At 53.4% G+C, this 70215-nt stretch overlaps 2 protein-coding genes across 8 annotated transcripts; both read right to left on the bottom strand.

Moving 5' to 3' along the window:
- Positions 1-6885: 6885 nt before the first annotated feature.
- LOC119842395 lies at positions 6886-15913 on the bottom strand. Of its 5 annotated transcripts, none has more exons than XM_038370458.2 (2): positions 15758-15913; positions 6886-9371 (listed from the first exon to the last, which is right to left on the bottom strand). In XM_038370458.2, exon 2 carries the CDS (start codon positions 9358-9360, stop codon positions 8329-8331), a length of 1032 nt encoding a protein of 343 aa, XP_038226386.1. In that variant the 5' UTR covers positions 9361-9371; positions 15758-15913; the 3' UTR covers positions 6886-8328. The 5 variants fall into 5 exon arrangements, with proteins under 5 accessions (XP_038226386.1, XP_038226384.1, XP_043351728.1 ...); XM_038370456.2 differs by lacking the exon at positions 15758-15913 and adding an exon at positions 15619-15685; XM_043495793.1 differs by lacking the exon at positions 15758-15913 and adding an exon at positions 15604-15685.
- Positions 15914-58733: 42820 nt separating this feature from the next.
- On the bottom strand, positions 58734-66332 carry LOC119842035. 3 transcript variants are annotated; one of them, XM_038369937.2, is made up of 2 exons: positions 66181-66332; positions 58734-59848 (listed from the first exon to the last, which is right to left on the bottom strand). In XM_038369937.2, the coding sequence occupies exon 2, from the start codon at positions 59465-59467 to the stop codon at positions 58808-58810; it is 660 nt and encodes a 219-aa protein (XP_038225865.1). In that variant the 5' UTR covers positions 59468-59848; positions 66181-66332; the 3' UTR covers positions 58734-58807. The 3 variants fall into 3 exon arrangements, with proteins under 3 accessions (XP_038225865.1, XP_038225868.1, XP_038225866.1); XM_038369940.1 differs by lacking the exon at positions 66181-66332 and adding an exon at positions 66043-66065; XM_038369938.2 differs by lacking the exon at positions 66181-66332 and adding an exon at positions 63606-63949.
- Between the last annotated feature and the right edge of the window lie 3883 nt (positions 66333-70215).

Below are 70215 nucleotides of genomic sequence, written 5' to 3' on the forward strand. Positions count from 1 at the left end.
GTACTGCACCCCCTGCAGGTCTTGTACTCCTGTCCAAGGGCCTATCCAGTGTCTTTTGTAGAGCCCCGTAAGCCGCCCGGCACCCTGTACTGGCCCCCAAAACAGGCAGTGCTCCTGGTACTTGGGTTCTCTACAGTCAGAAGAGTCTTTTGCTGAGATCTCCTGGAATCGCAAGAGCAGCTGCTTGAACTCTTCCCTTTGCCGATCGTTTCCCAGGGTGTCTGCTCGCTGAACTGTGTGACAATGTGGTAATATTCTGTAATATGTTTATGAGGCCTGGCTGTGCCTCAGTTTCCCCTATGTGCTGTGTGGTTGCACCATGAGTGGAAGGGAACTGCTGGCTCTCTGGGCAGGCTGAGACACATAAGTGTGGGTGTCCCCTAGCCATCTGGCCCTTAGTCTCCATCTCAGTGGAGCATCTGAGAAGACAACACCTAGGAGATTGACACCTAGCACCCAAGGACCGCGAGGGGCATGGACTGCCCCACCTCTCTGCAGGGAAGCTGAACAACCCCCCAGCAGGAGAAGAAAGGGCCGGGAGGTGTGAGGTGGGGGATGAGAGCTGGGGCCTGGGAGGAGTCGGGGATCTCACCTGGAGTCTGACCAAAGAGGTCAGGCAGAGCTTGAACCAAGGGGTTCCCTTCAGCTTGGCAGGGCTCTGGACTACCCAGCATGGTCTACACTTCACCTTCATCTCTCTGTGCTACCCTAAGGACATCCTAGGCTGTCTCCAGGTGACTCATGAACCCGACCGTTCTGACAGCGCCGTGTGAGCGTCACTGCCAATGCTGGGCTAGGCGCATTCATCCCGGCAGCTGGCCAAGTCTCCGTCGGGGCTGTCTCTGACGGACTTGCTGGGCAGAGCTCATGGGCTGCAGCAGGGGGGCTTCAGGCCCAGGGGTCCAGTCTAAGGAGATGGTGAAGCCACGCGGATTACCCTGGAGGAAGAGCGAGACCCTGCGGCGGCCCTCAAATACGCAGAGTTACTGGCCCAGCCACGAATGTGAAAGAAAAACCAGCTCTGTGTGCTTTTTATGGGGGTTATTAAAAATCAGTAAACAAGGAAGCCTTTAAAAGCAATTAAACTTCTCACTAAGGCTGGCTCCTTTTCAACTCTATGAAACTAACCCAATATTAGAACATACATTGCTCAAATCAGGTAAACAACTGGGGCTGAGCCAGTCAACGAACCAACGAACGGATGATCCTGTTATATCAAATCATCAATTGAACAAGTCATGAAGGGGCAGATTTTTAAAGGAATTTTATTGCCTAGTGAGATTTTAAAATGCACCCATTGAAATCAATGGGAATGAGGCATCCACATGCTTTTGAAAATCCTACTACAAGCATAAATACCTTTAAAAATCTGGCTCTTAATGGACAGAGCGAGTGATCGAGCCATGAGGTTTGTGCAGGTCATGGTTACTTCTTAGAGTTATTCACCCAGGAAATGTAAGGAGGCCTCGTTTTGCTCTGAGCCCTTTGAAGTTACCGTACAATTGGGATCTGTCCACAAAGCAATCGGGATGCAGCGTGTGGAGACACTAGCTTTGAACGAGCCTGCTCGCTGAAGATAGCAGTGTAGCAAGGGGGCCATGGGCAGCCCCCTGGCTCAATCCCAGCTGGGACCCTGAAGACACACGCAGGGGGATAAGCACTCTGGCCATGGCTACACTGATCTTTGCAGGGACCCAGCTCAGCCACAGCTCTACACGTGCTGCCCCAACTGCAGGGCAGACGTCCCCTTGTACATCTGGCTCCCTGCCCGGACTAATGCCCCTACTTTGGATACAACAGCCGTGAGCAGCAATAAGTCCCCCATTTCCAGAGGAGAGCGGGTTCCCCCAGCAGGTGAGGATGCTCTGGTGCTCTGATGTGCATTATGAAAGGGCATGCAGGGAGCGGCACGAGGCACACAGGACTGAGAGCAGGGGAAGGAGCTGAGAACAGGCGTCATTGGTGCATGGAACAGGCTCTGCAGCACTACCACTGGGGGTGGGGAATGGGAACAACCGCTGAGCAGAATGGAGCCATTCACACGTCTCAGAGCTATTGCTCCAGGCCGGATTATCGACATGGGGCGTCCACTCTGTGCTGCCCATTATACAGTAGAGCCGCCCCTTCTCCACCCCCACCCTCTGCTGCCCCAGTGCCCATTATACAGTAGAGCCGCCCCTTCTCCACCCCCACCCTCTGCTGCCCCAGTGCCCATTATACAGTAGAGCTGCCCCTTCCCCACCCCCACCCTCTGCTGCCCCAGTGCCCATTATACAGTAGAGCCGCCCCTTCCCCACCCCTGCCCTCTGCTGCCCCAGTGCCCATTATACAGCATAGCCGCCCCTTGCCCACCCCTCACCCTCTGCTGCCCCAGTGCCCATTATACAGTAGAGCCGCCCCTTCCCCACCCCTGCCCTCTGCTGCCCTCCGCACCGTCCGGCCCTCTGCTGGTGAGTCCCCAGGCAAGGACCCCTGTACTCCTCTGCTGACAACACCTATACAACACCGTGCTGGAACAAGGGGTTCCGGGTCCCTGGCGGTGCACATGCGCCTCTGTCCTTTGATCGTGCACATGGCGAGGGACCTGAGGAGAGCCAAGACGGGCAAGGCCCTCCATATTTTCTCCATCACCAAGCTCTGCCCCACTCCTCAAACTGAGCTCCAGATCTCCTTATACCACAAACACCGCTCTGCCAAGCTGCTCCGTCTTATCTCCTCACCGTTCAGCTACACCCAACCCAGGGACTGCAGCTGCCATGTACACGGCTAATTCCCTGTGGTGCTTGCCGATTCCAGGGGGGCAGTGGTAAAGTTGTGTGGGTGACCCCCCTCCCTGGTCCAACAAGGACATCCATCCTCAGCTTTCCAGCTCCTCAGCTGTCACCTCCCTTGGGCGGAGACCCGCATCTCTCTCCCTCCTTTGCTGGCTCTATCCCCAGCAAAGTCAGCCGGCTTCACTGTGCTCCTCATAGAGGGTGAAGTGTGTAATTACTACAGTCAAACTACCGCTCCCTTCTTTCTAAGAAGCACCTTTATCCTTAAGGTCAAAGCATTCCAGAGAAAACAGATCGGAAACCCAAAACCTGCCCCACCAGCAGGTAGGCAGCAGCAGGTCCTGAGTAGCTGCACCCACCCGATGCTGTTAGGATGACTGGATGTCCAGATATTATTGATGCCATCCCGCTATTAGGGACTGTGTCTTATATATGCCATTATACCCCTGCCAGGAAAAACAGATGTCCCGATTTTGCACACTTGCTATCTGGGCCCCCTAAACATTACGTACACACCCTTTTCCCCTGCTGAAAAATAGGAACCGCAACCCTGAGTTCGGGGGGCAGGAATCAGCCAAGAAACAGGAACAGGAAGGTAAGATGTGCACCAGTTCACCTCTCGCTCCGACCACGATGTGGGCCGGGGAACAATCTTTGGATTCCCTCCCGGGGGGTTTCTGTGCTCACCGCTTTTGCTGACAACCAGCACACGTGAGCTGCTGAGTGTCCCTCCTTTGTCCAGGGTGAATCTGGGAAGTGCCTGTGAGGCTGTGATCAGCCAGACCTTGCGTAGCCGGAGCAGGTGCATTTGCTTCCATCGCCTGAAACCAGAGCGACGTCTGCACCACCAGGAAAAAGTGCTTCACTTATCGCTTTTATCGTAGAGCATTGGTGGGAGCCCTTTGCCACTCCTAGTGCTTCTCAAGGTTTGCAAGCTCACCCCAGAGTGAGGCACTGCACAGACCCTGGCCAGAAGAGGGCCTATCCTTGTGCTGGGTGTTGCTATGATGACCAGATGGCAAGTGTGGAAAATCAGTATGTGTGTGGAGGGGTACTAAGTACCTATATAAGTCAAAGCTGTGAATAGTGGGACGGTCCCAATAATATCTGGGACCCTAGGTGCTGAGTGAGTTTAGGTGCCGATAGGGTTTGGAGGCAGCTGAGTGGGGGTTTTGTGCCTGTTTTTGGGGCCTGATTTTTGGATTTAGGCACCTGACTACCATGATGTACCTAAGTCCCTTTGTGACTCTAGCCCCAGGAGTCCAGCCTAACCAGGGGCTGTTTTCTGGGGCCTTTAAGGTTTGGATATAAGCCAAGGTGAGGACCTTCTGACCTGTTCATCATTACGCCACTCCTGAAGCTGAATTACAGGGGGACATGTTGGTTTGTTGGAACGTGTTGGTCCTTCCTTGCCCCGGGCTGTGAAAGCGACCCTATTACTTCCCCAGTCGGCAGAGATTAAAGCGTGTCACACTTGGAGCACCATGCCCGGCCACAAGGGGGTGCACAGAGATGGCTCACACCTTGACAGAGCCCCACTGCTTCTAGTGCCGTCACAGGCCCTCCTGGTGGCTTATGTTGTCCCATTAAATGTTCCTGTCAATTAGTATTGCCCAGGGCATGAATCATGCTTTGGGATCTTTTGATGTCAAAAGACCCAGAGAAACGGGAGGAAGTTGTGAATTAAAAGAATAACATTTTCACTCTCACAATGTTTTTTGCCTTAAATTTCCTTGGTTTTCTAAGTTTATTTATTCCTTGGCCTCCATGGTGAATCCTGCCACTTGCAAAGCTGCTGAAGGAATTTGAAGGCTCAATGAGAAGTTTACAAATTTACCGGGATTTGAAAATCACAACCTGTAAATGGGAGGAGGAAGAAAAGTGCTTGTGAGCTGACGTTTCCAGGTAAGGAGGGAAGACGGATGCTTCAGGCAAATGGGCGCAGGAGAGGGGTCGTGGCCAGGCCACAAACAGGTTGTTGTTGGGGAGGCAGGAGAGGGGTGGGGGATTAGAGGGGTGAGGGAATGTGTGGCTGAGTACAGTGGGGTGCAGAGCAGAGAAAAAAAGGGGTCTGTCTGCAGGTGCCTGTGGGTCAGGATTGCATTAGTAGCAGCGTTGCCAGCAGATTGAGGGAAGTGATTATTCCCCACTATTTGGCGCTGGTGAGGCCACACCTGGAGTATTGCGTCCAGTTTTGGGCCCCCCACTACAGAAAGGATGTGGACAAATTGGAGAGAGTCCAGCGGAAGGCAACGAAAATGATTAGGGGGCTGATGCACGTGGCTTATGAGGAGAGGCTGAGGGAACTGGGCTTATTTAGTCTGCAGAAGAGAAGAGTGAGGGGGGATTTCATAGCAGTCTTCAACTACCTGAGGCGGGGCTCCAAAGAAGATGGAGCTCGGCTGCTCTCAGAGGTGGCGGATGCCAGAACAAGGAGTAATGGTCTCAAATTGCAGTGGGGGAGGCCTAGGTTGGATATTAGGAAACACTATTTCACTAGGAGGGTGACGGAGCACTGGAAGGGGTTACCTAGGGCGGTGGTGGAATCTCCATCCTTACAGGTTTTTAAGGCCAGGCTTGACCAGGACCGTCCTTACCCATAAAGAAAATATGCAGCTGTGTAGGGCACCAAATCTCCTGGTGCCCTATGCAGCTGCATGCGGCTGCAGCCCTTCCTCTGCCTCTTCCCCATGGCCCTTGCCCCACCCCAGCCCCGCCGTCACTCCACCCCTTGCACTGAGGACTGCAGCAGGGGTCGTGCCTGCCCTGCACTCACCGGGTGGCGGTAAGTGGAGCGACCCTGCCCCAGCTCGCTCTGCCGCCGGCTCCCAGCCGCGCTGCCGGTGAGTGCTGGGGGGCGGTTCCCTCTGCCCCCCAAACCCGAAGGCTGGAACCAGGGGAGCAGATCGGAGCGGCCTGGGGCTGGGTCTCTCCACTTCCTGCCACCCTGTGAGTGTGGGGCCAGGCCCACCCTGTACTCACTGGGCGGCAGGAGGTGGAGCGACCCAGCCACAACCCGCTCCATTCTGCCAGCCCTAGGCTTGACAAAGCCCTGGCTGGGATGATTTAGTTGGGGTTGGTCCTGCCTTGAGCAGGGGGTTGGACTAGATGACCTCCTGAGGTCCCTTCCAACCCTAATATTCTATGATTCTGTGATCTAGGGAATGACGGGGAAAAAGAGCGTTATGAAATAGTTTGGGTAGTGTTGCTTTTAAAAATGAGTACAATGTGATTTGCTAATGCTTTGTGATGCACGCTGCATTTTTATGTGTGGCCAGAAAGGCAGTGGAGCTGGAGGTAGCGTGCCTCTGTTTGTTTGTTAATTATGTGGTAGGGCTGTATTTGTGTAATTATGTCTGTAGCTGTTATGGTTCAGAAGGAAAGCTTCCAAATGTGACCTGAGAGCAACTGAGGCAGTCAAGTCTGCTTGAGTTTGCAGAGAGCCTGAAACAATAGCTTGACGTGGGAACTCCCCGATTTATGTTAATGGGCCACAGCTGCAATATTAGCAAAGCGCTCGGGGGCAAAAGGAGCAAGAGCTGCACATGCCGTTCCTCAGTCCCCTGTGAGCTAGCCAATGCCACTAACACAGGGCCAGGTTGGAAGTGGTGCCTGTAAGAGGGAAGGCTCTGTATGCCATTCCTTGACACATACGCACCGCTGACAAAGCACATCCTCAGCTGGGCTGCATTTCACTTGGTATCCTAGAGGTGAGGTCTGCTGCCCAGTCTCTCTGGAGGAGCCTTTCACCCTGATCTGGAGCTAGGTTGGGGACCTAGAGGTGAAAGGCTCCATATTCCATTCCCCAGATGCCCTGAGCTCTGAAGCTCATTGGAAAGAAGCCCAAACTTGTCCTTCATCCTGACCTCATTTCTCTTGGCTAGTTGACAGTTTTGCCCCACATGCTGCAACGCATTGTCCAGTTTTTAGGAAGGGAATTTATGAAGCCGGCTGGGCAATGAGTCCCGATCCCTCCCCTCCAGCACACCTCCCGTTAAGTAACATTCACACGAACAAAAGGAAGAAACGTGGCAGGAGTCACTTTATTTTATGCCTCGGATAATTTCATTGATACAAGTTATTTATGTGAAGTTGGAGTCTTTGGTCGCAGCTTCTAGTAAAGACGAGCCCTCGAGAAAACTGACTCGGCTAATTCATAGCCAGAAGTAACAACAGGCACAAAATAAAACTACACACAACCCTATGTGACTGAGAAAACACACTGCGGCTCTTTCCCCACCCTTTCCCCTTTCCCCTGTGATTTGTGCGGGCCACTGAGGGGTGGTGATCTCTGCCGGCCGTGTAATTACTTCCCAATCCCAGAGCTGATTGTACGTCTGGGAGTGAGCCACCGAACTCCTGCCTAAAATCCCGGCTTGCAGAGGAGTAGTCACAGCGCTCCCTGAGCAAACCTCTTGTTCCCGTGTGACAGGGGAGTGGAGCCAGAGCGACGTCTGCACTATGAGGTAGGGTGTGATTTGCTCATGCACATATACTCGTGCGAGTGCAAATAGCAATGCATCTGCATCTGTTAGCACGGGGAGTAGCAGCGGAGGCACGGTGGAGCCATGTGAAGTACAAACCCGCCTGAAGCTGGTGTGTATGTTACTCTTGGGGGAATTCTGCACCACTGCGCGATGCAGAATTTGCACAAAAATTAATGTTGTGCGCACAGAATTTGCTTTCCGCCCCGCGACCAGAAATGGGCTGCAGTCCTGCTGGCCACCACTAGGGGCTTGTGGACCCGGCCGAGCCCAGCTCGCACATAGAGGACATTGCCGGTAAGAGGCGGGGGAGGAACTGGAGGGTTCCCAGCAGCTGCAGTTCGCCGCACCCCATGTAAGAAGGAGGCAGCAGCGGGCAGGAAACGCCACACAAGCTCAGGACCCAGCATCAGGCTGTTTGCCCCCTGGATTCCTGGGCTCTGCGGGGAGGGGGTGCAAGTGGCTGGCCCCTCTCCTTGGCTCTGCCGGGGAGGGGCCAGAGAAACAGGGGGAAATTTTTGTGTGTCTGTGTTGTTACAGGTATTTTGAAATAAATTATCAAAAAATAATTGAAACTGGTGTGGTTATATAGTGTTATTTTGATAAATAATATATGTGATAGTTTGCCAAATTTTAAAATATTGTGCCCAGAATTTTTAATTTTTTGGTGCAGAATCCCCCCAGGAGTAATAGTATGTGCTCAGCATGGCTCAGCTGGGTGGGGACGCTGCAGCATTGATCCTTCTAGTCAAAGAGTGAGAAAATGCTCTGTCCAAGCTGGCTCAGGAAATGCTTTTCCAGCCATGTTAGCTGCAAACCCGTTGGCAACCGGTTTTCTGGAAGCCCATGGTACAATCATTATGGTAGATTGCAGAGTTGTGTCTCTGTATCTTAATCCTAGCGGCTATTCCTAGGGCAGACTGGGCCTCACTAAACACCCTGCACTGCAAAGCCACTACGACTCCTGTAAAATACTAACCCTAAATATACCCCCGACAACCCCAATTCTTAGCAATACTGCAAGGCAGCGAGCAGGCTCTTAGGTATTCCTGGGGCCTCCCTATTTCAGATCACTGGTTAGAAGGCGGCAGGGGCACTTCAGTAGGTGGGTTTGGATTGTCGTTGAATTTCATGTCACGGCAGAACAAGACGCTTTTCTTGCCCAGGCCCAGCTGGTACTGCCATATGTAGATCTTCTCTTTCGGCTGCAGGGTCAGGTTGACAGACTCTTCCACGTCGGTGGCCTCGCTCCAGTTCTCCTTCTCCGTGTTGATGCTTTTCCCGCCGTATTGAGTAGTGAGGGAGAACTGGTACTTGGCAATGGCTTCGGTGAGGGCTCCTGACTGATATGATGCTGAGATGCTCACGCTCCAGTTGTGCTCTATGCTGCTCATCTTCTCCTTGGCATAGCCCACCTTCCTGGTGATCTTCTTGTTCCAGGTAATGGGTGTGTTGGAATCATTGGAGATGGTCTTGATGGCCTCCCAGGTGCCGAAAGCTGAACCCTGGGTGATAGCCAACCCACCAGGGAGGAAGTTGACCACATCAGGGTGGAAGGAATAGGTTACAGCATCCACGTTCTCGTGGAAATTGGTGGTTCGGTAATACTGGATCCCCCATTCGTCATGGGGCTTGACAAAATAATAATAGCCCTTGACACCCCAGTAATAGAGGCCATCTCGGCAGGACGGGTGGAGGCTATATTCGACAGCATCAGAATCGGTGTTCATGTTGGTGACCTTGCGGTAGACACCCTTGCTCTGGAAGACAATGTAGAAGGACCCAAAGGCTGAGAGATAATGGTCTCCTCCCTGGCAATTGGGGTGGAGATTGTAGACTACGGCTGCTGTGTCCGTGTTCATGTTGGACACACGGCGATAAGCCCCTCCTTTGATGATGTAGAAGAGGTCATCCTGGTGGGCGAGATAGTGCTCCCCGCCCTGGCAGGAGGGGTGCAGACTATACACGTTCAGATCTTTTCCTTCGTTGAAATTGGTCGACCGCATGTAGCAGCCCAGGTCTGAGCGGACGATGTAGTAATATTCGTTCACGCCGCAGAAATCGACCCCTGGGGCTTTGCTCTTGGGGACTATTGTAGGCATGGTGTTCGGCACTAGAAGATAAAATAGTTTCTTCCCATTAATTATTTTGTATTGGAGTGGCACCTGGAGCCCCCAGCTGGGATCCCAGCCCTATTCTGCTAGGCATTTTACATACATGTAGTAAGAGGGAGTCCCAGCCGAGAAGAGATTACAGTCTCCATAAGACAGCATGGTGGGACCTACGGCTAGGGTGACCAGATGAAACGGAGAAAATATCAGGACACATGGGGGAAGCAAAAAAAGAAAAGAAAAAAAAAAGTGGCCGGAGTTCCCGAAGCAAAAAACCCCCAAAAACCACCAGAGCGGCCAAAGCCACAATATCGGGACAAATGGCGTCCCGACTGTGCATCAGTTGGGACGCGGGACAAAGACCTAAAAATCAGGACAGTCCCGATTTTATCGGGCTATCTGGTCACCCTACCTATGGCTTTGATGAACAGAATCCTATCCTGGGACAAGGGCTGGAGAGCTGAGATTGGGGTGGGGAGGAGCAACTCTAAACGATACCATTAAGAACAAGACTTTGCCCTTATTCAGTCCCTGACGTTTTAGGCTCCCAAAGCTGCTGCAATGTTCAAACCAAAGTTTTCAGAAATGGCCTCTGGGTTTGGGGGGGCCAGCTCAGAACTTGATTTTGGGGGGATAGTCGCACTCAAGGCTCCCCGATGCTAGCTGGAGAATGGGGGATCAGCGCTCTGGGAAAGCAAGCCAAGGTACTTAGAGCAACCCAAGGATCAGGAGTCAGGCTGGCAAATGTTCCCAACAAGATAAAGGAGCATTGTTCCCATGATACAGGGGGATATGGGCAGCATGGACTATGGCTTAACCTTCGTTCCCCCCTCGCTTGGCACCCCCCTTACCCCAGTCTCCTCAGGATCCCTGTTCCCAGGGAACCCCTTCCCCCAATCCCCTGAGGATCCCCCTTCTTGGGGACCGCCCTGGCCCCAATTCCCTCAGGGTCCCCCCTTCCTGGCAACCCTCGTCCCCCAATCCCCTCAGGATCCCCCTTTCCCAATCCCCTCAGGGTCCCTCCTTCCTGGGGACTAGCCTTTCCCCCATTCCCTCAGAATCCCCCTTCCCAGGGACCCCCCTTCCCCCATCCCCTCAAGATCCCCCTTCCCGGTGCCCCCTTCCCCCAATCCCCTCAGGATCCCCCTTACTGTGGATCCCCCCTTTCCCATCCCCCTTGCCCCATCCCCTCAGGATCCCCCCTTTCTGGGAATCACCCTTCCCCCATCCCCTCAGGACCCCCTTTCCAGGGACTCCCCTTTCCCCATCCCCTGAGGATCCCCCTTCCTGGGGACCTCCCTTCGCCCATCCTCTCAGGTTCCCCCTTCCAAGGGACCTCCCCTCCCCTCAGGATCCCCTCTTGTAAGCCTCCCCCTTCCCCAATCCTCTCATGATCCCCCTTCCTGGGGACCACCCTTCCCCATGAAGAGGGGTGATCTGGAGGATGGTGTGGATTGCACCCTCAGCAAGTTTGCAGATGACACTAAACTGGGAGGAGAGGTAGATACGCTGGAGGGTAGGGATAGGATACAGAGGGAACTAGATAAATTAGAAGATTGGGCCAAAAGAAATCTGATGATTTCTGATGAGGCAACAAGGACAAGTGCAGAGTCCTACACTTTGGACAGAAGAATTCCATGCACCGCTACAGACTGGGACCGAATGGCTAGGCAGCAGTTCTGCAGAAAAGGACCTAGGGGTTATATTGGACGAGAAGCTGGATATGAGTCAACAGTGTGCCCTTGTTGCCAAGAAGGCCAATGGCATTTTGGGCTGTATAAGTAGGGGCATTGCCAGCAGATCGAGGAACGTGATCGTTCCCCTCTATTCGACATTGGTGAGGCCTCATCTGGAGTACTGTGTCCAGTTTTGGGCCCCCCACTACAGGAAGGATGTGAAAAAATTGGAAAACATCCAGTGGAGAGCAACAAAAATGATTAGGGGACTAGAACACATGACTTATGAGGAGAGGCTGAGGGACCTGGGATTGTTTAGTCTGCGGAAGAGAAGAATGAGGGGGGATTTGATAGCTGCTTTCAACTACCTGAAAGGGGGTTCCAGAGAGGATGGATCTAGACTGTTCTCAGTGGTAGCAGATGACAGAAGAGGACTAATGGTCTCAATTTGCAGTGGGGGAGGTTTAGGGTTGGATATTAGGAAAAACTTTTTCACTAGGAGGGTGGTGAAACACTGGAATGCGTTACCTAGGGAGGTGGTGGAATCTCCTTCCTTCGAAGTTTTTAAGGTCAGGCTTGACAAAGCCCTGGCTGAGATGATTTAGTTGGGGATTGGTCCTGCTTTGAGCAGGGGGTTGGACTAGATGACCTCCTGAGGTCCCTTCCAACCCTGATATTCTATGATTCTATGATTCTACGAGAAGTGAGATTTTCAAATCCCTTTGAAAATCACAACCTGTAAATGGGAGGAGGAAGAAAAGTACTTGTGAGCTGATGTTTCCAGGTAAGGAGGGAAGATGGATGCTTCAGGCACCAGGGCGCAGGAGAGGGGCTGCTGGTCATGACACGAAAAGGTTGTTGTTGGGGAGACAGGGGAGGGGTGGGGGAATAGAGGGGTGAGGGAATGAGTGGCTGAGTACAGTGGGGTGCAGGGCGGAGAAAAAAGAGGTATGTTCTCAGCTGCCTGTGGGTCAGGATTGCATTACCAGGAGCGTTGCCAGAAGATCGAGGGAAGTGATTATTCTCCTCTATTCGGCACTGGTGAGGCCACACCTGGAGTATTGCATTCAGTTTTGGGCCCCACATTACCGAAAGAATGTGGACAAATTGGAGAGAGTCCAGCGGAAGGCAATGAAAAAGATTAGGGGGCTGATGCACGTGGCTTATGAGGAGAGGCTGAGGGAACTGGGCTTATTTAGTCTGCAGAAGAGAAGAGTGAGGGGGGATTTCATAGCAGTCTTCAACTACCTGAGGCGGGGCTCCAAAGAAGATAGAGCTCGGCTATTCTCAGTGGTGGCAGATGCCAGAACAAGGAGTAATGGTCTCAAGTTGTGGGGGGGAGGCCTAGGTTGGATATTAGGAAACACTACTTCACTAGGAGGGTGGTGAAGCACTGGAACGGGTTAGTTAGGGCGGTGGTGGAATCTCCATCCTTACAGTTTTTTAAGGCCCTGCTTGATAAAGCCCTGGCTGGGATGATTTAGTTGGGGTTGGTCCTGCTTTGAGCAGGGGGTTGGACTCGACCTCCTGAGGTCTCTTTCATCCCTAATCTTCTATGATTTTATGATCTCGGGAATGACGGGGAAGAAGAGCGGGCCAGCTCGGAACTTGATTTTGGGGGGATAATCACACTCAAGACTCCCCAATCCTAGCTGGAGAATCGGGGATCAGCGCTCCAGGAAAGCAAGCCAAGGTACTTAGAGCATCCCAGCCATCAGGAGTCAAGCTGGCAAATGTTCCCAATAAGATAAAGGAGAATTGTTCCCATGGTACAGGGGGATATGGGCAGCATGGGCTATGGCTTAACCTTCGTTCCCCCCTCACTTGGGACCCCCCTTCTCCCAGTCCCCTCAGGATCCCTGTTCCCAGGGACTGTCCTCCCCCCCCATCCCATCAGGATCCCCCTTCCCTGGGACTCCCCTTCCCCCCTCCCCTGAGAATCCCCCATTCCCAGGGGCCCCAATTACCCCAATCCCCTCAGGATCCCCTCTGCCCTGGAACCCCCTTCTCTCCCCAGTCCCCTCAGGATGACTGACAGAAATATAGCCAGTTGCTCATAACCAGATGAACTGAAGCAAAGCAGCACAGGGCAGGACGGAGACATACATACCCCTCCTCTTGGGAAGCAATTAATCTGGTGGCGTGTGCACCGTACACGGCAAATGTGCTGCACACACATTCATGTAGGAGGGCTTGTATTTATATCCACTAGCTGGAGGGAATGGCACACAGCCGTTACTTGTTGCATGCCTTTTCTGGCTCTGATTTGGTAACCACATTCCATACCAGTCTGGACGTGACAGCACTCCCTGCCTGTACCAGGACACAACCCCAGTGTATCTTGTCTTTGTTCCCTCCCGCCTTGTGAAATAGCTCAATGTGAGAGAACTGCATGATGGGGGAAAGCAGACCAAAACAATGAGGTTAGCACAGCATTAAGGTTCCTTGGTGCTTGTCGTCCTCTTGCAGAACATTTCGCTGGGCTAAATGCAGTCTCCTGAAAAGCAGGCAATGAAAAGTTAAGATGCCAGCACAACCTTAACTCTGTCCTCTTCTGGCAATACCTAATACACCCCATTAATGTTTATTCTGCCAACCTGGTTCACCTCCATGTACAAACCCATTCACCCACAGGATTCCTGTTAAGGCTAGTAAAAGACAAAGCGGCATTAGCAGCATCATATTCAACTCAGTGCGGGCAGTATCCTTTTTAACAAAAGCCCCATGGCCCGCCACTCCCACAGCTTGCGGCTATGCAATTCTCCATTGGGGTTCTCCCATCACTGAAGTTAATCCACCTCCCCAAAGGGCACAGCTAGGGTAACGGAAGAATTCAGAATTCTCCCTGTTCCATCTGGGGATTTCGATTTGTGTGCAAATGCAAAGTCTTTGAGATTGCAATTCCATGGCATGGACAACTGGAGTTAGACCAGTCCAACGAGGCAAACGAGGCCACTGCCTCATGCCCGTCAGGTTAACAAAACAGAGCCAACCAGCGGCGAGGGTAACCTATAATGGAGGGGCAGTACCGCGTTGTTTCTAGTCACAACATCTATGTACTTGGGAGCCGCACATGTGACGTCGCCTCTTTGTTCAACTGCCTGGGGACACACCGGGTAATAACCCCAGTCCCAATCTTTGACAATGACTCTACAATAGACAGGAAACCAGATCCCCAGGAGAGGCTAGGAAAGTCTGTCCCAATCTTTAGCATACATATCAGCCCCTTAACTAGGCCCCGCTGACAGGGCGGGGCAAAGGGGGCAACTGCCCAGGGGCCCAGGCAATTTAAAAGGGCATGGGGGACCCCGGCTCAGGTCGGTGCGGAAGGAGCCAGGAATGGGCCGGGGGGGGGGGCGGAAACGGGACATGACTGGCAGGAAGAAAGGAAGCAGGAAAAACAATGAACAGAGACACGGGGGTGCAGCTCTGGAGCCTCCAGGGGGAGCTGGGAGCCCAGACTCAGCAGCTGCTCCTTCCCCAGCTGGGCCTGCACCAGGGACAGACTTTCATTGAAAGTCTTTGTGTGCCCAGCCCAGGGGGACTTTCTCCAGCTGGACCCAGCCCCGGGCTCTGCCGCCCCTGGCCTGGAGCTGTAGGCACCAGGTGTCCCCCAGCTGAGATCATGGCCCTATTCTGCTAGGCATTTTACATACATGTAGTAAGAGAGGGTCCCAGCCGAGAAGAGATTACAATCTCCATAAACCAGCATGAACCTGCGATGAACAGGACTCTATCCCGGGACGAGGGCTGGAGAACTGAGATCAGGGTGGGGAGGAGCAGCTCTAAACGATACCATTAAGAACAAGACTTTGCCCTTCTTCAGTCCCTGACGTTTTAGGCTCCCAAACCCGCTGCAATGTTCAAGGCAACGCTTTCAGAAATGGACTCTGGGTTTGGGGGCCGAGCTCGGAATTTGATTTTCTGGGGATAGTCTCACTCACGACTCCTGACGCTAGCTGGAGAATGGGGGGATCGGCGCGCTGGGAAAGCAAACCGAGGTTGCTTCGAGCACCCCAACAATCAGGGGCCAGGTTGGCAAATGTTCCCAACAAGACAAAGGAGCATTGTTCCCATAATACAGGGGGATATGGGCAGCGTGGGCTATGGCTTAACCTTCGTTCCCCCCTCACTTGGGACCCTCCTTCCCCATTCCCTCAGGATCCCCCTTCCTGGGGACTGCCCTTCCCCCCAATCCCCTCAGGATCCCTCTTCCAGGGGACCCCCCTTCTGCTAATTCCCACACCATCCCCCTTCTCGGGGACCACCCTTCCCCTAATCCCCTCAGGATCCCACTTCCAGAGGACCCCCTTCCCCCAATCCCTTCAGCATCCCCCTTCCCAGGGACCTCCCCTTTCCCCAATCCTTCAGGATCCCCCTTCTTGGCGACCACCCTTCCCCCATTCCCTCAGGATCCCAAGTAGCCTTGAACAAGGGATGGGGGGGACCCCGGTGGGATTCACGAGCTCTAGATTCTCGTCCTGGCTCAACCACTGACCTCTTGTAGGCGGCTTCAGTTTGTTTGCCTCAGTTTCCCCCCCTGTAAAACAACACCCACCTTCTTTGTACAAACCTTTGGAACCTATGGGAGAGAAAAGCCTTGTCTGAACTCCTCTTTGGTGCATTTCCTACCATTCCTCTCTACCAGCTAAACTGCTGAACAATCCTGCCTGGATTATACCAATGCCCTTCTCCCATGCTCTCTCACTCACCCTAGTCTTGGTGCCTCTGTTTCCCGCGGAGAATCGATCCAGCTGTCTGCAGAGCTGGCCTCCCCCTGGCTGAATGGAAGTCAACAGAAGAGGGAACTGGTGACAGAGAAATATCTGACGTTAAGTATTTCATAATCCAGGCTCAAAAGAAGCGGCAACATCCCATCGAAAGGGGAAGCTTTGCCCTGACTAACGGCAGGGTGGTTGGGACATACTCTGCTCGCACTTATCGCAATGACCTGCCCCTCGCTGTGCACTGGGGTCCTCATCCCAGTGCCCTCCGGGGTGCTGTGCGGGGGGGGGGGGGGGGCGGCCAGTGACTAGCACTGGGTGGCGTCCCGGTGCCGGGTCAGGATGTCACATCCGCATGGCACCACGGGAGGCAGATTTCCTCAATTCTGGGATGCAACCTGGGCAGCAGAATGAACCCACATTACCAGGGGAGAGTTAATGAGCAAGAGTGGCTGGGTGCTTGGTAGAAAAATGCACAAACAGCAGCACAGAACAGGGCACAGCACCCCTTTCTGAGTCACCCATCCCACTCTCTGCCCCCCAGCACCATGCTGGGGCATTTGGGTTAGCTTTGATTCCAAGGGTGGCATGTTCCCTACTGCATCCCCTCTCACCCTCTGCCAAAGCACACCCTTTGGGTTACTGATCCAAATTTGGGTTATTTGACCCAGGGGTTCCTGAAATACAGGCTGCCCGGAAATAAATACCAGCTTTTCTCATCGTTGATATATTTTGCAACATATTCTTTTTTGCTCAGACCTGGGGGATTGAACCACAGCTCTGGTGCTAGCATGGTGGTCTTGCTCGTTTGTGGAATACCCCTGGGAGTGTACTGCACCCCCTGCAGGTCTTGTACTCCTGTCCAAGGGCCTATCCAGTGTCTTTTGTAGAGCCCCGTAAGCCGCCCCACCCTGTACTGGCCCCCAAAACAGGCAGTGCTCCTGGTACTTGGGTTCTCTACAGTCAGAAGAGTCTTTTGCTGAGATCTCCTGGAATCGCAAGAGCAGCTGCTTGAACTCTTCCCTTTGCCGATCGTTTCCAGGGTGTCTGCTCGCTGAACTGTGACAATGTGGTAATATTCTGTAATATGTTTATGAGGCCTGGCTGTGCCTCAGTTTCCCCTATGTGCTGTGTGGTTGCACCATGAGTGGAAGGGAACTGCTGGCTCTCTGGGCAGGCTGAGACACATAAGTGTGGGTGTCCCCTAGCCATCTGGCCCTTAGTCTCCATCTCAGTGGAGCATCTGAGAAGACAACACCTAGGAGATTGACACCTAGCACCCAAGGACCGCGAGGGGCATGGACTGCCCCACCTCTCTGCAGGGAAGCTGAACAACCCCCCAGCAGGAGAAGAAAGGGCCGGGAGGTGTGAGGTGGGGGATGAGAGCTGGGGCCTGGGAGGAGTCGGGGATCTCACCTGGAGTCTGACCAAAGAGGTCAGGCAGAGCTTGAACCAAGGGGTTCCCTTCAGCTTGGCAGGGCTCTGGACTACCCAGCATGGTCTACACTTCACCTTCATCTCTCTGTGCTACCCTAAGGACATCCTAGGCTGTCTCCAGGTGACTCATGAACCCGACCGTTCTGACAGCGCCGTGTGAGCGTCACTGCCAATGCTGGGCTAGGCGCATTCATCCCGGCAGCTGGCCAAGTCTCCGTCGGGGCTGTCTCTGACGGACTTGCTGGGCAGAGCTCATGCTGCAGCAGGGGGGCTTCAGGCCCAGGGGTCCAGTCTAAGGAGATGGTGAAGCCACGCGGATTACCCTGGAGGAAGAGCGAGACCCTGCGGCGGCCCCAAATACGCAGAGTTACTGGCCCAGCCACGAATGTGAAAGAAAAACCAGCTCTGTGTGCTTTTATGGGGGTTATTAAAAATCAGTAAACAAGGAAGCCTTTAAAAGCAATTAAACTTCTCACTAAGGCTGGCTCCTTTTCAACTCTATGAAACTAACCCAATATTAGAACATACATTGCTCAAATCAGGTAAACAACTGGGGCTGAGCCAGTCAACGAACCAACGAACGGATGATCCTGTTATATCAAATCATCAATTGAACAAGTCATGAAGGGGCAGATTTTTAAAGGAATTTTATTGCCTAGTGAGATTTTAAAATGCACCCATTGAAATCAATGGGAATGAGGCATCCACATGCTTTTGAAAATCCTACTACAAGCATAAATACCTTTAAAAATCTGGCTCTTAATGGACAGAGCGAGTGATCGAGCCATGAGGTTTGTGCAGGTCATGGTTACTTCTTAGAGTTATTCACCCAGGAAATGTAAGGAGGCCTCATTTTGCTCCGAGCCCTTTGAAGTTACCGTACAATTGGGATCTGTCCACAAAGCAATCGGGATGCAGCGTGTGGAGACACTAGCTTTGATCGAGCCTGCTCGCTGAAGATAGCAGTGTAGCAAGGGGGCCATGGGCAGCCCCCTGGCTCAATCCCAGCTGGGACCCTGAAGACACGCAGGGGGATAAGCACTCTGGCCATGGCTACACTGATCTTTGCAGGGACCCAGCTCAGCCACAGCTCTACACGTGCTGCCCAACTGCAGGGCAGACGTCCCCTTGTACATCTGGCTCCCTGCCCGGACTAATGCCCCTACTTTGGATACCAGCCGTGAGCAGCAATAAGTCCCCCATTTCCAGAGGAGAGCGGGTTCCCCCAGCAGGTGAGGATGCTCTGGTGCTCTGATGTGCATTATGAAAGGGCATGCAGGGAGCGGCACGAGGCACACAGGACTGAGAGCAGGGGAAGGAGCTGAGAACAGGCGTCATTGGTGCATGGAACAGGCTCTGCAGCACTACCACGGGGGTGGGGAATGGGAACAACCGCTGAGCAGAATGGAGCCATTCACGTCTCAGAGCTATTGCTCCAGGCCGGATTATCGACATGGGGCGTCCACTCTGTGCTGCCCATTATACAGTAGAGCCGCCCCTTCTCCACCCCCACCCTCTGCTGCCCCAGTGCCCATTATACAGTAGAGCCGCCCCTTCCCACCCCCCACCCTCTGCTGCCCCAGTGCCCATTATACAGTAGAGCCGCCCCTTCCCCACCCCCACCCTCTGCTGCCCCAGTGCCCATTATACAGTAGAGCCGCCCTTCCCCACCCCTGCCCTCTGCTGCCCAGTGCCCATATACAGCATAGCCGCCCTTCCCCCCCCCACCCTCTGCTGCCCCAGTGCCCTTATACAGTAGAGCCGCCCCTTCCCCACCCCTGCCCTCTGCTGCCCAGTGCCCATTAACAGCATAGCTGCCCCTTCCCCACCCCTCACCCTCTGCTGCCCCAGTGCCCATTATACAGTAGAGCCGCCCTTCCCACCCTGCCTCTGCTGCCCCAGTGCCCATTATACAGCATAGCCGCCCCTTCCCCAACCCTCACCCTCTGCTGCCCCAGTGCCATTATACAGTAGAGCCGCCCTTCCCCACCCCTGCCCTCTGCTGCCCCAGTGCCCATATACAGCATAGCCGCCCTTCCCACCCCTCACCCTCTGCTGCCCCAGTGCCCATTATACAGTAGAGCCGCCCCTTCCCCACCCCTGCCCTCTGCTGCCTCCGCCCGTCCGCCCTCTGCTGGTGAGTCCCCAGGCAAACCCCGTACTCCTCTGCTGACAACACCTATACAACACCGTGCTGGAACAAGGGGTTCCGGGTCCCTGGCGGTGCACATGCGCCTGTCCTTGATCGTGCACATGGCGAGGGACCTGAGGAGAGCCAAGACGGGCAAGGCCCTCCTATTTTCTCCATCACCAAGCTCTGCCCCCCTCCTCAAACTGAGCTCCAGATCTCCTTATACCACAAACACCGCTCTGCCAAGCTGCTCCGTCTTATCTCCTCACCGTTCAGCTACACCCCCCAGGACTGCAGCTGCCATGTACACGCTAATTCCCTGTGGTGCTTGCCGATTCCAGGGGGCAGTGGTAAAGTTGTGTGGGTGACCCCCTCCCTGGTCCAACAAGGACATCCATCTCTCGCTTTCCAGCTCCTCAGCTGTCACTCCCTTGGGCGGAGACCCGCATCTCTCTCCCTCCTTTGCTGGCTCTATCCCAGCAAAGTCCCGGCTTCACTGTGCTCCTCATAGAGGGTGAAGTGTGTAATTACTACAGTCAAACTACCGCTCCCTTCTTTCTAGAAGCACCTTTATCCTTAAGGTCAAGCATTCCAGAGAAAACAGATCGGAAACCCAAAAACCTGCCCCACCAGCAGGTAGGCAGCAGCAGGTCCTGAGTAGCTGCACCCACCCGATGCGTTAGGATGACTGGATGTCCAGATATTATTGATGCCATCCCGCTATTAGGACTGTGTCTTATATATGCCATTATACCCCTGTCAGGAAAAACAGATGTCCCGATTTTGCACACTTGCTATCTGGGCCCCCTAAACATTACGTACACACCCTTTTCCCCTGCTGAAAAATAGGAACCGCAACCCTGAGTTCGGGGGGCAGGAATCAGCCAAGAAACAGGAACAGGAAGGTAAGATGTGCACCAGTTCACCTCTCGCTCCGACCACGATGTGGGCCGGGGAACAATCTTTGGATTCCCTCCCGGGGGGTTTCTGTGCTCACCGCTTTTGCTGACAACCAGCACACGTGAGCTGCTGAGTGTCCCTCCTTTGTCCAGGTGAATCTGGGAAGTGCCTGTGAGGCTGTGATCAGCCAGACCTTGCGTAGCCGGAGCAGGTGCATTTGCTTCCATCGCCTGAAACCAGAGCGACGTCTGCACCACCAGGAAAAAGTGCTTCACTTATCGCTTTTATCGTAGAGCATTGGTGGGAGCCCTTTGCCACTCCTAGTGCTTCTCAAGGTTTGCAAGCTCACCCCAGAGTGAGGCACTGCACAGACCCTGGCCAGAGGGCCTATCCTTGTGCTGGTGTTGCTATGGACCAGATGGCAAGTGTGGAAAATCAGTATGTGTGTGGAGGGGTACTAAGCCTATATAAGTCAAAAGCTGTGAATAGTGGGACGGTCCCAATATATCTGGGACCCTAGGTGCTGAGTGAGTTTAGGTGCCGATAGGGTTTGGAGGCAGCTGAGTGGGGGTTTTGTGCCTGTTTTTGGGGCCTGATTTTTGGATTTAGGCACCTGACTACCATGATGTACCTAAGTCCCTTTGTGACTCTAGCCCAGGAGTCCAGCCTAACCAGGGGCTGTTTTCTGGGGCCTTTAAGGTTTGGATATAAGCCAAGGTGAGGACCTTCTGACCTGTTCATCATTACGCCACTCCTGAAGCTGAATTACAGGGGGACATGTTGGTTTGTTGGAACGTGTTGGTCCTTCCTTGCCCCGGGCTGTGAAAGCGACCTATTACTTCCCAGTCGGCAGAGATTAAAGCGTGTCACACTTGGAGCACCATGCCCGGCCACAAGGGGTGCACAGAGATGGCTCACACCTTGACAGAGCCCCACTGCTTCTAGTGCCGTCACAGGCCCTCCTGGTGGCTTATGTTGTCCCATTAAATGTTCCTGTCAATTAGTATTGCCCAGGGCATGAATCATGCTTTGGGATCTTTGATGTCAAAAGACCCAGAGAAACGGGAGGAAGTTGTGAATTAAAAGAATAACATTTTCACTCTCACAATGTTTTTGCCTTAAATTTCCTTGGTTTTCTAAGTTTATTTATTCCTTGGCCTCCATGGTGAATCCTGCCACTTGCAAAGCTGCTGAAGGAATTTGAAGGCTCAATGAGAAGTTTACAAATTTACCGGGATTTGAAAATCACAACCTGTAAATGGAGGAGGAAGAAAATGCTGTGAGCTGACGTTTCCAGGTAAGGAGGGAAGACGGATGCTTCAGGCAAATGGGCGCAGGAGAGGGGTCGTGGCCAGGCCACAAACAGGTTGTTGTTGGGGAGGCAGAGAGGGGTGGGGGATTAGAGGGGTGAGGGAATGTGTGGCTGAGTACAGTGGGGTGCAGAGCAGAGAAAAAAAGGGGTCTGTCTGCAGGTGCCTGTGGGTCAGGATTGCATTAGTAGCAGCGTTGCCAGCAGATTGAGGGAAGTGATTATTCCCCACTATTTGGCGCTGGTGAGGCCACACCTGGAGTATTGCGTCCAGTTTTGGGCCCCCCACTACAGAAAGGATGTGGACAAATTGGAGAGAGTCCAGCGGAAGGCAACGAAAATGATTAGGGGGCTGATGCACGTGGCTTATGAGGAGAGGCTGAGGGAACTGGGCTTATTTAGTCTGCAGAAGAGAAGAGTGAGGGGGGATTTCATAGCAGTCTTCAACTACCTGAGGCGGGGCTCCAAAGAAGATGGAGCTCGCTGCTCTCAGAGGTGGCGGATGCCAGAACAAGGAGTAATGGTCTCAAATTGCAGTGGGGGAGGCCTAGGTTGGATATTAGGAAACACTATTTCACTAGGAGGGTGACGGAGCACTGGAAGGGGTTACCTAGGGCGGTGGTGGAATCTCCATCCTTACAGGTTTTTAAGGCCAGGCTTGACCAGGACCGTCCTTACCCATAAAGAAAATATGCAGCTGTGTAGGGCACCAAATCTCCTGGTGCCCTATGCAGCTGCATGCGGCTGCAGCCCTTCCTCTGCCTCTTCCCCATGGCCCTTGCCCCACCCAGCCCGCCGTCACTCCACCCCTTGCACTGAGGACTGCAGCAGGGGTCGTGCCTGCCCTGCACTCACCGGTGGCGGTAAGTGGACGACCCTGCCCCAGCTCGCTCGCCGGCTCCAGCGCTGCTGCCGAGCCGCGCTGCGGTGAGGCTGGGGGCGGTTCCCTCTGCCCCCCAAACCCGAAGGCTGGAACCAGGGGAGCAGATCGGAGCGGCCTGGGGCTGGGTCTCTCCACTTCCTGCCACCCTGTGAGTGTGGGGCCAGGCCCACCCTGTACTCACTGGGCGGCAGGAGGTGGAGCGACCCAGCCACAACCTCCATTCTGCCAGCCCTAGGCTTGACAAAGCCCTGGCTGGGATGATTTAGTTGGGGTTGGTCCGCCTTGAGCAGGGGTTGGACTAGATGACCTCCTGAGGTCCCTTCCAACCCTAATATTCTATGATTCTGTGATCTAGGGAATGACGGGGAAAAAGAGCGTTATGAAATAGTTTGGGTAGTGTTGCTTTTAAAAATGAGTACAATGTGATTTGCTAATGCTTTGTGATGCACGCTGCATTTTTATGTGTGGCCAGAAAGGCAGTGGAGCTGGAGGTAGCGTGCCTCTGTTTGTTTGTTAATTATGTGGTAGGCTGTATTTGTAATTATGTCTGTAGCTGTTATGGTTCAGAAGGAAAGCTTCCAAATGTGACCTGAGAGCAACTGAGGCAGTCAAGTCTGCTTGAGTTTGCAGAGAGCCTGAAACAATAGCTTGACGTGGGAACTCCCCGATTTATGTTAATGGGCCACAGCTGCAATATTAGCAAAGCGCTCGGGGGCAAAAGGAGCAAGAGCTGCACATGCCGTTCCTCAGTCCCCTGTGAGCTAGCCAATGCCACTAACACAGGGCCAGGTTGGAAGTGGTGCCTGTAAGAGGGAAGGCTCTGTATGCCATTCCTTGACACATACGCACCGCTGACAAAGCACATCCTCAGCTGGGCTGCATTTCACTTGGTATCCTAGAGGTGAGGTCTGCTGCCCAGTCTCTCTGGAGGAGCCTTTCACCCTGATCTGGAGCTAGGTTGGGGACCTAGAGGTGAAAGGCTCCATATTCCATTCCCCAGATGCCCTGAGCTCTGAAGCTCATTGGAAAGAAGCCCAAACTTGTCCTTCATCCTGACCTCATTTCTCTTGGCTAGTTGACAGTTTTGCCCCACATGCTGCAACGCATTGTCCAGTTTTTAGGAAGGGAATTTATGAAGCCGGCTGGGCAATGAGTCCCGATCCCTCCCCTCCAGCACACCCCGTTAAGTAACATTCACACGAACAAAAGGAAGAAACGTGGCAGGAGTCACTTTATTTTATGCCTCGGATAATTTCATTGATACAAAGTTATTATGTGAAGTTGGAGTCTTTGGTCGCAGCTTCTAGTAAAGACGAGCCCTCGAGAAAACTGACTCGGCTAATTCATAGCCAGAAGTAACAACAGGCACAAAATAAACACACAACCCTATGTGACTGAGAAAACACACTGCGGCTCTTTCCCCACCCTTTCCCCTTTCCCCTGTGATTTGTGCGGGCCACTGAGGGGTGGTGATCTCTGCCGGCCGTGTAATTACTTCCCAATCCCAGAGCTGATTGTACGTCTGGGAGTGAGCCACCGAACTCCTGCCTAAAATCCCGGCTTGCAGAGGAGTAGTCACAGCGCTCCCTGAGCAAACCTCTTGTTCCCGGTGTGACAGGGGAGTGGAGCCAGAGCGACGTCTGCACTATGAGGTAGGGTGTGATTTGCTCATGCACATATACTCGTGCGAGTGCAAATAGCAATGCATCTGCATCTGTTAGCACGGGGAGTAGCAGCGGAGGCACGGTGGAGCCATGTGAAGTACAAACCCGCCTGAAGCTGGTGTGTATGTTACTCTTGGGGGAATTCTGCACCACTGCGCGATGCAGAATTTGCACAAAAATTAATGTTGTGCGCACAGAATTTGCTTTCCGCCCCGCGACCAGAAATGGGCTGCAGTCCTGCTGGCCACCACTAGGGGCTTGTGGACCCCCGAGCCCAGCTCGCACATAGAGGACATTGCCGGTAAGAGGCGGGGGAGGAACTGGAGGGTTCCCAGCAGCTGCAGTTCGCCGCACCCCATGTAAGAAGGAGGCAGCAGCGGGCAGGAAACGCCACACAAGCTCAGGACCCAGCATCAGGCTGTTGCCCCCTGGATTCCTGGGCTCTGCGGGGAGGGGGTGCAAGTGGCTGGCCCCTCTCCTTGGCTCTGCCGGGGAGGGGCCAGAGAAACAGGGGAAATTTTTGTGTCTGTGTTGTTACAGGTATTTTGAAATAAATTATCAAAAAATAATTGAAACTGGTGTGGTTATATAGTGTTATTTTGATAAATAATATATGTGATAGTTTGCCAAATTTTAAAATATTGTGCCCAGAATTTTTAATTTTTTGGTGCAGAATCCCCCCAGGAGTAATAGTATGTGCTCAGCATGGCTCAGCTGGGTGGGACGCTGCAGCATTGATCCTTCTAGTCAAAGAGTGAGAAAATGCTCTGTCCAAGCTGGCTCAGGAAATGCTTTTCCAGCCATGTTAGCTGCAAACCCGTTGGCAACCGGTTTTCTGGAAGCCCATGGTACAATCATTATGGTAGATTGCAGAGTTGTGTCTCTGTATCTTAATCCTAGCGGCTATTCCTAGGGCAGACTGGGCCTCACTAAACACCCTGCACTGCAAAGCCACTACGACTCCTGTAAAATACTAACCCTAAATATACCCCCGACAACCCCAATTCTTAGCAATACTGCAAGGCAGCGAGCAGGCTCTTAGGTATTCCTGGGGCCTCCCTATTTCAGATCACTGGTTAGAAGGCGGCAGGGGCACTTCAGTAGGTGGGTTTGGATTGTCGTTGAATTTCATGTCACGGCAGAACAAGACGCTTTTCTTGCCCAGGCCCAGCTGGTACTGCCATATGTAGATCTTCTCTTTCGGCTGCAGGGTCAGGTTGACAGACTCTTCCACGTCGGTGGCCTCGCTCCAGTTCTCCTTCTCCGTGTTGATGCTTTTCCCGCCGTATTGAGTAGTGAGGGAGAACTGGTACTTGGCAATGGCTTCGGTGAGGGCTCCTGACTGATATGATGCTGAGATGCTCACGCTCCAGTTGTGCTCTATGCTGCTCATCTTCTCCTTGGCATAGCCCACCTTCCTGGTGATCTTCTTGTTCCAGGTAATGGGTGTGTTGGAATCATTGGAGATGGTCTTGATGGCCTCCCAGGTGCCGAAAGCTGAACCCTGGGTGATAGCCAACCCACCAGGGAGGAAGTTGACCACATCAGGGTGGAAGGAATAGGTTACGCATCCACGTTCTCGTGGAAATTGGTGGTTCGGTAATACTGGATCCCCCATTCGTCATGGGCTTGACAAAATAATAATAGCCCTTGACACCCCTAATAGAGGCCATCTCGGCAGGACGGGTGGAGGCTATATTCGACAGCATCAGAATCGGTGTTCATGTTGGTGACCTTGCGGTAGACACCCTTGCTCTGGAAGACAATGTAGAAGGACCCAAAGGCTGAGAGATAATGGTCTCCTCCCTGGCAATTGGGGTGGAGATTGTAGACTACGGCTGCTGTGTCCGTGTTCATGTTGGACACACGGCGATAAGCCCCTCCTTTGATGATGTAGAAGAGGTCATCCTGGTGGGCGAGATAGTGCTCCCCGCCCTGGCAGGAGGGGTGCAGACTATACACGTTCAGATCTTTTCCTTCGTTGAAATTGGTCGACCGCATGTAGCAGCCCAGGTCTGAGCGGACGATGTAGTAATATTCGTTCACGCCGCAGAAATCGACCCCTGGGGCTTTGCTCTTGGGGACTATTGTAGGCATGGTGTTCGGCACTAGAAGATAAAATAGTTTCTTCCCATTAATTATTTTGTATTGGAGTGGCACCTGGAGCCCCCAGCTGGGATCCCAGCCCTATTCTGCTAGGCATTTTACATACATGTAGTAAGAGGGTCCCAGCCGAGAAGAGATTACAGTCTCCATAAGACAGCATGGTGGGACCTACGGCTAGGGTGACCAGATGAAACGGAGAAAATATCAGGACACATGGGGGAAGCAAAAAAAGAAAAGAAAAAAAAAAGTGGCCGGAGTTCCCGAAGCAAAAAACCCCCAAAAACCACCAGAGCGGCCAAAGCCACAATATCGGGACAAATGGCGTCCCGACTGTGCATCAGTTGGGACGCGGGACAAAGACCTAAAAATCAGGACAGTCTCGATTTTATCGGGCTATCTGGTCACCCTACCTATGGCTTTGATGAACAGAATCCTATCCTGGGACAAGGGCTGGAGAGCTGAGATTGGGGTGGGGAGGAGCAACTCTAAACGATACCATTAAGAACAAGACTTTACCCTTATTCAGTCCCTGACGTTTTAGGCTCCCAAAGCTGCTGCAATGTTCAAACCAAAGTTTTCAAAAATGGCCTTTGGGTTTCGGGGGGCTAGCTCAGAACTTGATTTTGGGGCGATAGTCGCACTCAAGGCTCCCCGATGCTAGCTGGAGAATGGGGGATCAGCGCTCTGGGAAAGCAAGCCAAGGTACTTAGAGCAACCCAAGGATCAGGAGTCAGGCTGGCAAATGTTCCCAACAAGATAAAGGAGCATTGTTCCCATGATACAGGGGGATATGGGCAGCATGGACTATGGCTTAACCTTCGTTCCCTCCTCGCTTGGCACCCCCCTTACCCCAGTCTCCTCAGGATCCCTGTTCCCAGGGAACCCCTTCCCCCAATCCCCTGAGGATCCCCCTTCTTGGGGACCGCCCTGGCCCCAATTCCCTCAGGGTCCCCCTTCCTGGCAACCCTCTTCCCCCAATCCCCTCAGGATCCCCCTTTCCCAATCCCCTCAGGGTCCCTCCTTCCTGGGGACTAGTCTTTCCCCCATTCCCTCAGAATCCCCCTTCCCAGGGACCCCCCTTCCCCCATCCCCTCAAGATCCCCCTTCCCGGTGCCCCCTTCCCCCAAACCCCAGGATCCCCCTTACTGTGGATCCCCCCTTTCCCATCCCCTCAGGATCCCCCTTGCCCCTATCCCCTCAGGATCCCCCCTTTCATTGGAATCACCCTTCCCCCATCCCCTCAGGACCCCCTTTCCAGGGACTCCCATTTCCCCATCCCCTGAGGATCCCCCTTCTTGGGGACCGCCCTGGCCCCAATTCCCTCAGGGTCCCTCCTTCTGGGGACTACCCTTTCCCCATTCCCTCAGAATCCCCCTTCCCAGGGACCCCCCTTGCCCCATCCCCTCAAGATCCCTCTTCCCGGTGCCCCCTTCCCCCAATCCCTCAGGATCCCCCTTACTGTGGATCCCCCCTTTCCCATCCCCTCAGGGTCCCCCCTTTCTGGGAATCACCCTTCCCCCATCCCCTCAGGACCCCCTTTTCAGGGACTCCCTTTCCCCATCCCCTGAGGATCCCCCTTCCTGGGGACCTCCCTTCGCCCATCCTCTCAGGTTCCCCCTTCCAAGGGACCCCCCTCCCTCGGGATCCCCTCTTGTAAGCCTCCCCCTTCCCCAATCCTCTCATGATCCCCCTTCCTGGGGACCACCCTTCCCCATGAAGAGGGGTGATCTGGAGGATGGTGTGGATTGCACCCTCAGCAAGTTTGCAGATGACACTAAACTGGGAGGAGAGGTAGATACGCTGGAGGGTAGGGATAGGATACAGAGGGAACTAGATAAATTAGAAGATTGGGCCAAAAGAAATCTGATGATTTCTGATGAGGCAACAAGGACAAGTGCAGAGTCCTACACTTTGGACAGAAGAATTCCATGCACCGCTACAGACTGGGACCGAATGGCTAGGCAGCAGTTCTGCAGAAAAGGACCTAGGGGTTATAGTGGACGAGAAGCTGGATATGAGTCAACAGTGTGCCCTTGTTGCCAAGAAGGCCAATGGCATTTTGGGCTGTATAAGTAGGGGCATTGCCAGCAGATCGAGGAACGTGATCGTTCCCCTCTATTCGACATTGGTGAGGCCTCATCTGGAGTACTGTGTCCAGTTTTGGGCCCCCCACTACAAGAAGGATGTGAAAAAATTGGAAAACATCCAGCGGAGAGCAACAAAAATGATTAGGGGACTAGAACACATGACTTATGAGGAGAGGCTGAGGGACCTGGGATTGTTTAGTCTGCGGAAGAGAAGAATGAGGGGGATTTGATAGCTGCTTTCAACTACCTGAAAGGGGTTCCAGAGAGGATGGATCTAGACTGTTCTCAGTGGTAGCAGATGACAGAAGAAGGACTAATGGTCTCAATTTGCAGTGGGGGAGGTTTAGGGTTGGATATTAGGAAAAACTTTTTCACTAGGAGGGTGGTGAAACACTGGAATGCGTTACCTAGGGAGGTGGTGGAATCTCCTTCCTTCGAAGTTTTTAAGGTCAGGCTTGACAAAGCCCTGGCTGAGATGATTTAGTTGGGGATTGGTCCTGCTTTGAGCAGGGGGTTGGACTAGATGACCTCCTGAGGTCCCTTCCAACCCTGATATTCTATGATTCTATGATTCTACGAGAAGTGAGATTTTCAAATCCCTTTGAAAATCACAACCTGTAAATGGGAGGAGGAAGAAAAGTGCTTGTGAGCTGATGTTTTCAGGTAAGGAGGGAAGATGGATGCTTCAGGCACCAGGGCGCAGGAGAGGGGCCGCTGGTCATGACACGAAAAGGTTGTTGTTGGGGACGGGAGGGGTGGGGAATAGAGGGGTGAGGGAATGAGTGGCTGAATGCAGTGGGGTGCAGGGCGGAGAAAAAAGAGGTATGTTCTCAGCTGCCTGTGGGTCAGGATTGCATTAGCAGGAGCGTTGCCAGAAGATCGAGAGAAGTGATTATTCTCCTCTATTCGGCACTGGTGAGGCCACACCTGGAGTATTGCATTCAGTTTTGGGCCCCACATTACCGAAAGGATGTGGACAAATTGGAGAGAGTCCAGCGGAAGGCAATGAAAATGATTAGGGGGCTGATGCACGTGACTTATGAGGAGAGGCTGAGGGAACTGGGCTTATTTAGTCTGCAGAAGAGAAGAGTGAGGGGGGATTTCATAGCAGTCTTCAACTACCTGAGGCGGGGCTCCAAAGAAGATAGAGCTCGGCTATTCTCAGTGGTGGCAGATGCCAGAACAAGGAGTAATGGTCTCAAGTTGCGGGGGGAGGCCTAGGTTGGATATTAGGAAAACTACTTCACTAGGAGGGTGGTGAAGCACTGGAACGGGTTAGTTAGGGCGGTGGTGGAATCTCCATCCTTACAGTTTTTTAAGGCCCTGCTTGATAAAGCCCTGGCTGGGATGATTTAGTTGGGGTTGGTCCTGCTTTGAGCAGGGGGTTGGACTCGACCTCCTGAGGTCTCTTTCAACCCTAATCTTCTATGATTTTATGTTCTCGGGAATGACGGGGAAGAAGAGCGGGCCAGCTCGGAACTTGATTTTGGGGGGATAGTCACACTCAAGACTCCCCAATGCTAGCTGGAGAATCGGGGATCAGCGCTCCAGGAAAGCAAGCCAAGGTACTTAGAGCATCCCAGCCATCAGGAGTCAAGCTGGCAAATGTTCCCAATAAGATAAAGCATTGTTCCCATGGTACAGGGGGATATGGGCAGCATGGGCTATGGCTTAACCTTCGTTCCCCCCTCACTTGGGACCCCCCTTCTCCCAGTCCCCTCAGGATCCCTGTTCCCAGGGACTGTCCTCCCCCTCATCCCATCAGGATCCCCCTTCCCTGGGACTCCCCTTCCCCCCTCCCCTGAGAATCCCCCATTCCCAGGGGCCCCACTTACCCCAATCCCCTCAGGATCCCCTCTGCCCTGGAACCCCCTTCTCTCCCCAGTCCCCTCAGGATGACTGACAGAAATATAGCCAGTTGCTCATAACCAGATGAACTGAAGCAAAGCAGCACAGGGCAGGACGGAGACATACATACCCCTCCTCTTGGGAAGCAATTAATCTGGTGGCGTGTGCACCGTACACGGCAAATGTGCTGCACACACATTCATGTAGGAGGGCTTGTATTTATATCCACTAGCTGGAGGGAATGGCACACAGCCGTTACTTGTTGCATGCCTTTTCTGGCTCTGATTTGGTAACCACATTCCATACCAGTCTGGACGTGACAGCACTCCCTGCCTGTACCAGGACACAACCCCAGTGTATCTTGTCTTTGTTCCCTCCCGCCTTGTGAAATAGCTCAATGTGAGAGAACTGCATGATGGGGGAAAGCAGACCAAAACAATGAGGTTAGCACAGCATTAAGGTTCCTTGGTGCTTTGTCGTCCTCTTGCAGAACATTTCGCTGGGCTAAATGCAGTCTCCTGAAAAGCAGGCAATGAAAAGTTAAGATGCCAGCACAACCTTAACTCTGTCCTCTTCTGGCAATACCTAATACACCCCATTAATGTTTATTCTGCCAACCTGGTTCACCTCCATGTACAAACCCATTCACCCACAGGATTCCTGTTAAGGCTAGTAAAGGACAAAGCGGCATTAGCAGCATCATATTCCACTCAGTGCGGGCAGTATCCTTTTTAACAAAAGCCCCATAGCCCGCCACTCCCACAGCTTGCGGCTATGCAATTCTCCATTGGGGTTCTCCCATCACTGAAGTTAATCCACCTCCCCAAAGGGCACAGCTAGGGTAACGGAAGAATTCAGAATTCTCCCTGTTCCATCTGGGGATTTCGATTTGTGTGCAAATGCAAAGTCTTTGAGATTGCAATTCCATGGCATGGACAACTGGAGTTAGACCAGTCCAACGAGGCAAACGAGGCCACTGCCTCATGCCCGTCGGGTTAACAAACAGAGCCAACCAGCGGCGAGGGTAACTTATAATGGAGGGGCAGTACCGCGTTGTTTCTAGTCACAACATCTATGTACTTGGGAGCCGCACATGTGACGTCGCGTCATTGTTCAACTGCCTGGGGACACAACGGGTAATAACCCCAGTCCCAATCTTTGACAATGACTCTACAATAGACAGGAAACCAGATCCCCAGGAGAGGCTAGGAGAGTCTGTCCCAATCTTAGCATACATATCAGCCCCTTAACGAGGCCCCGCTGACAGGGTGGGGCAAAGGGGCAACTGCCCAGGGGCCCAGGCAATTTAAAAGGGCATGGGGGACCCCGGCTCAGGTCGGTGCGGAAGGAGCCAGGAATGGGCCGGGGGGGGGGCGGAAACGGGACATGACTGGCAGGAAGAAAGGAAGCAGGAAAAACAATGAACAGAGACCCGGGGGTGCAGCTCTGGAGCCTCCAGGGGGAGCTGGGAGCCCAGACTCAGCAGCTGCTCCTTCCCCAGCTGGGCCTGCACCAGGGACAGACTTTCATTGAAAGTCTTTGTGTGCCCAGCCCAGGGGGACTTTCTCCAGCTGGACCCAGCCCGGGCTCTGCCGCCCTGGCCTGGAGCTGTAGGCACCAGGTGTCCCCCAGCTGAGATCATGGCCCTATTCTGCTAGGCATTTTACATACATGTAGTAAGAGAGGGTCCCAGCCGAGAAGAGATTACAATCTCCATAAACCAGCATGAACCTGCGATGAACAGGACTCTATCCCGGGACGAGGGCTGGAGAACTGAGATCAGGGTGGGAGGAGCAGCTCTAAACGATACCATTAAGAACAAACTTTGCCCTTCTCAGTCCCTGACGTTTTAGGCTCCCAAACCCGCTGCAATGTTCAAGGCAACGCTTTCAGAAATGGACTCTGGGTTTGGGGGCCGAGCTCGGAATTTGATTTTCTGGGGATAGTCTCACTCACGACTCCTGACGCTAGCTGGAGAATGGGGGGATCGGCGCGCTGGGAAAGCAAACCGAGGTTGCTTCGAGCACCCCAACAATCAGGGCCAGGTTGGCAAATGTTCCCAACAAGACAAAGGAGCATTGTTCCCATAATACAGGGGGATATGGGCAGCGTGGGCTATGGCTTAACCTTCGTTCCCCCCTCACTTGGGACCCTCCTTCCCCATTCCCTCAGGATCCCCCTTCCTGGGGACTGCCCTTCCCCCCAATCCCCTCAGGATCCCTCTTCCAGGGGACCCCCCTTCTGCTAATTCCCACACCATCCCCCTTCTCGGGGGCCACCCTTCCCCTAATCCCCTCAGGATCCCACTTCCAGAGGACCCCTTCCCCCAATCCCTTCAGCATCCCCCTTCCCAGGGACCTCCCCTTTCCCCAATCCTTCAGGATCCCCCCTTCTTGGCGACCACCCTTCCCCCTTCCCTCAGGATCCCAAGTAGCCTTGAACAAGGGATGGGGGACCCCGGTGGGATTCACGAGCTCTAGATTGTCGTCCTGGCTCAACCACTGACCTCTTGTAGGCGGCTTCAGTTTTGTTTGCCTCAGTTTCCCCCCCTGTAAAACAACACCCACCTTCTTTGTACAAACCTTTGGAACCTATGGGAGAGAAAAGCCTTGTCTGAACTCCTCTTTGGTGCATTTCCTACCATTCCTCTCTACCAGCTAAACTGCTGAACAATCCTGCCTGGATTATACCAATGCCCTTCTCCCATGCTCTCTCACTCACCCTAGTCTTGGTGCCTCTGTTTCCCGGAGAATCAATCTAGCTGTCTGCAGAGCTGGCCTCCCCCTGGCTGAATGGAAGTCAACAGAAGAGGGAACTGGTGACAGAGAAATATCTGACGTTAAGTATTTCATAATCCAGGCTCAAAAGAAGCGGCAACGTCCCATCGAAAGGGGAAGCTTTGCCCTGACTAACGGCAGGGTGGTTGGGACATACTCTGCTCGCACTTATCGCAATGACCTGCCCCTCGCTGTGCACTGGGGTCCTCATCCCAGTGCCCTCCGGGGTGCTGTGCGGGGGGGGGGGCGGCCAGTGACTAGCACTGGGTGGCGTCCCGGTGCCGGGTCAGGATGTCACATCCGCATGGCACCACGGGAGGCAGATTTCCTCAATTCTGGGATGCAACCTGGGCAGCAGAATGAACCCACATTACCAGGGGAGAGTTAATGAGCAAGAGTGGCTGGGTGCTTGGTAGAAAAATGCACAAACAGCAGCACAGAACAGGGCACAGCACCCCTTTCTGAGTCACCCATCCCACTCTCTGCCCCCCAGCACCATGCTGGGGCATTTGGGTTAGCTTTGATTCCAAGGGTGGCATGTTCCCTACTGCATCCCCTCTCACCCTCTGCCAAAGCACACCCTTTGGGTTACTGATCCAAATTTGGGGTTATTTGACCCAGGGGTTCCTGAAATACAGGCTGCCCGGAAATAAATACCAGCTTTTCTCATCGTTGATATATTTTTGCAACATATTCTTTTTTGCTCAGACCTGGGGGATTGAACCACAGCTCTGGTGCTAGCATGGTGGTCTTGCTCGTTTGTGGAATACCCCTGGGAGTGTACTGCACCCCCTGCAGGTCTTGTACTCCTGTCCAAGGGCCTATCCAGTGTCTTTTGTAGAGCCCCGTAAGCCGCCCGGCACCCTGTACTGGCCCCCAAAACAGGCAGTGCTCCTGGTACTTGGGTTCTCTACAGTCAGAAGAGTCTTTTGCTGAGATCTCCTGGAATCGCAAGAGCAGCTGCTTGAACTCTTCCCTTTGCCGATCGTTTCCCAGGGTGTCTGCTCGCTGAACTGTGTGACAATGTGGTAATATTCTGTAATATGTTTATGAGGCCTGGCTGTGCCTCAGTTTCCCCTATGTGCTGTGTGGTTGCACCATGAGTGGAAGGGAACTGCTGGCTCTCTGGGCAGGCTGAGACACATAAGTGTGGGTGTCCCCTAGCCATCTGGCCCTTAGTCTCCATCTCAGTGGAGCATCTGAGAAGACAACACCTAGGAGATTGACACCTAGCACCCAAGGACCGCGAGGGGCATGGACTGCCCCACCTCTCTGCAGGGAAGCTGAACAACCCCCCAGCAGGAGAAGAAAGGGCCGGGAGGTGTGAGGTGGGGGATGAGAGCTGGGGCCTGGGAGGAGTCGGGGATCTCACCTGGAGTCTGACCAAAGAGGTCAGGCAGAGCTTGAACCAAGGGGTTCCCTTCAGCTTGGCAGGGCTCTGGACTACCCAGCATGGTCTACACTTCACCTTCATCTCTCTGTGCTACCCTAAGGACATCCTAGGCTGTCTCCAGGTGACTCATGAACCCGACCGTTCTGACAGCGCCGTGTGAGCGTCACTGCCAATGCTGGGCTAGGCGCATTCATCCCGGCAGCTGGCCAAGTCTCCGTCGGGGCTGTCTCTGACGGACTTGCTGGGCAGAGCTCATGGGCTGCAGCAGGGGGGCTTCAGGCCCAGGGGTCCAGTCTAAGGAGATGGTGAAGCCACGCGGATTACCCTGGAGGAAGAGCGAGACCCTGCGGCGGCCCTCAAATACGCAGAGTTACTGGCCCAGCCACGAATGTGAAAGAAAAACCAGCTCTGTGTGCTTTTTGGGGGTTATTAAAAATCAGTAACAAGGAAGCCTTTAAAAGCAATTAAACTTCTCACTAAGGCTGGCTCCTTTTCAACTCTATGAAACTAACCCAATATTAGAACATACATTGCTCAAATCAGGTAAACAACTGGGGCTGAGCCAGTCAACGAACCAACGAACGGATGATCCTGTTATATCAAATCATCAATTGAACAAGTCATGAAGGGGCAGATTTTTAAAGGAATTTTATTGCCTAGTGAGATTTTAAAATGCACCCATTGAAATCAATGGGAATGAGGCATCCACATGCTTTTGAAAATCCTACTACAAGCATAAATACCTTTAAAAATCTGGCTCTTAATGGACAGAGCGAGTGATCGAGCCATGAGGTTTGTGCAGGTCATGGTTACTTCTTAGAGTTATTCACCCAGGAAATGTAAGGAGGCCTCGTTTTGCTCCGAGCCCTTTGAAGTTACCGTACAATTGGGATCTGTCCACAAAGCAATCGGGATGCAGCGTGTGGAGACACTAGCTTTGAACGAGCCTGCTCGCTGAAGATAGCAGTGTAGCAAGGGGGCCATGGGCAGCCCCCTGGCTCAATCCCAGCTGGGACCCTGAAGACACACGCAGGGGGATAAGCACTCTGGCCATGGCTACACTGATCTTTGCAGGGACCCAGCTCAGCCACAGCTCTACACGTGCTGCCCCAACTGCAGGGCAGACGTCCCCTTGTACATCTGGCTCCCTGCCCGGACTAATGCCCCTACTTTGGATACAACAGCCGTGAGCAGCAATAAGTCCCCCATTTCCAGAGGAGAGCGGGTTCCCCCAGCAGGTGAGGATGCTCTGGTGCTCTGATGTGCATTAAGAAAGGGCATGCAGGGAGCGGCACGAGGCACACAGGACTGAGAGCAGGGGAAGGAGCTGAGAACAGGCGTCATTGGTGCATGGAACAGGCTCTGCAGCACTACCACTGGGGGTGGGGAATGGGAACAACCGCTGAGCAGAATGGAGCCATTCACACGTCTCAGAGCTATTGCTCCAGGCCGGATTATCGACATGGGGCGTCCACTCTGTGCTGCCCATTATACAGTAGAGCCGCCCCTTCTCCACCCCCACCCTCTGCTACCCCAGTGCCCATTATACAGTAGAGCCGCCCCTTCTCCACCCCCACCCTCTGCTGCCCCAGTGCCCATTATACAGTAGAGCTGCCCCTTCCCCACCCCCACCCTCTGCTGCCCCAGTGCCCATTAACAGTAGAGCCGCCCCTTCCCCACCCCTGCCCTCTGCTGCCCCAGTGCCCATTATACAGCATAGCCGCCCCTTGCCCACCCCTCACCCTCTGCTGCCCCAGTGCCCATTATACAGTAGAGCCGCCCCTTCCCCACCCCTGCCCTCTGCTGCCCTCCGCACCGTCCGGCCCTCTGCTGGTGAGTCCCCAGGCAAGGACCCCTGTACTCCTCTGCTGACAACACCTATACAACACCGTGCTGGAACAAGGGGTTCCGGGTCCCTGGCGGTGCACATGCGCCTCTGTCCTTTGATCGTGCACATGGCGAGGGACCTGAGGAGAGCCAAGACGGGCAAGGCCCTCCATATTTTCTCCATCACCAAGCTCTGCCCCACTCCTCAAACTGAGCTCCAGATCTCCTTATACCACAAACACCGCTCTGCCAAGCTGCTCCGTCTTATCTCCTCACCGTTCAGCTACACCCAACCCAGGGACTGCAGCTGCCATGTACACGGCTAATTCCCTGTGGTGCTTGCCGATTCCAGGGGGCAGTGGTAAAGTTGTGTGGGTGACCCCCCTCCCTGGTCCAACAAGGACATCCATCCTCAGCTTTCCAGCTCCTCAGCTGTCACCTCCCTTGGGCGGAGACCCGCATCTCTCTCCCTCCTTTGCTGGCTCTATCCCCAGCAAAGTCAGCCGGCTTCACTGTGCTCCTCATAGAGGGTGAAGTGTGTAATTACTACAGTCAAACTACCGCTCCCTTCTTTCTAAGAAGCACCTTTATCCTTAAGGTCAAAGCATTCCAGAGAAAACAGATCGGAAACCCAAAACCTGCCCCACCAGCAGGTAGGCAGCAGCAGGTCCTGAGTAGCTGCACCCACCCGATGCTGTTAGGATGACTGGATGTCCAGATATTATTGATGCCATCCCGCTATTAGGGACTGTGTCTTATATATGCCATTATACCCCTGCCAGGAAAACAGATGTCCCGATTTTGCACACTTGCTATCTGGGCCCCCTAAACATTACGTACACACCCTTTTCCCCTGCTGAAAAATAGGAACCGCAACCCTGAGTTCGGGGGGCAGGAATCAGCCAAGAAACAGGAACAGGAAGGTAAGATGTGCACCAGTTCACCTCTCGCTCCGACCACGATGTGGGCCGGGGAACAATCTTTGGATTCCCTCCCGGGGGGTTTCTGTGCTCACCGCTTTTGCTGACAACCAGCACACGTGAGCTGCTGAGTGTCCCTCCTTTGTCCAGGTGAATCTGGGAAGTGCCTGTGAGGCTGTGATCAGCCAGACCTTGCGTAGCCGGAGCAGGTGCATTTGCTTCCATCGCCTGAAACCAGAGCGACGTCTGCACCACCAGGAAAAAGTGCTTCACTTATCGCTTTTATCGTAGAGCATTGGTGGGAGCCCTTTGCCACTCCTAGTGCTTCTCAAGGTTTGCAAGCTCACCCCAGAGTGAGGCACTGCACAGACCCTGGCCAGAAGAGGGCCTATCCTTGTGCTGGGTGTTGCTATGATGACCAGATGGCAAGTGTGGAAAATCAGTATGTGTGTGGAGGGGTACTAAGTACCTATATAAGTCAAAGCTGTGAATAGTGGGACGGTCCCAATAATATCTGGGACCCTAGGTGCTGAGTGAGTTTAGGTGCCGATAGGGTTTGGAGGCAGCTGAGTGGGGTTTTGTGCCTGTTTTTGGGGCCTGATTTTGGATTTAGGCACCTGACTACCATGATGTACCTAAGTCCCTTTGTGACTCTAGCCCCAGGAGTCCAGCCTAACCAGGGGCTGTTTTCTGGGGCCTTTAAGGTTTGGATATAAGCCAAGGTGAGGACCTTCTGACCTGTTCATCATTACGCCACTCCTGAAGCTGAATTACAGGGGGACATGTTGGTTTGTTGGAACGTGTTGGTCCTTCCTTGCCCCGGGCTGTGAAAGCGACCCTATTACTTCCCCAGTCGGCAGAGATTAAAGCGTGTCACACTTGGAGCACCATGCCCGGCCACAAGGGGGTGCACAGAGATGGCTCACACCTTGACAGAGCCCCACTGCTTCTAGTGCCGTCACAGGCCCTCCTGGTGGCTTATGTTGTCCCATTAAATGTTCCTGTCAATTAGTATTGCCCAGGGCATGAATCATGCTTTGGGATCTTTTGATGTCAAAAGACCCAGAGAAACGGGAGGAAGTTGTGAATTAAAAGAATAACATTTTCACTCTCACAATGTTTTTTGCCTTAATTTCCTTGGTTTTCTAAGTTTATTTTATTCCTTGGCCTCCATGGTGAATCCTGCCACTTGCAAAGCTGCTGAAGGAATTTGAAGGCTCAATGAGAAGTTTACAAATTTACCGGGATTTGAAAATCACAACCTGTAAATGGGAGGAGAAGAAAAGTGCTTGTGAGCTGACGTTTCCAGGTAAGGAGGGAAGACGGATGCTTCAGGCAAATGGGCGCAGGAGAGGGGTCGTGGCCAGGCCACAAACAGGTTGTTGTTGGGGAGGCAGGAGAGGGTGGGGATTAGAGGGGGAGGGAATGTGTGGCTGAGTACAGTGGGGTGCAGAGCAGAGAAAAAAAGGGGTCTGTCTGCAGGTGCCTGTGGGTCAGGATTGCATTAGTAGCAGCGTTGCCAGCAGATTGAGGGAAGTGATTATTCCCCACTATTTGGTGCTGGTGAGGCCACACCTGGAGTATTGCGTCCAGTTTTGGGCCCCCCACTACAGAAAGGATGTGGACAAATTGGAGAGAGTCCAGCGGAAGGCAACGAAAATGATTAGGGGGCTGATGCACGTGGCTTATGAGGAGAGGCTGAGGGAACTGGGCTTATTTAGTCTGCAGAAGAGAAGAGTGAGGGGGGATTTCATAGCAGTCTTCAACTACCTGAGGCGGGGCTCCAAAGAAGATGGAGCTCGGCTGCTCTCAGAGGTGGCGGATGCCAGAACAAGGAGTAATGGTCTCAAATTGCAGTGGGGGAGGCCTAGGTTGGATATTAGGAAACACTATTTCACTAGGAGGGTGACGGAGCACTGGAAGGGGTTACCTAGGGCGGTGGTGGAATCTCCATCCTTACAGGTTTTTAAGGCCAGGCTTGACCAGGACCGTCCTTACCCATAAAGAAAATATGCAGCTGTGTAGGGCACCAAATCTCCTGGTGCCCTATGCAGCTGCATGCGGCTGCAGCCCTTCCTCTGCCTCTTCCCCATGGCCCTTGCCCCACCCCAGCCCCGCCGTCACTCCACCCCTTGCACTGAGGACTGCAGCAGGGGTCGTGCCTGCCCTGCACTCACCGGGTGGCGGTAAGTGGAGCGACCCTGCCCCAGCTCGCTCTGCCGCCGGCTCCCAGCCGCGCTGCCGGTGAGTGCTGGGGGGCGGTTCCCTCTGCCCCCCAAACCCGAAGGCTGGAACCAGGGGAGCAGATCGGAGCGGCCTGGGGCTGGGTCTCTCCACTTCCTGCCACCCCGTGAGTGTGGGGCCAGGCCCACCCTGTACTCACTGGGCGGCAGGAGGTGGAGCGACCCAGCCACAACCCGCTCCATTCTGCCAGCCTTAGGCTTGACAAAGCCCTGGCTGGGATGATTTAGTTGGGGTTGGTCCTGCCTTGAGCAGGGGGTTGGACTAGATGACCTCCTGAGGTCCCTTCCAACCCTAATATTCTATGATTCTGTGATCTAGGGAATGACGGGGAAAAAGAGCGTTATGAAATAGTTTGGGTAGTGTTGCTTTTAAAAATGAGTACAATGTGATTTGCTAATGCTTTGTGATGCACGCTGCATTTTATGTGTGGCCAGAAAGGCAGTGGAGCTGGAGGTAGCGTGCCTCTGTTTGTTTGTTAATTATGTGGTAGGGCTGTATTTGTGTAATTATGTCTGTAGCTGTTATGGTTCAGAAGGAAAGCTTACAAATGTGACCTGAGAGCAACTGAGGCAGTCAAGTCTGCTTGAGTTTGCAGAGAGCCTGAAACAATAGCTTGACGTGGGAACTCCCCGATTTATGTTAATGGGCCACAGCTGCAATATTAGCAAAGCGCTCGGGGGCAAAAGGAGCAAGAGCTGCACATGCCGTTCCTCAGTCCCCTGTGAGCTAGCCAATGCCACTAACACAGGGCCAGGTTGGAAGTGGTGCCTGTAAGAGGGAAGGCTCTGTATGCCATTCCTTGACACATACGCACCGCTGACAAAGCACATCCTCAGCTGGGCTGCATTTCACTTGGTATCCTAGAGGTGAGGTCTGCTGCCCAGTCTCTCTGGAGGAGCCTTTCACCCTGATCTGGAGCTAGGTTGGGGACCTAGAGGTGAAAGGCTCCATATTCCATTCCCCAGATGCCCTGAGCTCTGAAGCTCATTGGAAAGAAGCCCAAACTTGTCCTTCATCCTGACCTCATTTCTCTTGGCTAGTTGACAGTTTTGCCCCACATGCTGCAACGCATTGTCCAGTTTTTAGGAAGGGAATTTATGAAGCCGGCTGGGCAATGAGTCCCGATCCCTCCCCTCCAGCACACCTCCCGTTAAGTAACATTCACACGAACAAAAGGAAGAAACGTGGCAGGAGTCACTTTATTTTATGCCTCGGATAATTTCATTGATACAAAGTTATTTATGTGAAGTTGGAGTCTTTGGTCGCAGCTTCTAGTAAAGACGAGCCCTCGAGAAAACTGACTCGGCTAATTCATAGCCAGAAGTAACAACAGGCACAAAATAAAACTACACACAACCCTATGTGACTGAGAAAACACACTGCGGCTCTTTCCCCACCCTTTCCCCTTTCCCCTGTGATTTGTGCGGGCCACTGAGGGGTGGTGATCTCTGCCGGCCGTGTAATTACTTCCCAATCCCAGAGCTGATTGTACGTCTGGGAGTGAGCCACCGAACTCCTGCCTAAAATCCCGGCTTGCAGAGGAGTAGTCACAGCGCTCCCTGAGCAAACCTCTTGTTCCCGTGTGACAGGGGAGTGGAGCCAGAGCGACGTCTGCACTATGAGGTAGGGTGTGATTTGCTCATGCACATATACTCGTGCGAGTGCAAATAGCAATGCATCTGCATCTGTTAGCACGGGGAGTAGCAGCGGAGGCACGGTGGAGCCATGTGAAGTACAAACCCGCCTGAAGCTGGTGTGTATGTTACTCTTGGGGGAATTCTGCACCACTGCGCGATGCAGAATTTGCACAAAAATTAATGTTGTGCGCACAGAATTTGCTTTCCGCCCCGCGACCAGAAATGGGCTGCAGTCCTGCTGGCCACCACTAGGGGCTTGTGGACCCGGCCGAGCCCAGCTCGCACATAGAGGACATTGCCGGTAAGAGGCGGGGGAGGAACTGGAGGGTTCCCAGCAGCTGCAGTTCGCCGCACCCCATGTAAGAAGGAGGCAGCAGCGGGCAGGAAACGCCACACAAGCTCAGGACCCAGCATCAGGCTGTTTGCCCCCTGGATTCCTGGGCTCTGCGGGGAGGGGGTGCAAGTGGCTGGCCCTCTCCTTGGCTCTGCCGGGGAGGGGCCAGAGAAACAGGGGGAAATTTTTGTGTGTCTGTGTTGTTACAGGTATTTTGAAATAAATTATCAAAAATAATTGAAACTGGTGTGGTTATATAGTGTTATTTTGATAAATATATGTGATAGTTTGCCAAATTTTAAAATATTGTGCCCAGAATTTTTAATTTTTTGGTGCAGAATCCCCCCAGGAGTAATAGTATGTGCTCAGCATGGCTCAGCTGGGTGGGGACGCTGCAGCATTGATCCTTCTAGTCAAAGAGTGAGAAAATGCTCTGTCCAAGCTGGCTCAGGAAATGCTTTTCCAGCCATGTTAGCTGCAAACCCGTTGGCAACCGGTTTTCTGGAAGCCCATGGTACACATTATGGTAGATTGCAGAGTTGTGTCTCTGTATCTTAATCCTAGCGGCTATTCCTAGGGCAGACTGGGCCTCACTAAACACCCTGCACTGCAAAGCCACTACGACTCCTGTAAAATACTAACCCTAAATATACCCCCGACAACCCCAATTCTTAGCAATACTGCAAGGCAGCGAGCAGGCTCTTAGGTATTCCTGGGGCCTCCCTATTTCAGATCACTGGTTAGAAGGCGGCAGGGGCACTTCAGTAGGTGGGTTTGGATTGTCGTTGAATTTCATGTCACGGCAGAACAAGACGCTTTTCTTGCCCAGGCCCAGCTGGTACTGCCATATGTAGATCTTCTCTTTCGGCTGCAGGGTCAGGTTGACAGACTCTTCCACGTCGGTGGCCTCGCTCCAGTTCTCCTTCTCCGTGTTGATGCTTTTCCCGCCGTATTGAGTAGTGAGGGAGAACTGGTACTTGGCAATGGCTTCGGTGAGGGCTCCTGACTGATATGATGCTGAGATGCTCACGCTCCAGTTGTGCTCTATGCTGCTCATCTTCTCCTTGGCATAGCCCACCTTCCTGGTGATCTTCTTGTTCCAGGTAATGGGTGTTTGGAATCATTGGAGATGGTCTTGATGGCCTCCCAGGTGCCGAAAGCTGAACCCTGGGTGATAGCCAACCCACCAGGGAGGAAGTTGACCACATCAGGGTGGAAGGAATAGGTTACGCATCCACGTTCTCGTGGAAATTGGTGGTTCGGTAATACTGGATCCCCCATTCGTCATGGGGCTTGACAAAATAATAATAGCCCTTGACACCCCAGTAATAGAGGCCATCTCGGCAGGACGGGTGGAGGCTATATTCGACAGCATCAGAATCGGTGTTCATGTTGGTGACCTTGCGGTAGACACCCTTGCTCTGGAAGACAATGTAGAAGGACCCAAAGGCTGAGAGATAATGGTCTCCTCCCTGGCAATTGGGGTGGAGATTGTAGACTACGGCTGCTGTGTCCGTGTTCATGTTGGACACACGGCGATAAGCCCCTCCTTTGATGATGTAGAAAGGTCATCCTGGTGGGCGAGATAGTGCTCCCCGCCCTGGCAGGAGGGGTGCAGACTATACACGTTCAGATCTTTTCCTTCGTTGAAATTGGTCGACCGCATGTAGCAGCCCAGGTCTGAGCGGACGATGTAGTAATATTCGTTCACGCCGCAGAAATCGACCCCTGGGGCTTTGCTCTTGGGGACTATTGTAGGCATGGTGTTCGGCACTAGAAGATAAAATAGTTTCTTCCCATTAATTATTTGTATTGGAGTGGCACCTGGAGCCCCCAGCTGGGATCCCAGCCCTATTCTGCTAGGCATTTTACATACATGTAGTAAGAGGGAGTCCCAGCCGAGAAGAGATTACAGTCTCCATAAGACAGCATGGTGGGACCTACGGCTAGGGTGACCAGATGAAACGGAGAAAATATCAGGACACATGGGGGAAGCAAAAAAAGAAAAGAAAAAAAAAAGTGGCCGGAGTTCCCGAAGCAAAAAACCCCCAAAAACCACCAGAGCGGCCAAAGCCACAATATCGGGACAAATGGCGTCCCGACTGTGCATCAGTTGGGACGCGGGACAAAGACCTAAAAATCAGGACAGTCTCGATTTTATCGGGCTATCTGGTCACCCTACCTATGGCTTTGATGAACAGAATCCTATCCTGGGACAAGGGCTGGAGAGCTGAGATTGGGGTGGGGAGGAGCAACTCTAAACGATACCATTAAGAACAAGACTTTACCCTTATTCAGTCCCTGACGTTTTAGGCTCCCAAAGCTGCTGCAATGTTCAAACCAAAGTTTTCAAAATGGCCTTTGGGTTTCGGGGGGCTAGCTCAGAACTTGATTTTGGGGCGATAGTCGCACTCAAGGCTCCCCGATGCTAGCTGGAGAATGGGGGATCAGCGCTCTGGGAAAGCAAGCCAAGGTACTTAGAGCAACCCAAGGATCAGGAGTCAGGCTGGCAAATGTTCCCAACAAGATAAAGGAGCATTGTTCCCATGATACATGGGATATGGGCAGCATGGACTATGGCTTAACCTTCGTTCCCTCCTCGCTTGGCACCCCCCTTACCCCAGTCTCCTCAGGATCCCTGTTCCCAGGGAACCCCTTCCCCCAATCCCCTGAGGATCCCCCTTCTTGGGGACCGCCCTGGCCCCAATTCCCTCAGGGTCCCCCTTCCTGGCAACCCTCTTCCCCCAATCCCCTCAGGATCCCCCTTTCCCAATCCCCTCAGGGTCCCTCCTTCCTGGGGACTAGTCTTTCCCCATTCCCTCAGAATCCCCCTTCCCAGGGACCCCCCTTCCCCCATCCCCTCAAGATCCCCCTTCCCGGTGCCCCCTTCCCCCAAACCCCTCAGGATCCCCCTTACTGTGGATCCCCCCTTTCCCATCCCCTCAGGATCCCCCTTGCCCCTATCCCCTCAGGATCCCCCCTTTCATTGGAATCACCCTTCCCCCATCCCCTCAGGACCCCCTTTCCAGGGACTCCCATTTCCCCATCCCCTGAGGATCCCCCTTCTTGGGGACCGCCCTGGCCCCAATTCCCTCAGGTCCCTCCTTCCTGGGACTACCCTTTCCCCCATTCCCTCAGAATCCCCCTTCCCAGGGACCCCCCTTGCCCCATCCCCTCAAGATCCCTCCCCGGTGCCCCCTTCCCCAATCCCCTCAGGATCCCCCTTACTGTGGATCCCCCCTTTCCCATCCCCTCAGGGTCCCCCCTTTCTGGGAATCACCCTTCCCCATCCCCTCAGGACCCCCTTTTCAGGGACTCCCCTTTCCCCATCCCCTGAGGATCCCCCTTCCTGGGGACCTCCCTTCGCCCATCCTCTCAGGTTCCCCCTTCCAAGGGACCTCCCCTCCCCTCGGGATCCCCTCTTGTAAGCCTCCCCCTTCCCCAATCCTCTCATGATCCCCCTTCCTGGGGACCACCCTTCCCCATGAAGAGGGGTGATCTGGAGGATGGTGTGGATTGCCCCTCAGCAAGTTTGCAGATGACACTAAACTGGGAGAGAGGTAGATCGCTGGAGGGTAGGGATAGGATACAGAGGGAACTAGATAAATTAGAAGATTGGGCCAAAAGAAATCTGATGATTTCTGATGAGGCAACAAGGACAAGTGCAGAGTCCTACACTTTGGACAGAAGAATTCCATGCACCGCTACAGACTGGGACCGAATGGCTAGGCAGCAGTTCTGCAGAAAAGGACCTAGGGTTTAGTGGACGAGAAGCTGGATATGAGTCAACAGTGTGCCCTTGTTGCCAAGAAGGCCAATGGCATTTTGGGCTGTATAAGTAGGGCATTGCCAGCAGATCGAGGAACGTGATCGTTCCCCTCTATTCGACATTGGTGAGGCCTCATCTGGAGTACTGTGTCCAGTTTTGGGCCCCCCACTACAAGAAGGATGTGAAAAAATTGGAAAACATCCAGCGGAGAGCAACAAAATGATTAGGGGACTAGAACACTGACTTATGAGGAGAGGCTGAGGGACCTGGGATTGTTTAGTCTGCGGAAGAGAAGAATGAGGGGGATTTGATAGCTGCTTTCAACTACCTGAAAGGGGGTTCCAGAGAGGATGGATCTAGACTGTTCTCAGTGGTAGCAGATGACAGAAGAAGGACTAATGGTCTCAATTTGCAGTGGGGGAGTTTAGGGTTGGATATTAGGAAAAACTTTTTCACTAGGAGGGTGGTGAAACACTGGAATGCGTTACCTAGGGAGGTGGTGGAATCTCCTTCCTTCGAAGTTTTTAAGGTCAGGCTTGACAAAGCCCTGGCTGAGATGATTTAGTTGGGGATTGGTCCTGCTTTGAGCAGGGGGTTGGACTAGATGACCTCCTGAGGTCCCTTCCAACCCTGATATTCTATGATTCTATGATTCTACGAGAAGTGAGATTTCAAATCCCTTTGAAAATCACAACCTGTAAATGGGAGGAGGAAGAAAAGTGCTTGTGAGCTGATGTTTTCAGGTAAGGAGGGAAGATGGATGCTTCAGCACCAGGGCGCAGGAGAGGGCGCTGGTCATGACACGAAAAGGTTGTTGTTGGGGAGACGGGAGGGGTGGGGGAATAGAGGGTGAGGGAATGAGTGGCTGAATGCAGTGGGGTGCAGGGCGGAGAAAAAAGAGGTATGTTCTCAGCTGCCTGTGGGTCAGGATGCATTAGCAGGCGTTGCCAGAAGATCGAGAGAATGATTATTCCCTCTATTCGGCACTGGTGAGGCCACACCTGGAGTATTGCATTCAGTTTTGGGCCCCACATTACCGAAAGGATGTGGACAAATTGGAGAGAGTCCAGCGGAAGGCAATGAAAATGATTAGGGGCTGATGCACGTGACTTATGAGGAAGGCTGAGGGAACTGGGCTTATTTAGTCTGCAGAAGAGAAGAGTGAGGGGGGATTTCATAGCAGTCTTCAACTACCTGAGGCGGGGCTCCAAAGAAGATAGAGCTCGGCTATTCTCAGTGGTGGCAGATGCCAGAACAAGAGTAATGGTCTCAAGTTGCGGGGGAGGCCTAGGTTGGATATTAGGAAAACTACTTCACTAGGAGGTGGTGAAGCACTGGAACGGGTTAGTTAGGGCGGTGGTGGAATCTCCATCCTTACAGTTTTTTAAGGCCCTGCTTGATAAAGCCCTGGCTGGGATGATTTAGTTGGGGTTGGTCCTGCTTTGAGCAGGGGTTGGACTCGACCTCCTGAGGTCTCTTTCAACCCTAATCTTCTATGATTTTATGTTCTCGGGAATGACGGGGAAGAAGAGCGGGCCAGCTCGGAACTTGATTTTGGGGATAGTCACACTCAAGACTCCCCAATGCTAGCTGGAGAATCGGGGATCAGCGCTCCAGGAAAGCAAGCCAAGGTACTTAGAGCATCCCAGCCATCAGGAGTCAAGCTGGCAAATGTTCCCAATAAGATAAAGGCATTGTTCCCATGGTACAGGGGATATGGGCAGCATGGGCTATGGCTTAACCTTCGTTCCCCCCTCACTTGGGACCCCCCTTCTCCCAGTCCCCTCAGGATCCCTGTTCCCAGGGACTGTCCTCCCCCTCATCCCATCAGGATCCCCCTTCCCTGGGACTCCCCTTCCCCCTCCCCTGAGAATCCCCCATTCCCAGGCCCCACTTACCCCAATCCCCTCAGGATCCCCTCTGCCCTGGAACCCCCTTCTCTCCCCAGTCCCCTCAGGATGACTGACAGAATATAGCCAGTTGCTCATAACCAGATGAACTGAAGCAAAGCACACAGGGCAGGACGGAGACATACATACCCCTCCTCTTGGGAAGCAATTATCTGGTGGCGTGTGCACCGTACACGGCAAATGTGCTGCACACACATTCATGTAGGAGGGCTTGTATTTATATCCACTAGCTGGAGGGAATGGCACACAGCCGTTACTTGTTGCATGCCTTTTCTGGCTCTGATTTGGTAACCACATTCCATACCAGTCTGGACGTGACAGCACTCCCTGCCTGTACCAGGACACAACCCCAGTGTATCTTGTCTTTGTTCCCTCCCGCCTTGTGAAATAGCTCAATGTGAGAGAACTGCATGATGGGGAAAGCAGACCAAAACAATGAGGTTAGCACAGCATTAAGGTTCCTTGTGCTTTGTCGTCCTCTTGCAGAACATTTCCTGGGCTAAATGCAGTCTCCTGAAAAGCAGGCAATGAAAAGTTAAGATGCCAGCACAACCTTAACTCTGTCCTCTTCTGGCATACCTAATACACCCCATTAATGTTATTCTGCCAACCTGGTTCACCTCCATGTACAAACCCATTCACCCACAGGATTCCTTTAAGCTAGTAAAGGACAAAGCGGCATTAGCAGCATCATATTCCACTCAGTGCGGGCAGTATCCTTTTTAACAAAGCCCCTAGCCCGCCACTCCCACACTTGCGGCTATGCAATTCTCCATTGGGGTTCTCCCATCACTGAAGTTAATCCACCTCCCCAAAGGGCACAGCTAGGGTAACGGAAGAATTCAGAATTCTCCCTGTTCCATCTGGGGATTTCGATTTGTGTGCAAATGCAAAGTCTTTGAGATTGCAATTCCATGGCATGGACAACTGGAGTTAGACCAGTCCAACGAGGCAAACGAGGCCACTGCCTCATGCCCGTCGGGTTAACAAAACAGAGCCAACCACGGCGAGGTAACTTATAATGGAGGGCAGTACCGCGTTGTTTCAGTCACAACATCTATGTACTTGGGAGCCGCACATGACGTCGCGTCATTGTTCAACTGCCTGGGAACAACGGGTAATAACCCCATCCCAATCTTTGACAATGATCAACAATAGACAGGAAACCAGATCCCCAGGAGAGGCTAGGAGAGTCTGTCCCAATCTTTAGCATACATATCAGCCCCTTAACGAGGCCCCGCTGACAGGGTGGGGCAAAGGGGGCAACTGCCCAGGGGCCCAGGCAATTTAAAAGGGCATGGGGGACCCCGGCTCAGGTCGGTGCGGAAGGAGCCAGGAATGGGCCGGGGGGGGGGCGGAAACGGGACATGACTGGCAGGAAGAAAGGAAGCAGGAAAAAAACAATGAACAGAGCCCGGGGGTGCAGCTCTGGAGCCTCCAGGGGGAGCTGGGAGCCCAGACTCAGCAGCTGCTCCTTCCCCAGCTGGGCCTGCACCAGGGACAGACTTTCATTGAAAGTCTTTGTGTGCCCAGCCCAGGGGGACTTTCTCCAGCTGGACCCAGCCCCGGGCTCTGCCGCCCCTGGCCTGGAGCTGTAGGCACCAGGTGTCCCCCAGCTGAGATCATGGCCCTATTCTGCTAGGCATTTTACATACATGTAGTAAGAGAGGGTCCCAGCCGAGAAGAGATTACAATCTCCATAAACCAGCATGAACCTGCGATGAACAGGACTCTATCCCGGGACGAGGGCTGGAGAACTGAGATCAGGGTGGGGAGGAGCAGCTCTAAACGATACCATTAAGAACAAGACTTTGCCCTTCTTCAGTCCCTGACGTTTTAGGCTCCCAAACCCGCTGCAATGTTCAAGGCAACGCTTTCAGAAATGGACTCTGGGTTTGGGGGCCGAGCTCGGAATTTGATTTTCTGGGGATAGTCTCACTCACGACTCCTGACGCTAGCTGGAGAATGGGGGGATCGGCGCGCTGGGAAAGCAAACCGAGGTTGCTTCGAGCACCCCAACAATCAGGGGCCAGGTTGGCAAATGTTCCCAACAAGACAAAGGAGCATTGTTCCCATAATACAGGGGGATATGGGCAGCGTGGGCTATGGCTTAACCTTCGTTCCCCCCTCACTTGGGACCCTCCTTCCCCATTCCCTCAGGATCCCCCTTCCTGGGGACTGCCCTTCCCCCCAATCCCCTCAGGATCCCTCTTCCAGGGGACCCCCCTTCTGCTAATTCCCACACCATCCCCCTTCTCGGGGACCACCCTTCCCCTAATCCCCTCAGGATCCCACTTCCAGAGGACCCCCTTCCCCCAATCCCTTCAGCATCCCCCTTCCCAGGGACCTCCCCTTTCCCCAATCCTTCAGGATCCCCCCTTCTTGGCGACCACCCTTCCCCCATTCCCTCAGGATCCCAAGTAGCCTTGAACAAGGGATGGGGGGGACCCCGGTGGGATTCACGAGCTCTAGATTCTCGTCCTGGCTCAACCACTGACCTCTTGTAGGCGGCTTCAGTTTTGTTTGCCTCAGTTTCCCCCCCTGTAAAACAACACCCACCTTCTTTGTACAAACCTTTGGAACCTATGGGAGAGAAAAGCCTTGTCTGAACTCCTCTTTGGTGCATTTCCTACCATTCCTCTCTACCAGCTAAACTGCTGAACAATCCTGCCTGGATTATACCAGTGCCCTTCTCCCATGCTCTCTCACTCACCCTAGTCTTGGTGCCTCTGTTTCCCGCGGAGAATCAATCTAGCTGTCTGCAGAGCTGGCCTCCCCCTGGCTGAATGGAAGTCAACAGAAGAGGGAACTGGTGACAGAGAAATATCTGACGTTAAGTATTTCATAATCCAGGCTCAAAAGAAGCGGCAACGTCCCATCGAAAGGGGAAGCTTTGCCCTGACTAACGGCAGGGTGGTTGGGACATACTCTGCTCGCACTTATCGCAATGACCTGCCCCTCGCTGTGCACTGGGGTCCTCATCCCAGTGCCCTCCGGGGTGCTGTGCGGGGGGGGGGGGGGGCGGCCAGTGACTAGCACTGGGTGGCGTCCCGGTGCCGGGTCAGGATGTCACATCCGCATGGCACCACGGGAGGCAGATTTCCTCAATTCTGGGATGCAACCTGGGCAGCAGAATGAACCCACATTACCAGGGGAGAGTTAATGAGCAAGAGTGGCTGGGTGCTTGGTAGAAAAATGCACAAACAGCAGCACAGAACAGGGCACAGCACCCCTTTCTGAGTCACCCATCCCACTCTCTGCCCCCCAGCACCATGCTGGGGCATTTGGGTTAGCTTTGATTCCAAGGGTGGCATGTTCCCTACTGCATCCCCTCTCACCCTCTGCCAAAGCACACCCTTTGGGTTACTGATCCAAATTTGGGGTTATTTGACCCAGGGGTTCCTGAAATACAGGCTGCCCGGAAATAAATACCAGCTTTTCTCATCGTTGATATATTTTTGCAACATATTCTTTTTTGCTCAGACCTGGGGGATTGAACCACAGCTCTGGTGCTAGCATGGTGGTCTTGCTCGTTTGTGGAATACCCCCTGGGAGTGTACTGCACCCCCTGCAGGTCTTGTACTCCTGTCCAAGGGCCTATCCAGTGTCTTTTGTAGAGCCCCGTAAGCCGCCCGGCACCCTGTACTGGCCCCCAAAACAGGCAGTGCTCCTGGTACTTGGGTTCTCTACAGTCAGAAGAGTCTTTTGCTGAGATCTCCTGGAATCGCAAGAGCAGCTGCTTGAACTCTTCCCTTTGCCGATCGTTTCCCAGGGTGTCTGCTCGCTGAACTGTGTGACAATGTGGTAATATTCTGTAATATGTTTATGAGGCCTGGCTGTGCCTCAGTTTCCCCTATGTGCTGTGTGGTTGCACCATGAGTGGAAGGGAACTGCTGGCTCTCTGGGCAGGCTGAGACACATAAGTGTGGGTGTCCCCTAGCCATCTGGCCCTTAGTCTCCATCTCAGTGGAGCATCTGAGAAGACAACACCTAGGAGATTGACACCTAGCACCCAAGGACCGCGAGGGGCATGGACTGCCCCACCTCTCTGCAGGGAAGCTGAACAACCCCCAGCAGGAGAAGAAAGGGCCGGGAGGTGTGAGGTGGGGGATGAGAGCTGGGGCCTGGGAGGAGTCGGGGATCTCACCTGGAGTCTGACCAAAGAGGTCAGGCAGAGCTTGAACCAAGGGGTTCCCTTCAGCTTGGCAGGGCTCTGGACTACCCAGCATGGTCTACACTTCACCTTCATCTCTCTGTGCTACCCTAAGGACATCCTAGGCTGTCTCCAGGTGACTCATGAACCCGACCGTTCTGACAGCGCCGTGTGAGCGTCACTGCCAATGCTGGGCTAGGCGCATTCATCCCGGCAGCTGGCCAAGTCTCCGTCGGGGCTGTCTCTGACGGACTTGCTGGGCAGAGCTCATGGGCTGCAGCAGGGGGGCTTCAGGCCCAGGGGTCCAGTCTAAGGAGATGGTGAAGCCACGCGGATTACCCTGGAGGAAGAGCGAGACCCTGCGGCGGCCCTCAAATACGCAGAGTTACTGGCCCAGCCACGAATGTGAAAGAAAAACCAGCTCTGTGTGCTTTTTATGGGGGTTATTAAAAATCAGTAAACAAGGAAGCCTTTAAAAGCAATTAAACTTCTCACTAAGGCTGGCTCCTTTTCAACTCTATGAAACTAACCCAATATTAGAACATACATTGCTCAAATCAGGTAAACAACTGGGGCTGAGCCAGTCAACGAACCAACGAACGGATGATCCTGTTATATCAAATCATCAATTGAACAAGTCATGAAGGGGCAGATTTTTAAAGGAATTTTATTGCCTAGTGAGATTTTAAAATGCACCCATTGAAATCAATGGGAATGAGGCATCCACATGCTTTTGAAAATCCTACTACAACATAAATACCTTTAAAAATCTGGCATGGACAGAGCGAGTGATCGAGCCATGAGGTTTGTGCAGGTCATGGTTACTTCTTAGAGTTATTCACCCAGGAAATGTAAGGAGGCCTCATTTTGCTCCGAGCCCTTTGAAGTTACCGTACAATTGGGATCTGTCCACAAAGCAATCGGGATGCAGCGTGTGGAGACACTAGCTTTGATCGAGCCTGCTCGCTGAAGATAGCAGTGTAGCAAGGGGGCCATGGGCAGCCCCCTGGCTCAATCCCAGCTGGGACCCTGAAGACACACGCAGGGGGATAAGCACTCTGGCCATGGCTACACTGATCTTTGCAGGGACCCAGCTCAGCCACAGCTCTACACGTGCTGCCCCAACTGCAGGGCAGACGTCCCCTTGTACATCTGGCTCCCTGCCCGGACTAATGCCCCTACTTTGGATACAACAGCCGTGAGCAGCAATAAGTCCCCCATTTCCAGAGGAGAGCGGGTTCCCCCAGCAGGTGAGGATGCTCTGGTGCTCTGATGTGCATTAAGAAAGGGCATGCAGGGAGCGGCACGAGGCACACAGGACTGAGAGCAGGGGAAGGAGCTGAGAACAGGCGTCATTGGTGCATGGAACAGGCTCTGCAGCACTACCACTGGGGGTGGGGAATGGGAACAACCGCTGAGCAGAATGGAGCCATTCACAAGTCTCAGAGCTATTGCTCCAGGCCGGATTATCGACATGGGGCGTCCACTCTGTGCTGCCCATTATACAGTAGAGCCGCCCCTTCTCCACCCCACCCTCTGCTGCCCCAGTGCCCATTATACAGTAGAGCCGCCCCTTCCCACCCCCACCCTCTGCTGCCCCAGTGCCCATTATACAGTAGAGCCCCTTCCCCACCCTGCCCTCTGCTGCCCCAGTGCCCACTATACAGCATAGCCGCCCCTTCCCCACCCCCACCCTCTGCTGCCCCAGTGCCCATTATACAGTAGAGCCGCCCCTTCCCCCCCTGCCCTCTGCTGCCCCAGTGCCCATTATACAGCATAGCCGCCCTTCCCACCCCTCCCTCTGCTGCCCCAGTGCCCATTATACAGTAGAGCCGCCCCTTCCCACCCCTGCCCTCTGCTGCCCTCCGCACCGTCCGCCCTCTGCTGGTGAGTCCCCAGGCAAGGACCCCTGTACTCCTCTGCTGACAACACCTATACAACACCGTGGTGGAACAAGGGGTTCCGGGTCCCTGGCGGTGCACATGCGCCTCTGTCCTTTGATCGTGCACATGGCGAGGGACCTGAGGAGAGCCAAGACGGGCAAGGCCCTCCATTTTTCTCCATCACCAAGCTCTGCCCCACTCCTCAAACTGAGCTCCAGATCTCCTTATACCACAAACACCGCTCTGCCAAGCTGCTCCGTCTTATCTCCTCACCGTTCAGCTACACCCAACCCAGGGACTGCAGCTGCCATGTACACGGCTAATTCCCTGTGGTGCTTGCCGATTCCAGGGGGCAGTGGTAAAGTTGTGGGTGACCCCCCTCCCTGGTCCAACAAGGACATCCATCCTCAGCTTTCCAGCTCCTCAGCTGTCACCTCCCTTGGGCGGAGACCCGCATCTCTCTCCTCCTTTGCTGGCTCTATCCCCAGCAAAGTCAGCCGGCTTCACTGTGCTCCTCATAGAGGGTGAAGTGTAATTACTACAGTCAAACTACCGCTCCTTCTTTCTAAGAAGCACCTTTATCCTTAAGGTCAAAGCATTCCAGAGAAAACAGATCGGAAACCCAAAACCTGCCCCACCAGCAGGTAGGCAGCAGCAGGTCCTGAGTAGCTGCACCCACCCGATGCTGTTAGGATGACTGGATGTCCAGATATTATTGATGCCATCCCGCTATTAGGACTGTGTCTTATATATGCCATTATACCCCTGCCAGGAAAACAGATGTCCCGATTTTGCACACTTGCTATGGGCCCCCTAAACATTACGTACACACCCTTTTCCCCTGCTGAAAAATAGGAACCGCAACCCTGAGTTCGGGGGCAGGAATCAGCCAAGAAACAGGAACAGGAAGGTAAGATGTGCACCAGTTCACCTCTCGCTCCGACCACGATGTGGGCCGGGGAACAATCTTTGGATTCCCTCCCGGGGGGTTTCTGTGCTCACCGCTTTTGCTGACACCAGCACACGTGAGCTGCTGAGTGTCCCTCCTTTGTCCAGGGTGAATCTGGGAAGTGCCTGTGAGGCTGTGATCAGCCAGACCTTGCGTAGCCGAGCAGGTGCATTTGCTTCCATCGCCTGAAAACCAGAGCGACGTCTGCACCACCAGGAAAAAGTGCTTCACTTATCGCTTTTATCGTAGAGCATTGGTGGGAGCCCTTTGCCACTCCTAGTGCTTCTCAAGGTTTGCAAGCTCACCCCAGAGTGAGGCACTGCACAGACCCTGGCCAGAAGAGGGCCTATCCTTGTGCTGGGTGTTGCTATGATGACCAGATGGCAAGTGTGGAAAATCAGTATGTGTGTGGAGGGGTACTAAGTATATAAGTCAAAGCTGTGAATAGTGGGACGGTCCCAATATATCTGGGACCCTAGGTGCTGAGTGAGTTTAGGTGCCGATAGGGTTTGGAGGCAGCTGAGTGGGGGTTTTGTGCCTGTTTTTGGGGCCTGATTTTTGGATTTAGGCACCTGACTACCATGATGTACCTAAGTCCCTTTGTGACTCTAGCCCAGGAGTCCAGCCTAACCAGGGGCTGTTTTCTGGGGCCTTTAAGGTTTGGATATAAGCCAAGGTGAGGACCTTCTGACCTGTTCATCATTACGCACTCCTGAAGCTGAATTACAGGGGACATGTTGGTTTGTTGGAACGTGTTGGTCCTTCCTTGCCCCGGGCTGTGAAAGCGCCCTATTACTTCCCCAGTTGGCAGAGATTAAGCGTGTCACACTTGGAGCACCATGCCCGGCCACAAGGGGTGCACAGAGATGGCTCACACCTTGACAGAGCCCCACTGCTTCTAGTGCCGTCACAGGCCCTCCTGGTGGCTTATGTTGTCCCATTAAATGTTCCTGTCAATTAGTATTGCCCAGGGCATGAATCATGCTTTGGGATCTTTTGATGTCAAAAGACCCAAGAAACGGGAGGAGTTGTGAATTAAAAGAATAACATTTTCACTCTCACAATTTTTTGCCTTTAATTCCTTGTTTTCTAAGTTTATTTATTCCTTGGCCTCCATGGTGAATCCTGCCACTTGCAAAGCTGCTGAAGAATTTGAAGGCTCAATGAGAAGTTTACAAATTACCGGGATTTGAAATCACAACCTGTAAATGGGAGGAGGAAGAAAAGTGCTTGTGATGACGTTTCCAGGTAAGGAGGGAAGACGGATGCTTCAGGCAAATGGGCGCAGGAGAGGGGTCGTGGCCAGGCCACAAAAGTGTTGTTGGGGAGGCAGGAGAGGGGTGGGGGATTAGAGGGGTGAGGGAATGTGTGGCTGAGTACAGTGGGGTGCAGAGCAGAGAAAAACGGGGTCTGTTGCAGGGACTGTGGTCGAGTTGATTAGTAGCCAGCGTTGCAGCAGATTGAGGGAAGTGATTATTCCCCACTATTTGGCGCTGGTGAGGCCACACCTGGAGTATTGCGTCCAGTTTTGGGCCCCCCACTACAGAAAGGATGTGGACAAATTGGAGAGAGTCCAGCGGAAGGCAACGAAAATGATTAGGGGGCTGATGCACGTGGCTTATGAGGAGAGGCTGAGGGAACTGGGCTTATTTAGTCTGCAGAAGAGAAGAGTGAGGGGGGATTTCATAGCAGTCTTCAACTACCTGAGGCGGGGCTCCAAAGAAGATGGAGCTCGGCTGCTCTCAGAGGTGGCGGATGCCAGAACAAGGAGTAATGGTCTCAAATTGCAGTGGGGGAGGCCTAGGTTGGATATTAGGAAACACTATTTCACTAGGAGGGTGACGGAGCACTGGAAGGGGTTACCTAGGGCGGTGGTGGAATCTCCATCCTTACAGGTTTTTAAGGCCAGGCTTGACCAGGACCGTCCTTACCCATAAAGAAAATATGCAGCTGTGTAGGGCACCAAATCTCCTGGTGCCCTATGCAGCTGCATGCGGCTGCAGCCCTTCCTCTGCCTCTTCCCCATGGCCCTTGCCCCACCCCAGCCCCGCCGTCACTCCACCCCTTGCACTGAGGACTGCAGCAGGGGTCGTGCCTGCCCTGCACTCACCGGGTGGCGGTAAGTGGAGCGACCCTGCCCCAGCTCGCTCTGCCGCCGGCTCCCAGCCGCGCTGCCGGTGAGTGCTGGGGGGCGGTTCCCTCTGCCCCCCAAACCCGAAGGCTGGAACCAGGGGAGCAGATCGGAGCGGCCTGGGGCTGGGTCTCTCCACTTCCTGCCACCCGTGAGTGTGGGGCCAGGCCCACCCTGTACTCACAGGGTGGCAGGAGGTGGAGCGACCCAGCCCCAGGCCGCTCCATTCTGCCAGCCCTAGGCTTGACAAAGCCCTGGCTGGGATGATTTAGTTGGGGTTGGTCCTGCCTTGAGCAGGGGGTTGGACTAGATGACCTCCTGAGGTCCCTTCCAACCCTAATATTCTATGATTCTGTGATCTAGGGAATGACGGGGAAAAAGAGCGTTATGAAATAGTTTGGGTAGTGTTGCTTTTAAAAATGAGTACAATGTGATTTGCTAATGCTTTGTGATGCACGCTGCATTTTTATGTGTGGCCAGAAAGGCAGTGGAGCTGGAGGTAGCGTGCCTCTGTTTGTTTGTTAATTATGTGGTAGGGCTGTATTTGTGTAATTATGTCTGTAGCTGTTATGGTTCAGAAGGAAAGCTTCCAAATGTGACCTGAGAGCAACTGAGGCAGTCAAGTCTGCTTGAGTTTGCAGAGAGCCTGAAACAATAGCTTGACGTGGGAACTCCCCGATTTATGTTAATGGGCCACAGCTGCAATATTAGCAAAGCGCTCGGGGGCAAAAGGAGCAAGAGCTGCACATGCCGTTCCTCAGTCCCCTGTGAGCTAGCCAATGCCACTAACACAGGGCCAGGTTGGAAGTGGTGCCTGTAAGAGGGAAGGCTCTGTATGCCATTCCTTGACACATACGCACCGCTGACAAAGCACATCCTCAGCTGGGCTGCATTTCACTTGGTATCCTAGAGGTGAGGTCTGCTGCCCAGTCTCTCTGGAGGAGCCTTTCACCCTGATCTGGAGCTAGGTTGGGGACCTAGAGGTGAAAGGCTCCATATTCCATTCCCCAGATGCCCTGAGCTCTGAAGCTCATTGGAAAGAAGCCCAAACTTGTCCTTCATCCTGACCTCATTTCTCTTGGCTAGTTGACAGTTTTGCCCCACATGCTGCAACGCATTGTCCAGTTTTAGGAAGGGAATTTATGAAGCCGGCTGGGCAATGAGTCCCGATCCCTCCCCTCCAGCACACCTCCCGTTAAGTAACATTCACACGAACAAAAAAAGAAACGTGGCAGGAGTCACTTTATTTTATGCCTCGGATAATTTCATTGATACAAAGTTATTTATGTGAAGTTGGAGTCTTTGGTCGCAGCTTCTAGTAAAGACGAGCCCTCGAGAAAACTGACTCGGCTAATTCATAGCCAGAAGTAACAACAGGCACAAAATAAAACTACACACCCTATGTGACTGAGAAAACACACTGCGGCTCTTTCCCCACCCTTTCCCCTTTCCCCTGTGATTTGTGCGGGCCACTGAGGGGTGGTGATCTCTGCCGGCCGTGTAATTACTTCCCAATCCCAGAGCTGATTGTACGTCTGGGAGTGAGCCACCGAACTCCTGCCTAAAATCCCGGCTTGCAGAGGAGTAGTCACAGCGCTCCCTGAGCAAACCTCTTGTTCCCGTGTGACAGGGGAGTGGAGCCAGAGCGACGTCTGCACTATGAGGTAGGGTGTGATTTGCTCATGCACATATACTCGTGCGAGTGCAAATAGCAATGCATCTGCATCTGTTAGCACGGGGAGTAGCAGCGGAGGCACGGTGGAGCCATGTGAAGTACAAACCCGCCTGAAGCTGGTGTGTATGTTACTCTTGGGGGAATTCTGCACCACTGCGCGATGCAGAATTTGCACAAAAATTAATGTTGTGCGCACAGAATTTGCTTTCCGCCCCGCGACCAGAAATGGGCTGCAGTCCTGCTGGCCACCACTAGGGGCTTGTGGACCCGGCCGAGCCCAGCTCGCACATAGAGGACATTGCCGGTAAGAGGCGGGGAGGAACTGGAGGGTTCCCAGCAGCTGCAGTTCGCCGCACCCCATGTAAGAAGGAGGCAGCAGCGGGCAGGAAACGCCACACAAGCTCAGGACCCAGCATCAGGCTGTTTGCCCCCTGGATTCCTGGGCTCTGCGGGGAGGGGGTGCAAGTGGCTGGCCCCTCTCCTTGGCTCTGCCGGGGAGGGGCCAGAGAAACAGGGGGAAATTTTGTGTGTCTGTGTTGTTACAGGTATTTTGAAATAAATTATCAAAAAATAATTGAAACTGGTGTGGTTATATAGTGTTATTTTGATAAATAATATATGTGATAGTTTGCCAAATTTTAAAATATTGTGCCCAGAATTTTTAATTTTTTGGTGCAGAATCCCCCCAGGAGTAATAGTATGTGCTCAGCATGGCTCAGCTGGGTGGGGACGCTGCAGCATTGATCCTTCTAGTCAAAGAGTGAGAAAATGCTCTGTCCAAGCTGGCTCAGGAAATGCTTTTCCAGCCATGTTAGCTGCAAACCCGTTGGCAACCGGTTTTCTGGAAGCCCATGGTACAATCATTATGGTAGATTGCAGAGTTGTGTCTCTGTATCTTAATCCTAGCGGCTTCCTAGGGCAGACTGGGCCTCACTAAAACCCTGCACTGCAAAGCCACTACGACTCCTGTAAAATACTAACCCTAAATATACCCCGACAACCCCAATTCTTAGCAATACTGCAAGGCAGCGAGCAGGCTCTTAGGTATTCCTGGGGCCTCCCTATTTCAGATCACTGGTTAGAAGGCGGCAGGGGCACTTCAGTAGGTGGGTTTGGATTGTCGTTGAATTTCATGTCACGGCAGAACAAGACGCTTTTCTTGCCCAGGCCCAGCTGGTACTGCCATATGTAGATCTTCTCTTTCGGCTGCAGGGTCAGGTTGACAGACTCTTCCACGTCGGTGGCCTCGCTCCAGTTCTCCTTCTCCGTGTTGATGCTTTTCCCGCCGTATTGAGTAGTGAGGGAGAACTGGTACTTGGCAATGGCTTCGGTGAGGGCTCCTGACTGATATGATGCTGAGATGCTCACGCTCCAGTTGTGCTCTATGCTGCTCATCTTCTCCTTGGCATAGCCCACCTTCCTGGTGATCTTCTTGTTCCAGGTAATGGGTGTGTTGGAATCATTGGAGATGGTCTTGATGGCCTCCCAGGTGCCGAAAGCTGAACCCTGGGTGATAGCCAACCCACCAGGGAGGAAGTTGACCACATCAGGGTGGAAGGAATAGGTTACGGCATCCACGTTCTCGTGGAAATTGGTGGTTCGGTAATACTGGATCCCCCATTCGTCATGGGGCTTGACAAAATAATAATAGCCCTTGACACCCCAGTAATAGAGGCCATCTCGGCAGGACGGGTGGAGGCTATATTCGACAGCATCAGAATCGGTGTTCATGTTGGTGACCTTGCGGTAGACACCCTTGCTCTGGAAGACAATGTAGAAGGACCCAAAGGCTGAGAGATAATGGTCTCCTCCCTGGCAATTGGGGTGGAGATTGTAGACTACGGGCTGTGTCCGTGTTCATGTTGGACACACGGCGATAAGCCCCTCCTTTGATGATGTAGAAGAGGTCATCCTGGTGGGCGAGATAGTGCTCCCCGCCCTGGCAGGAGGGGTGCAGACTATACACGTTCAGATCTTTTCCTTCGTTGAAATTGGTCGACCGCATGTAGCAGCCCAGGTCTGAGCGGACGATGTAGTAATATTCGTTCACGCCGCAGAAATCGACCCCTGGGGCTTTGCTCTTGGGGACTATTGTAGGCATGGTGTTCGGCACTAGAAGATAAAATAGTTTCTTCCCATTAATTATTTTGTATTGGAGTGGCACCTGGAGCCCCCAGCTGGGATCCCAGCCCTATTCTGCTAGGCATTTTACATACATGTAGTAAGAGGGAGTCCCAGCTAGAAGAGATTACAGTCTCCATAAGACAGCATGGTGTGACCTACGGCTAGGGTGACCAGATGAAACGGAGAAAATATCAGGACACATGGGGGAAGCAAAAAAAGAAAAGAAAAAAAAAGTGGCCGGAGTTCCCGAAGCAAAAAACCCCCAAAAACCACCAGAGCGGCCAAAGCCACAATATCGGGACAAATGGCGTCCCGACTGTGCATCAGTTGGGACGCGGGACAAAGACCTAAAAATCAGGACAGTCCCGATTTTATCGGGCTATCTGGTCACCCTACCTATGGCTTTGATGAACAGAATCCTATCCTGGGACAAGGGCTGGAGAGCTGAGAGGGGGGGGAGGAGCAACTCTAAACGATACCATTAAGAACAAGACTTTGCCCTTATTCAGTCCCTGACGTTTTAGGCTCCCAAAGCTGCTGCAATGTTCAAACCAAAGTTTTCAGAAATGGCCTCTGGGTTTGGGGGGGCCAGCTCAGAACTTGATTTTGGGGGGATAGTCGCACTCAAGGCTCCCCGATGCTAGCTGGAGAATGGGGGATCGCTCTGGGAAAGCAAGCCAAGGTACTTAGAGCAACCCAAGGATCAGGAGTCAGGCTGGCAAATGTTCCCAACAAGATAAAGGAGCATTGTTCCCATGATACAGGGGGATATGGGCAGCATGGACTATGGCTTAACCTTCGTTCCCCCCTCGCTTGGCACCCCCCTTACCCCAGTCTCCTCAGGATCCCTGTTCCCAGGGAACCCCTTCCCCCAATCCCCTGAGGATCCCCCTTCTTGGGGACCGCCCTGGCCCCAATTCCCTCAGGGTCCCCCCTTCCTGGCAACCCTCTTCCCCCAATCCCCTCAGGATCCCCCTTTCCCAATCCCCTCAGGGTCCCTCCTTCCTGGGGACTAGCCTTTCCCCCATTCCCTCAGAATCCCCCTTCCCAGGGACCCCCCTTCCCCCATCCCCTCAAGATCCCCCTTCCCGGTGCCCCCTTCCCCCAATCCCCTCAGGATCCCCCTTACTGTGGATCCCCCCTTTCCCATCCCCTTGCCCCATCCCCTCAGGATCCCCCCTTTCTGGGAATCACCCTTCCCCCATCCCCTCAGGACCCCCTTTCCAGGGACTCCCCTTTCCCCATCCCCTGAGGATCCCCCTTCCTGGGGACCTCCCTTCGCCCATCCTCTCAGGTTCCCCCTTCCAAGGGACCTCCCCTCCCCTCAGGATCCCCTCTTGTAAGCCTCCCCCTTCCCCAATCCTCTCATGATCCCCTTCCTGGGGACCACCCTTCCCCATGAAGAGGGGTGATCTGGAGGATGGTGTGGATTGCACCCTCAGCAAGTTTGCAGATGACACTAAACTGGGAGGAGAGGTAGATACGCTGGAGGGTAGGGATAGGATACAGAGGGAACTAGATAAATTAGAAGATTGGGCCAAAAGAAATCTGATGATTTCTGATGAGGCAACAAGGACAAGTGCAGAGTCCTACACTTTGGACAGAAGAATTCCATGCACCGCTACAGACTGGGACCGAATGGCTAGGCAGCAGTTCTGCAGAAAAGGACCTAGGGGTTATATTGGACGAGAAGCTGGATATGAGTCAACAGTGTGCCCTTGTTGCCAAGAAGGCCAATGGCATTTTGGGCTGTATAAGTAGGGGCATTGCCAGCAGATCGAGGAACGTGATCGTTCCCCTCTATTCGACATTGGTGAGGCCTCATCTGGAGTACTGTGTCCAGTTTTGGGCCCCCCACTACAGAAGGATGTGAAAAAATTGGAAAACATCCAGCGGAGAGCAACAAAAATGATTAGGGGACTAGAACACATGACTTATGAGGAGAGGCTGAGGGACCTGGGATTGTTTAGTCTGCGGAAGAGAAGAATGAGGGGGGATTTGATAGCTGCTTTCAACTACCTGAAAGGGGGTTCCAGAGAGGATGGATCTAGACTGTTCTCAGTGGTAGCAGATGACAGAAGAAGGACTAATGGTCTCAATTTGCAGTGGGGGAGGTTTAGGGTTGGATATTAGGAAAAACTTTTTCACTAGGAGGGTGGTGAAACACTGGAATGCGTTACCTAGGGAGGTGGTGGAATCTCCTTCCTTCGAAGTTTTTAAGGTCAGGCTTGACAAAGCCCTGGCTGAGATGATTTAGTTGGGGATTGGTCCTGCTTTGAGCAGGGGGTTGGACTAGATGACCTCCTGAGGTCCCTTCCAACCCTGATATTCTATGATTCTATGATTCTACGAGAAGTGAGATTTTCAAATCCCTTTGAAAATCACAACCTGTAAATGGGAGGAGGAAGAAAAGTGCTTGTGAGCTGATGTTTCAGGTAAGGAGGGAAGATGGATGCTTCAGGCACCAGGGCGCAGGAGAGGGGCGCTGGTCATGACACGAAAAGGTTGTTGTTGGGGAGACGGGAGGGGTGGGGGAATAGAGGGGTGAGGGAATGAGTGGCTGATGCAGTGGGGTGCAGGGCGGAGAAAAAAGAGGTATGTTCTCAGCTGCCTGTGGGTCAGGATTGCATTAGCAGGAGCGTTGCCAGAAGATCGAGAGAGTGATTATTCTCCTCTATTCGGCACTGGTGAGGCCACACCTGGAGTATTGCATTCAGTTTTGGGCCCCACATTACCGAAAGATGTGGACAAATTGGAGAGAGTCCAGCGGAAGGCAATGAAAAGATTAGGGGGCTGATGCACGTGGCTTATGAGGAGAGGCTGAGGGAACTGGGCTTATTTAGTCTGCAGAAGAGAAGAGTGAGGGGGGATTTCATAGCAGTCTTCAACTACCTGAGGCGGGGCTCCAAAGAAGATAGAGCTCGGCTATTCTCAGTGGTGGCAGATGCCAGAACAAGGAGTAATGGTCTCAAGTGTGGGGGGAGGCCTAGGTTGGATATTAGGAAACACTACTTCACTAGGAGGGTGGTGAAGCACTGGAACGGGTTAGTTAGGGCGGTGGTGGAATCTCCATCCTTACAGTTTTTTAAGGCCCTGCTTGATAAAGCCCTGGCTGGGATGATTTAGTTGGGGTTGGTCCTGCTTTGAGCAGGGGGTTGGACTCGACCTCCTGAGGTCTCTTTCACCCTAATCTTCTATGATTTTATGTTCTCGGGAATGACGGGGAAGAAGAGCGGGCCAGCTCGGAACTTGATTTTGGGGGGATAATCACACTCAAGACTCCCCAATCCTAGCTGGAGAATCGGGGATCAGCGCTCCAGGAAAGCAAGCCAAGGTACTTAGAGCATCCCAGCCATCAGGAGTCAAGCTGGCAAATGTTCCCAATAAGATAAAGGAGAATTGTTCCCATGGTACAGGGGGATATGGGCAGCATGGGCTATGGCTTAACCTTCGTTCCCCCCTCACTTGGGACCCCCCTTCTCCCAGTCCCCTCAGGATCCCTGTTCCCAGGGACTGTCCTCCCCCATCCCATCAGGATCCCCCTTCCCTGGGACTCCCCTTCCCCCCTCCCCTGAGAATCCCCCATTCCCAGGGGCCCCATTACCCCAATCCCCTCAGGATCCCCTCTGCCCTGGAACCCCTTCCTCCCCAGTCCCCTCAGGATGACTGACAGAAATATAGCCAGTTGCTCATAACCAGATGAACTGAAGCAAAGCAGCACAGGGCAGGACGGAGACATACATACCCCTCCTCTTGGGAAGCAATTAATCTGGTGGCGTGTGCACCGTACACGGCAAATGTGCTGCACACACATTCATGTAGGAGGGCTTGTATTTATATCCACTAGCTGGAGGGAATGGCACACAGCCGTTACTTGTTGCATGCCTTTTCTGGCTCTGATTTGGTAACCACATTCCATACCAGTCTGGACGTGACAGCACTCCCTGCCTGTACCAGGACACAACCCCAGTGTATCTTGTCTTTGTTCCCTCCCGCCTTGTGAAATAGCTCAATGTGAGAGAACTGCATGATGGGGGAAAGCAGACCAAAACAATGAGGTTAGCACAGCATTAAGGTTCCTTGGTGCTTTGTCGTCCTCTTGCAGAACATTTCGCTGGGCTAATGCAGTCTCCTGAAAAGCAGGCAATGAAAAGTTAAGATGCCAGCACAACCTTAACTCTGTCCTCTTCTGGCAATACCTAATACACCCCATTAATGTTTATTCTGCCAACCTGGTTCACCTCCATGTACAAACCCCACCCACAGGATTCCTGTTAAGGCTAGTAAAGACAAAGCGGCATTAGCAGCATCATATTCCACTCAGTGCGGGCAGTATCCTTTTTAACAAAAGCCCCATGGCCCGCCACTCCCACAGCTTGCGGCTATGCAATTCTCCATTGGGGTTCTCCCATCACTGAAGTTAATCCACCTCCCCAAAGGGCACAGCTAGGGTAAGGAAGAATTCAGAATTCTCCCTGTTCCATCTGGGGATTTCGATTTGTGTGCAAATGCAAAGTCTTTGAGATTGCAATTCCATGGCTGGAATGGACACGGAGTTAGACCAGTCCACGAGGCAAACGAGCCACTGCCTCATGCCCGGGTTCACAAAACAGAGCCAACCAGCGGCGAGGGTAACTATAATGGAGGGGCAGTACCGCGTTGTTTTCTAGTCAAACATCTATGTATTGGAGCCGCACATGTGACGTCACTTTGTTCAACTTGCCTGGGACACACCGGGTAATAACCCCAGTCCCAATCTTTGACAATGACTCTACAATAGACAGGAAACCAGATCCCCAGGAGAGGCTAGGAGTCTGTCCCAATCTTTAGCATACATATCAGCCCCTTAACTAGGCCCCGCTGACAGGGGGCAAAGGGGGCAACTGCCCAGGGGCCCAGGCAATTTAAAAGGGCATGGGGGACCCCGGCTCAGGTCGGTGCGGAAGGAGCCAGGAATGGGCCGGGGGGGGGGCGGAAACGGGACATGACTGGCAGGAAGAAAGGAAGCAGGAAAAACAATGAACAGAGACACGGGGGTGCAGCTCTGGAGCCTCCAGGGGGAGCTGGGAGCCCAGACTCAGCAGCTGCTCCTTCCCCAGCTGGGCCTGCACCAGGGACAGACTTTCATTGAAAGTCTTTGTGTGCCCAGCCCAGGGGGACTTTCTCCAGCTGGACCCAGCCCCGGGCTCTGCCGCCCCTGGCCTGGAGCTGTAGGCACCAGGTGTCCCCCAGCTGAGATCATGGCCCTATTCTGCTAGGCCTTTTACATACATGTAGTAAGAGAGGGTCCCAGCCGAGAAGAGATTACAATCTCCATAAACCAGCATGAACCTGCGATGAACAGGACTCTATCCCGGGACGAGGGCTGGAGAACTGAGATCAGGGTGGGGAGGAGCAGCTCTAAACGATACCTTAAGAACAAGACTTTGCCCTTCTTCAGTCCCTGACGTTTTAGGCTCCCAAACCCGCTGCAATGTTCAAGGCAACGCTTTCAGAAATGGACTCTGGGTTTGGGGGCCGAGCTCGGAATTTGATTTTCGGGGGATAGTCTCACTCACGACTCCTGACGCTAGCTGGAGAATGGGGGATCGGCGCGCTGGGAAAGCAAACCGAGGTTGCTTCGAGCACCCCAACAATCAGGGGCCAGGTTGGCAAATGTTCCCAACAAGACAAAGGAGCATTGTTCCCATAATACAGGGGGATATGGGCAGCGTGGGCTATGGCTTAACCTTCGTTCCCCCCTCACTTGGGACCCTCCTTCCCCATTCCCTCAGGATCCCCCTTCCTGGGGACTGCCCTTCCCCCCAATCCCCTCAGGATCCTCTTCCAGGGGACCCCCTTCTGCTAATTCCCACACCATCCCCCTTCTCGGGGACCACCCTTCCCCTAATCCCCTCAGGATCCCACTTCCAGAGGACCCCCTTCCCCCAATCCCTTCAGCATCCCCCTTCCCAGGGACCTCCCCTTTCCCCAATCCTTCAGGATCCCCCTTCTTGGGACCACCCTTCCCCATTCCCTCAGGATCCCAAGTAGCCTTGAACAAGGGATGGGGGGGACCCCGGTGGGATTCACGAGCTCTAGATTGTCGTCCTGGCTCAACCACTGACCTCTTGTAGGCGGCTTCAGTTTTGTTTGCCTCAGTTTCCCCCCTGTAAAACAACACCCACCTTCTTTGTACAAACCTTTGGAACCTATGGGAGAGAAAAGCCTTGTCTGAACTCCTCTTTGGTGCATTTCCTACCATTCCTCTCTACCAGCTAAACTGCTGAACAATCCTGCCTGGATTATACCAATGCCCTTCTCCATGCTCTCTCACTCACCCTAGTCTTGGTGCCTCTGTTTCCCGCGGAGAATCGATCCAGCTGTCTGCAGAGCTGGCCTCCCCCTGGCTGAATGGAAGTCAACAGAAGAGGGAACTGGTGACAGAGAAATATCTGACGTTAAGTATTTCATAATCCAGGCTCAAAAGAAGCGGCAACATCCCATCGAAAGGGGAAGCTTTGCCCTGACTAACGGCAGGGTGGTTGGGACATACTCTGCTCGCACTTATCGCAATGACCTGCCCCTCGCTGTGCACTGGGGTCCTCATCCCAGTGCCCTCCGGGTGCTGTGTGTTGAGGGGGGCAGCCAGTGACTAGCACTGGGTGGCGTCCCGGTGCCAGGTCAGGATGTCACATCCGCATGTGAGATGGGAGAGTTAATGAGCAAGAGTGGCTGGGTGCTTGGTAGAAAAATGCACAAACAGCAGCACAGAACAGGGCACAGCACCCCTTTCTGAGTCACCCATCCCACTCTCTGCCCCCCAGCACCATGCTGGGGCATTTGGGTTAGCTCTGATTCCAAGGGTGGAATGCTCCCAACTGCATCCCCTCTGACCCTCTGCCAAAGCACACCCCTCTGGGTTACTGATCCAAATTTGGGGTTATTTGACCCAGGGGTTCCTGAAATACAGGCTGCCCGGAAATAAATACCAGCTTTCTCACCGTTGATATATTTTTGCAACTTATTCTTTTTTGCTCAGACCTGGGGATTGAACCACAGCTCTGGTGCTAGCATGGTGGTCTTGCTCATTTGTGGAATACCCCCTGTGAGTGTACGGCACTCCCTGCAGGTCTTTGGGGGAGCAGGAATCAAAACCTAACCTGCATGAGAGTTTCGTTCTCCGGGGAGGCGGGTCCCTTAACTTGTCAGGGGTACCAGTTTTGCTGTAAGCGGTGTTCCGGAAGGGCGTCGTATACCGCCTGGCAGCCGGAACGCTGCATTCCTGTCGGTTTTTGTCAGTGAATATTTATCATCTTCCCTGGCAGCTGTGTCACCCCAGCGCAGGAGAAGGCTGAACTCTGGAGGGGCATCGGCATCCCCAAAGGAGCATCTCCTCCAGGGGCCATGTCGGTGATTAACTGATTGACACTGATCACCCGGACCCAACTGGGGAGTCCAACCCCGACCTCCAGGGCAGAGAAGAGTTTGGCTTTAGAAAACCTGAGCTCCTTTGCTGCGTAGATTCCAAGGCCAGACGGGACCATTGCGATCATCTGGTCTGACCTCCTGTAGAGCACAGGATGGTGAGCCGCCCCAAATTGATTCCTGTTTGAACTAGGGCAGAGCTTTTCGAAAACCAGCTGCCGGGGAAGGAGCTGCCACCACAGCCCTTGGCAAGTGTATACCTGGAGCTAAGTTTCACTAAGTTGTCTGTGGTCTACCAGAAGTTGTCAGGTCCCGTTCGGTTTTGGGTTGGACTATTCAAAGTACAATGACACTCCTGTATAACTCTCCTGTCCAAGGGCCTATCCAGTGTCTTTTGTAGAGCCCCGTAAGCCGCCCGGCACCCTGTACTGGCCCCCAAAACAGGCAGTGCTCCTGGTACTTGGTTCTCTACAGTCAGAAGAGTCTTTTGCTGAGATCTCCTGGAATCGCAAGAGCTGCTTGAACTCTTCCCTTTGCTGATCGTTTCCCAGGGTGTCTGCTCGCTGAACTGTGTGACAATGTGGTAATATTCTGTAATATTTATGAGGCCTGGCTGTGCCTCAGTTTCCCCTATGTGCTGTGTGTTGCACCATGAGTGGAAGGGAACTGCTGGCTCTCTGGGCAGGCTGAGACACATAAGTGTGGGGTGTCCCCTAGCCATCTGGCCCTTAGTCTCCATCTCAGTGGAGCATCTGAGAAGACAACACCTAGGAGATTGACACCTAGCACCCAAGGACCGCGAGGGGCATGGACTGCCCCACCTCTCTGCAGGGAAGCTGAACAACCCCCCAGCAGGAGAAGAAAGGGCCGGGAGGTGTGAGGTGGGGGATGAGAGCTGGGGCCTGGGAGGAGTCGGGGATCTCACCTGGAGTCTGACCAAAGAGGTCAGGCAGAGCTTGAACCAAGGGGTTCCCTTCAGCTTGGCAGGGCTCTGGACTACCCAGCATGGTCTACACTTCACCTTCATCTCTCTGTGCTACCCTAAGGACATCCTAGGCTGTCTCCAGGTGACTCATGAACCCGACCGTTCTGACAGCGCCGTGTGAGCGTCACTGCCAATGCTGGGCTAGGCGCATTCATCCCGGCAGCTGGCCAAGTCTCCGTCGGGGCTGTCTCTGACGGACTTGCTGGCAGAGCTCATGGGCTGCAGCAGGGGGGCTTCAGGCCCAGGGGTCCAGTCTAAGGAGATGGTGAAGCCACGCGGATTACCCTGGAGGAAGAGCGAGACCCTGCGGCGGCCCTCAAATACGCAGAGTTACTGGCCCAGCCACGAATGTGAAAGAAAAACCAGCTCTGTGTGCTTTTTATGGGGGTTATTAAAAATCAGTAAACAAGGAAGCCTTTAAAAGCAATTAAACTTCTCACTAAGGCTGGCTCCTTTTCAACTCTATGAAACTAACCCAATATTAGAACATACATTGCTCAAATCAGATAAACTGGGGCTGAGCCAGTCAATGAACCAACGAACGGATGATCCTGTTATATCAAATCATCAATTGAACAAGTCATGAAGGGGCAGATTTTTAAAGGAATTTTATTGCCTAGTGGGATTTTAAAATGCACCCATTGAAATCAATGGAATGAGCATCCAAATGCTTTTGAAAATCCTACTACAAGCATAAATACCTTTAAAAATCTGGCTCTTAATGGACAGAGCGAGTGATCGAGCCATGAGGTTTGTGCAGGTCATGGTTACTTCTTAGAGTTATTCACCCAGGAAATGTAAGGAGGCCTCATTTTGCTCCGAGCCCTTTGAAGTTACCGTACAATTGGATCTGTCCACAAAGCAATCGGGATGCAGCGTGTGGAGACACTAGCTTTGATCGAGCCTGCTCGCTGAAGATAGCATGTAGCAAGGGGGCCATGGGCAGCCCCCTGGCTCAATCCCAGCTGGGACCCTGAAGACACACGCAGGGGTAAGCACTCTGGCCATGGCTACACTGATCTTTGCAGGGACCCAGCTCAACCACAGCTCTACCGTGCTGCCCCAACTGCAGGGCAGACGTCCCCTTGTACATCTGGCTCCCTGCCCGGACTAATGCCCCTACTTTGGATACAACAGCCGTGAGCAGCAATAAGTCCCCCATTTCCAGAGGAGAGCGGGTTCCCCAGCAGGTGAGGATGCTCTGGTGCTCTGATGTCATTAAGAAAGGGCATGCAGGGAGCGGCACGAGGCACACAGGACTGAGAGCAGGGGAAGGAGCTGAGAACAGGCGTCATTGGTGCATGGAACAGGCTCTGCAGCACTACCACTGGGGTGGGGAATGGGAACAACCGCTGAGCAGAATGGAGCCATTCACACGTCTCAGAGCTATTGCTCCAGGCCGGATTATCGACATGGGGCGTCCACTCTGTGCTGCCCATTATACAGTAGAGCCGCCCCTTCTCCACCCCCACCCACTGCTGCCCCAGTGCCCAATATACAGTAGAGCGCCCCTTCCCCACCCCACCCTCTGCTGCCCCAGTGCCCATTATACAGTAGAGCCGCCCCTTCCCCACCCTGCCCTCTGCTGCCCTCCGCACCGTCCGGCCCTCTACTGGTGAGTCCCCAGGCAAGGACCCCTGTACTCCTCTGCTGACAACACTATACAACACCGTGCTGGAACAAGGGGTTCCGGGTCCCTGGCGGTGCACATGCGCCTCTGTCTTTGATCGTGCACATGGCGAGGGACCTGAGGAGAGCCAAGACGGGCAAGGCCCTCCATATTTTCTCCATCACCAAGCTCTGCCCCACTCCTCAAACTGAGCTCCAGATCTCCTTATACCACAAACACCGCTCTGCCAAGCTGCTCCGTCTTATCTCCTCACCGTTCAGCTACACCCAACCCAGGGACTGCAGCTGCCATGTACACGGCTAATTCCCTGTGGTGCTTGCCGATTCCAGGGGG

The sequence above is a fragment of the Dermochelys coriacea genome, chromosome 13 (assembly GCF_009764565.3).
Source record: "Dermochelys coriacea isolate rDerCor1 chromosome 13, rDerCor1.pri.v4, whole genome shotgun sequence".
NCBI lineage: Eukaryota > Metazoa > Chordata > Testudines > Dermochelyidae > Dermochelys > Dermochelys coriacea.

What these genes read in the sequence shown, in the direction of transcription:
- LOC119842395 (XM_043495793.1), bottom strand. Translation starts at nt 15,670, where the DNA reads ATGCACCAAAGAGGAGTTCAGACAAGGCTTTTCTCTCCCATAGGTTCC. An exon ending in CAAAGGTTTGTACAAAGAAG is followed by an intron (nt 9,372 to 15,603) that starts GTGGGTGTTGTT and finishes TTTATCTTCTAG; the next exon opens with TGCCGAACACCATGCCTACA.
- LOC119842035 (XM_038369937.2), bottom strand. Translation starts at nt 59,467, where the DNA reads ATGAACACCGATTCTGATGCTGTCGAATATAGCCTCCACCCGTCCTGC.